This window comes from Electrona antarctica (genome assembly GCF_951216825.1).
Source record: "Electrona antarctica genome assembly, chromosome: 2".
Lineage (NCBI taxonomy): Eukaryota > Metazoa > Chordata > Actinopteri > Myctophiformes > Myctophidae > Electrona > Electrona antarctica.
The window spans coordinates 48,840,100-48,902,374 of record NC_136807.1 but is presented as its reverse complement, the minus strand read 5'-3'; the positions used below and the strand labels follow the sequence as shown (position 1 = coordinate 48,902,374).

The following is a 62,275-nucleotide window of genomic DNA, read 5'->3' as shown; positions in this document are numbered from 1 at the left end:
GTGTGTGTGTGTGTGTGTGTGTGTGTGTGTGTGTGTGTGTGTGTGTGTGTGTGTGTGTGTGTGTGTGTGTGTGTGTGTTAGAGAGAGAGGGGGAGGGGGAGTGGGAATGTCTCTCTCTCTCTCTCTCTCTCTCTCTCTCTCTCTCTCTCTCTCTCTCTCTCTCAAAAATAACAAGCGACCCTTGATACAATAATAATCAATGTGTTGCGTGCCCTGGCCGTGATAATAAAGTACAAATAAAAACGAGATGATCACCTTTAGACGGTAAACATATATGCCCGCCCCTATCCAACCAATCTATAAGTCTACATAAAGTGCTATCTAAGGGGGTAGTGTAAGTGCTACGGGCCATGATGGAGTCTGAAAAGGTGGGTTTTCAGACTATAGCGGAATATTGGGAGTGAGGCTGCAGTTCTGATTGTAATGGGAAGTGCATTCCATAGTTTTGGAACACCATTGCTTGATGTTCTGTGTAAAGCACATTTAATTGACTTGTTGAAATAAAATGGCTTTGCCTTTCATAGTAGCGTGCCCCCCCTCATAGTGTTATTTAGAACAAAAGGAGTCATGCAGAACATTGGGCCACACAACTAATAGTCTTCACGCAATGTCACCTAAGATGTGTTTATCACTCTTCTACAGTATATAGAAAAACACCAACCTGGGTGTACATGCTTTTCATTAGAAGCAAATGGCCCATTGATTGATGGCTTCAAAAATATTGATGTCAATATGTATTAGGGGTGGGGGGGATTTGCAAAATGTTCTAACTGAATGTATTGATTTGATTACGTGACTAATAAAATGGCTTTGCCTTTCATAGCGTGCCCCCCCTCATAGTGTTATTTAGAACAAAAGGAGTCATAAGGCAAAAAAAAATTATACGAAAATGTATTAATATAAAGCCATAAGCTTCCAGTGCCAACATGTGACCATGACGTAAAAAGTGAGGATAGTATACTCTTATAAAATAATGTGGTCGGCTCTTAAAAGAGCCTTTTGTGGGTATAAAGATGGAGCAGGCAGTTTACTTTTTGATTTAACTTTTTGATTTAACCAAAAACTAACAGACCTTTGAATAAAACTAATACAATATCGAAAATGTATATGGAGAAACACGGTCCTCGTCCATTTTTTTCAGCAGGTAATCGATCCGCTCCGGGCCGGGCATCTCCTCTGGACACACATACCACCCGACGGCGCGCTTTGAGCCGGGCGGGGAGAGCTGTTTCTCTGGAGAGAAACAGTGCAGTTTGTCATCACGGTCCAGGATGGAACCGGGCCGCTCTGTGGAGACACGTTCCACGGGGAGACGCGGGCAGAGAGGAGACTCCACGGTCACCACACCACCACACCGGTTAGGCCCGGCAGACGACTTGAAGAAGTTCATGGCCATCTTATGCATCTTATGCTTGCTGCGCTGCACCTGGACCAGGGTGCCTTTAGCGACCAGGCTCTTGACGGCGATCTTAACGCGGGACTTGTTCTTCTCAACATCGTAGCCGCCGGCAGCCAGAGCCTTCTTGACCGCAGCCAGGGACACACCGCTCCGCTCCTTGGAGGCGGACACGGCCTTGACGACCAGCTCAGCGACGCTGGGGCCGGTGTTCTTGGGTCGGGGTGGTGCCTTCTTCTTGGCGGCCTTGGCCGGTGACGGAGCTGGTGCTGGTGCGACTTCTGCCATTATTGTCTCGGATAGTAGATTGCTGTTCCTTCTCTCAAGTAAACTCTCACAGACTGATGCTGAACGCTCTGAAGGGGCTGGACTTAAACACCACATGAGAACCATGTAGAGTCAACACACAAAGGCCCTCTTCTCTCTTGTGCCACTTGTGTTTTCTCCTCGATTAAAACAAGTTATAACAAACTACTGTGTATATTATTTAATGCGACAAAGAGCTGACCAGTTAACACACATGTGCCTTTCTATCATGAATGTATATCTAAGATGAAAGCAGTGCACTCCTTTTTAGTAATAACCTCAAAACATCACCTGTCTAGAGTCAGATCAAAGTGTTGCCTTTGTCATTTTTCTTCTAAAATATTGTAAACTATGTTCTAATAACAACAATACTCACAATCAATTTAGTAGACATTCCTGGTGACGTGATACCATAAACTATGATTTTGTTATGTCATCCGTTTTGCTATAAATATAATGTTTTCTGAACGCAGTAAACACACTCCTGTTCAAGGAAAGCATGATGGTGGAGTTGATCCCAACTTCCAATGACAGAATGCCAGCTGTTGGAGAACTTGGTTAATTTTAATTTGGACAAATAACTCACTGTGATCAGAAAACTAAGAGTGTTTAAATCTTCTATAAACTGTATGTATATTTGATTATGGAGACACTTCTCAGGTAGGCCCAGATACTTCTAGCCTGGTTAATAAACCAGACCGAATCAGCCGTTGGCAAAAAAAAGAAAAGCCTGCCAGTGTTGTGTGATATTAGTCTGGCTTATTAGCCAGGCTAACATACTTCATTATGTGCCATGCTGCAAAGCAAATGTACTCATTGTACTCTGCATAAAATACAAATATATATAGGCATACTTCTTCCCTAGTGCCATTTCACACATTTCTATTACAATTACAATTACAATGTATGCGTTTAGCAGACACTCTTAATCCAGAGCGATTTACATTAAATGTACAAAAAGCATGGCAATACATCACATACATAGAAAGGGGAGGCATTGTTTCATTGTATTGAACTCAACAAGATGCTTCACACCAAAACCAGCAGTTGTTCACACTTCATCGTCCTGGAATGGGTGCGGAATGAGACTCTTCTGTACCAAGCAAGTCTAGAGTTTTGGTTTAAATCTAATAGACATGTCTAGTATCAATGGCTTCTCAAAGCGCAGGTTGAGCATGTTTTACTAGGGGAGGGGATCAGAATTTATTGTAAGAATTGTTATCAGAGTAATAAATACACAAGCGTTTACAGGACATTGCAGAAAACATAGCAGGACGCTGTCATTGTACAGCTGCACAACTCCTGAATCCAGTCACCAGGAGTTAATCTGCAATAAAAGTTAGTCCAATCTCCCATTTGATGCCCCGTACTGAGTTCAAAGGTTATCTAAAGTCCAATAAACATAACTCATGGGACCTTAAAGAAATTTATTTTTTTAATGATTACCACCGGGATACATATCCCAAAACGAATGGGTCAGCGTGATATGAACAAATGAGTGTGTGTGTGTGTGTGTGTGTGTGTGTGTGTGTGTGTGTGTGTGTGTGTGTGTGTGTGTGTGTGTGTGTGTGTGTGTGTGTGTGTGTGTGTGTGTGTGTGTGTGTGTGTGTGCGTGCGTGCGTGTATGCATTGATGTAGGCCTATGTATGTGTAAAAGGACCCCCCCTAAAATGAGAAGCTGCATCTCAAGGGCTAACCTCTGTGTGTGTGGACGCTGCACACAGAATGAAAAACAACAAGCAATGCTTGATAAATGCATTTTATATATGTGATGTATCCCCATGCTTTTAGTTCTTGCCTAATGTAAATCGCTCTGGATTAAATGTCTGCTAAATGTCTAAATTGTTGTAAATTGCACCGCAGAATTAGGGCGATACCCACTCATTAATATACCCACTCATCAAAATAATGAAGAGAGCGATTACATTTCAGGACCGCCTAAAATAAAGGTGGTCAATCATAGAGAAAACCTACAGGGATGCCCCCTATGTCAGCTGGTCCAGGGACTATATGCCAGGCGGTAAACCCATTGGATTTAACCAGATTATAAGAAAACAAAAAGAAAGCTATACCTGACGACTGGAAAGAGACTACCAAAAAACATAGCTAAATGGAATGCTATCTATCACTAAAAAGATAATATACATGGCTGAATACCTGAGCACGGTAAAATGACCCAAAATTTAGGAAGTGTGTATGTGTGTGTGTGTGTGTGTGTGTGTGTGTGTGCACATGCATGAGAACAACTACAGAGAGTGCTTTAACACCAAGCAACAGTGCAAGACTAAGAACTTTGTTTCCTATGGTGATCCAGCCTAGGAAATACCCACGGACTGGTTGTCAGAGGGTTTCGACAACTTGGGATGCTCGCCCAAAGACAAGGCATGCAAGGCTGGCAAAGTGTGTCATCTCTGCTGCCCTTTATATCATGAGGACATATCCATGAGTTTGTGAATGTAACCTTTACGGCACCTAAAATATTTGTGTTCCTGTATGCTTTCCGTGTGTGGACATACATAAATTGTTACGTTAAACTGTGTGTGTGTGTGCGTGTGTGTGTGTGTGTGTGTGTGTGTGTGTGTGTGTGTGTGTGTGTGTGTGTGTGTGTGTGTGTGTGTGTGTGTGTGTGTGTGTGTGTGTGTGTGTGTGTGTGTGTTAGAGAGAGAGGGGGAGGGGGAGGGGGAGTGGGAATGTCTCTCTCTCTCTCTCTCTCTCTCTCTCTCTCTCTCTCTCTCTCTCTCCTTTAGCGACCAGGCTCTTGACGGCGATCTTAACGCGGGACTTGTTCTTCTCAACATCGTAGCCGCCGGCAGCCAGAGCCTTCTTGACCGCAGCCAGGGACACACCGCTCCGCTCCTTGGAGGCGGACACGGCCTTGACGACCAGCTCAGCGACGCTGGGGCCGGTGTTCTTGGGTCGGGGTGGTGCCTTCTTCTTGGCGGCCTTGGCCGGTGACGGAGCTGGTGCTGGTGCGACTTCTGGTGCGACTTCTGCCATTATTCTGCCAAAGAAAAGCCTGCCAGTGTTGTGTGATATTAGTCTGGCTTATTAGCCAGGCTAACATACTTCATTATGTGCCATGCTGCAAAGCAAATGTACTCATTGTACTCTGCATAAAATACAAATATATATAGGCATACTTCTTCCCTAGTGCCATTTCACACATTTCTATTACAATTACAATTACAATGTATGCGTTTAGCAGACACTCTTAATCCAGAGCGATTTACATTAAATTTACAAAAAGCATGGCAATACATCACATACATAGAAAGGGGAGGCATTGTTTCATTGTATTGAACTCAACAAGATGCTTCACACCAAAACCAGCAGTTGTTCACACTTCATCGTCCTGGAATGGGTGCGGAATGAGACTCTTCTGTACCAAGCAAGTCTAGAGTTTTGGTTTAAATCTAATAGACATGTCTAGTATCAATGGCTTCTCAAAGCGCAGGTTGAGCATGTTTTACTAGGGGAGGGGATCAGAATTTATTGTAAGAATTGTTATCAGAGTAATAAATACACAAGCGTTTACAGGACATTGCAGAAAACATAGCAGGACGCTGTCATTGTACAGCTGCACAACTCCTGAATCCAGTCACCAGGAGTTAATCTGCAATAAAAGTTAGTCCAATCTCCCATTTGATGCCCCGTACTGAGTTCAAAGGTTATCTAAAGTCCAATAAACATAACTCATGGGACCTTAAAGAAATTTATTTTTTTAATGATTACCACCGGGATACATATCCCAAAACGAATGGGTCAGCGTGATATGAACAAATGAGTGTGTGTGTGTGTGTGTGTGTGTGTGTGTGTGTGTGTGTGTGTGTGTGTGTGTGTGTGTGTGTGTGTGTGTGTGTGTGTGTGTGTGTGTGTGTGTGTGTGTGTGTGTGTGTGTGTGTGTGTGTGTGCGTGCGTGCGTGTATGCATTGATGTAGGCCTATGTATGTGTAAAAGGACCCCCCCTAAAATGAGAAGCTGCATCTCAAGGGCTAACCTCTGTGTGTGTGGACGCTGCACACAGAATGAAAAACAACAAGCAATGCTTGATAAATGCATTTTATATATGTGATGTATCCCCATGCTTTTAGTTCTTGCCTAATGTAAATCGCTCTGGATTAAATGTCTGCTAAATGTCTAAATTGTTGTAAATTGCACCGCAGAATTAGGGCGATACCCACTCATTAATATACCCACTCATCAAAATAATGAAGAGAGCGATTACATTTCAGGACCGCCTAAAATAAAGGTGGTCAATCATAGAGAAAACCTACAGGGATGCCCCCTATGTCAGCTGGTCCAGGGACTATATGCCAGGCGGTAAACCCATTGGATTTAACCAGATTATAAGAAAACAAAAAGAAAGCTATACCTGACGACTGGAAAGAGACTACCAAAAAACATAGCTAAATGGAATGCTATCTATCACTAAAAAGATAATATACATGGCTGAATACCTGAGCACGGTAAAATGACCCAAAATTTAGGAAGTGTGTATGTGTGTGTGTGTGTGTGTGTGTGTGTGTGTGTGTGTGTGCACATGCATGAGAACAACTACAGAGAGTGCTTTAACACCAAGCAACAGTGCAAGACTAAGAACTTTGTTTCCTATGGTGATCCAGCCTAGGAAATACCCACGGACTGGTTGTCAGAGGGTTTCGACAACTTGGGATGCTCGCCCAAAGACAAGGCATGCAAGGCTGGCAAAGTGTGTCATCTCTGCTGCCCTTTATATCATGAGGACATATCCATGAGTTTGTGAATGTAACCTTTACGGCACCTAAAATATTTGTGTTCCTGTATGCTTTCCGTGTGTGGACATACATAAATTGTTACGTTAAACTGTGTGTGTGTGTGTGTGTGTGCGTGTGTGTGTGTGTGTGTGTGTGTGTGTGTGTGTGTGTGTGTGTGTGTGTGTGTGTGTGTGTGTGTGTGTGTGTGTGTGTGTGTGTGTGTGTGTGTGTGTGTGTGTGTGTGTGTGTGTGTGTGTGTTAGAGAGAGAGGGGGAGGGGGAGGGGGAGGGGGAGTGGGAATGTCTCTCTCTCTCTCTCTCTCTCTCTCTCTCTCTCTCTCTCTCTCTCTCTCTCTCTCTCTCTCTCTCTCTCTCTCTCTCTCTCTCTCTCTCTCTCTCAAAAATAACAAGCGACCCTTGATACAATAATAATCAATGTGTTGCGTGCCCTGGCCGTGATAATAAAGTACAAATAAAAACGAGATGATCACCTTTAGACGGTAAACATATATGCCCGCCCCTATCCAACCAATCTATAAGTCTACATAAAGTGCTATCTAAGGGGGTAGTGTAAGTGCTACGGGCCATGATGGAGTCTGAAAAGGTGGGTTTTCAGACTATAGCGGAATATTGGGAGTGAGGCTGCAGTTCTGATTGTAATGGGAAGTGCATTCCATAGTTTTGGAACACCATTGCTTGATGTTCTGTGTAAAGCACATTTAATTGACTTGTTGAAATAAAATGGCTTTGCTCCGCTCCGCTCCTTGGAGGCGGACACGGCCTTGACGACCAGCTCAGCGACGCTGGGGCCGGTGTTCTTGGGTCGGGGTGGTGCCTTCTTCTTGGCGGCCTTGGCCGGTGACGGAGCTGGTGCTGGTGCGACTTCTGCCATTATTGTCTCGGATAGTAGATTGCTGTTCCTTCTCTCAAGTAAACTCTCACAGACTGATGCTGAACGCTCTGAAGGGGCTGGACTTAAACACCACATGAGAACCATGTAGAGTCAACACACAAAGGCCCTCTTCTCTCTTGTGCCACTTGTGTTTTCTCCTCGATTAAAACAAGTTATAACAAACTACTGTGTATATTATTTAATGCGACAAAGAGCTGACCAGTTAACACACATGTGCCTTTCTATCATGAATGTATATCTAAGATGAAAGCAGTGCACTCCTTTTTAGTAATAACCTCAAAACATCACCTGTCTAGAGTCAGATCAAAGTGTTGCCTTTGTCATTTTTCTTCTAAAATATTGTAAACTATGTTCTAATAACAACAATACTCACAATCAATTTAGTAGACATTCCTGGTGACGTGATACCATAAACTATGATTTTGTTATGTCATCCGTTTTGCTATAAATATAATGTTTTCTGAACGCAGTAAACACACTCCTGTTCAAGGAAAGCATGATGGTGGAGTTGATCCCAACTTCCAATGACAGAATGCCAGCTGTTGGAGAACTTGGTTAATTTTAATTTGGACAAATAACTCACTGTGATCAGAAAACTAAGAGTGTTTAAATCTTCTATAAACTGTATGTATATTTGATTATGGAGACACTTCTCAGGTAGGCCCAGATACTTCTAGCCTGGTTAATAAACCAGACCGAATCAGCCGTTGGCAAAAAAAAGAAAAGCCTGCCAGTGTTGTGTGATATTAGTCTGGCTTATTAGCCAGGCTAACATACTTCATTATGTGCCATGCTGCAAAGCAAATGTACTCATTGTACTCTGCATAAAATACAAATATATATAGGCATACTTCTTCCCTAGTGCCATTTCACACATTTCTATTACAATTACAATTACAATGTATGCGTTTAGCAGACACTCTTAATCCAGAGCGATTTACATTAAATGTACAAAAAGCATGGCAATACATCACATACATAGAAAGGGGAGGCATTGTTTCATTGTATTGAACTCAACAAGATGCTTCACACCAAAACCAGCAGTTGTTCACACTTCATCGTCCTGGAATGGGTGCGGAATGAGACTCTTCTGTACCAAGCAAGTCTAGAGTTTTGGTTTAAATCTAATAGACATGTCTAGTATCAATGGCTTCTCAAAGCGCAGGTTGAGCATGTTTTACTAGGGGAGGGGATCAGAATTTATTGTAAGAATTGTTATCAGAGTAATAAATACACAAGCGTTTACAGGACATTGCAGAAAACATAGCAGGACGCTGTCATTGTACAGCTGCACAACTCCTGAATCCAGTCACCAGGAGTTAATCTGCAATAAAAGTTAGTCCAATCTCCCATTTGATGCCCCGTACTGAGTTCAAAGGTTATCTAAAGTCCAATAAACATAACTCATGGGACCTTAAAGAAATTTATTTTTTTAATGATTACCACCGGGATACATATCCCAAAACGAATGGGTCAGCGTGATATGAACAAATGAGTGTGTGTGTGTGTGTGTGTGTGTGTGTGTGTGTGTGTGTGTGTGTGTGTGTGTGTGTGTGTGTGTGTGTGTGTGTGTGTGTGTGTGTGTGTGTGTGTGTGTGTGTGTGTGTGTGTGTGTGTGTGTGTGTGTGCGTGCGTGCGTGTATGCATTGATGTAGGCCTATGTATGTGTAAAAGGACCCCCCCTAAAATGAGAAGCTGCATCTCAAGGGCTAACCTCTGTGTGTGTGGACGCTGCACACAGAATGAAAAACAACAAGCAATGCTTGATAAATGCATTTTATATATGTGATGTATCCCCATGCTTTTAGTTCTTGCCTAATGTAAATCGCTCTGGATTAAATGTCTGCTAAATGTCTAAATTGTTGTAAATTGCACCGCAGAATTAGGGCGATACCCACTCATTAATATACCCACTCATCAAAATAATGAAGAGAGCGATTACATTTCAGGACCGCCTAAAATAAAGGTGGTCAATCATAGAGAAAACCTACAGGGATGCCCCCTATGTCAGCTGGTCCAGGGACTATATGCCAGGCGGTAAACCCATTGGATTTAACCAGATTATAAGAAAACAAAAAGAAAGCTATACCTGACGACTGGAAAGAGACTACCAAAAAACATAGCTAAATGGAATGCTATCTATCACTAAAAAGATAATATACATGGCTGAATACCTGAGCACGGTAAAATGACCCAAAATTTAGGAAGTGTGTATGTGTGTGTGTGTGTGTGTGTGTGTGTGTGTGCACATGCATGAGAACAACTACAGAGAGTGCTTTAACACCAAGCAACAGTGCAAGACTAAGAACTTTGTTTCCTATGGTGATCCAGCCTAGGAAATACCCACGGACTGGTTGTCAGAGGGTTTCGACAACTTGGGATGCTCGCCCAAAGACAAGGCATGCAAGGCTGGCAAAGTGTGTCATCTCTGCTGCCCTTTATATCATGAGGACATATCCATGAGTTTGTGAATGTAACCTTTACGGCACCTAAAATATTTGTGTTCCTGTATGCTTTCCGTGTGTGGACATACATAAATTGTTACGTTAAACTGTGTGTGTGTGTGCGTGTGTGTGTGTGTGTGTGTGTGTGTGTGTGTGTGTGTGTGTGTGTGTGTGTGTGTGTGTGTGTGAAATGAAATGAAATGAAATCTATATTTACCCAGGGTATCTGGGCTAAGCTCAAGAACTTGTTTCCAGCCAGGCCCTGCTCATAGAACACATTTCATCGTAGTGGTTGATGCCTTGTTCAAGGGCATTTCAGCGTGTGTGTGTGTGTGTGTGTGTGTGTGTGTGTGTGTGTGTGTGTGTGTGTGTGTGTGTGTGTGTGTGTGTGTGTGTGTGTGTGTGTGTGTGTGTGTGTGTGTGTGTGTGTGTGTTAGAGAGAGAGGGGGAGGGGGAGGGGGAGTGGGAATGTCTCTCTCTCTCTCTCTCTCTCTCTCTCTCTCTCTCTCTCTCTCCTTTAGCGACCAGGCTCTTGACGGCGATCTTAACGCGGGACTTGTTCTTCTCAACATCGTAGCCGCCGGCAGCCAGAGCCTTCTTGACCGCAGCCAGGGACACACCGCTCCGCTCCTTGGAGGCGGACACGGCCTTGACGACCAGCTCAGCGACGCTGGGGCCGGTGTTCTTGGGTCGGGGTGGTGCCTTCTTCTTGGCGGCCTTGGCCGGTGACGGAGCTGGTGCTGGTGCGACTTCTGGTGCGACTTCTGCCATTATTCTGCCAAAGAAAAGCCTGCCAGTGTTGTGTGATATTAGTCTGGCTTATTAGCCAGGCTAACATACTTCATTATGTGCCATGCTGCAAAGCAAATGTACTCATTGTACTCTGCATAAAATACAAATATATATAGGCATACTTCTTCCCTAGTGCCATTTCACACATTTCTATTACAATTACAATTACAATGTATGCGTTTAGCAGACACTCTTAATCCAGAGCGATTTACATTAAATTTACAAAAAGCATGGCAATACATCACATACATAGAAAGGGGAGGCATTGTTTCATTGTATTGAACTCAACAAGATGCTTCACACCAAAACCAGCAGTTGTTCACACTTCATCGTCCTGGAATGGGTGCGGAATGAGACTCTTCTGTACCAAGCAAGTCTAGAGTTTTGGTTTAAATCTAATAGACATGTCTAGTATCAATGGCTTCTCAAAGCGCAGGTTGAGCATGTTTTACTAGGGGAGGGGATCAGAATTTATTGTAAGAATTGTTATCAGAGTAATAAATACACAAGCGTTTACAGGACATTGCAGAAAACATAGCAGGACGCTGTCATTGTACAGCTGCACAACTCCTGAATCCAGTCACCAGGAGTTAATCTGCAATAAAAGTTAGTCCAATCTCCCATTTGATGCCCCGTACTGAGTTCAAAGGTTATCTAAAGTCCAATAAACATAACTCATGGGACCTTAAAGAAATTTATTTTTTTAATGATTACCACCGGGATACATATCCCAAAACGAATGGGTCAGCGTGATATGAACAAATGAGTGTGTGTGTGTGTGTGTGTGTGTGTGTGTGTGTGTGTGTGTGTGTGTGTGTGTGTGTGTGTGTGTGTGTGTGTGTGTGTGTGTGTGTGTGTGTGTGTGTGTGTGTGTGTGTGTGTGCGTGCGTGCGTGTATGCATTGATGTAGGCCTATGTATGTGTAAAAGGACCCCCCCTAAAATGAGAAGCTGCATCTCAAGGGCTAACCTCTGTGTGTGTGGACGCTGCACACAGAATGAAAAACAACAAGCAATGCTTGATAAATGCATTTTATATATGTGATGTATCCCCATGCTTTTAGTTCTTGCCTAATGTAAATCGCTCTGGATTAAATGTCTGCTAAATGTCTAAATTGTTGTAAATTGCACCGCAGAATTAGGGCGATACCCACTCATTAATATACCCACTCATCAAAATAATGAAGAGAGCGATTACATTTCAGGACCGCCTAAAATAAAGGTGGTCAATCATAGAGAAAACCTACAGGGATGCCCCCTATGTCAGCTGGTCCAGGGACTATATGCCAGGCGGTAAACCCATTGGATTTAACCAGATTATAAGAAAACAAAAAGAAAGCTATACCTGACGACTGGAAAGAGACTACCAAAAAACATAGCTAAATGGAATGCTATCTATCACTAAAAAGATAATATACATGGCTGAATACCTGAGCACGGTAAAATGACCCAAAATTTAGGAAGTGTGTATGTGTGTGTGTGTGTGTGTGTGTGTGTGTGTGTGTGCACATGCATGAGAACAACTACAGAGAGTGCTTTAACACCAAGCAACAGTGCAAGACTAAGAACTTTGTTTCCTATGGTGATCCAGCCTAGGAAATACCCACGGACTGGTTGTCAGAGGGTTTCGACAACTTGGGATGCTCGCCCAAAGACAAGGCATGCAAGGCTGGCAAAGTGTGTCATCTCTGCTGCCCTTTATATCATGAGGACATATCCATGAGTTTGTGAATGTAACCTTTACGGCACCTAAAATATTTGTGTTCCTGTATGCTTTCCGTGTGTGGACATACATAAATTGTTACGTTAAACTGTGTGTGTGTGTGCGTGTGTGTGTGTGTGTGTGTGTGTGTGTGTGTGTGTGTGTGTGTGTGTGTGTGTGTGTGTGTGTGTGTGTGTGTGTGTGTGTGTGTGTGTGTGTGTGTGTGTGTGTGTGTGTGTGTGTGTGTGTGTGTGTGTTAGAGAGAGAGGGGGAGGGGGAGGGGGAGGGGGAGTGGGAATGTCTCTCTCTCTCTCTCTCTCTCTCTCTCTCTCTCTCTCTCTCTCTCTCTCTCTCTCTCTCTCTCTCTCTCTCTCTCTCTCTCTCTCTCTCTCAAAAATAACAAGCGACCCTTGATACAATAATAATCAATGTGTTGCGTGCCCTGGCCGTGATAATAAAGTACAAATAAAAACGAGATGATCACCTTTAGACGGTAAACATATATGCCCGCCCCTATCCAACCAATCTATAAGTCTACATAAAGTGCTATCTAAGGGGGTAGTGTAAGTGCTACGGGCCATGATGGAGTCTGAAAAGGTGGGTTTTCAGACTATAGCGGAATATTGGGAGTGAGGCTGCAGTTCTGATTGTAATGGGAAGTGCATTCCATAGTTTTGGAACACCATTGCTTGATGTTCTGTGTAAAGCACATTTAATTGACTTGTTGAAATAAAATGGCTTTGCCTTTCATAGTAGCGTGCCCCCCCTCATAGTGTTATTTAGAACAAAAGGAGTCATGCAGAACATTGGGCCACACAACTAATAGTCTTCACGCAATGTCACCTAAGATGTGTTTATCACTCTTCTACAGTATATAGAAAAACACCAACCTGGGTGTACATGCTTTTCATTAGAAGCAAATGGCCCATTGATTGATGGCTTCAAAAATATTGATGTCAATATGTATTAGGGGTGGGGGGGATTTGCAAAATGTTCTAACTGAATGTATTGATTTGATTACGTGACTAATAAAATGGCTTTGCCTTTCATAGCGTGCCCCCCCTCATAGTGTTATTTAGAACAAAAGGAGTCATAAGGCAAAAAAAAATTATACGAAAATGTATTAATATAAAGCCATAAGCTTCCAGTGCCAACATGTGACCATGACGTAAAAAGTGAGGATAGTATACTCTTATAAAATAATGTGGTCGGCTCTTAAAAGAGCCTTTTGTGGGTATAAAGATGGAGCAGGCAGTTTACTTTTTGATTTAACTTTTTGATTTAACCAAAAACTAACAGACCTTTGAATAAAACTAATACAATATCGAAAATGTATATGGAGAAACACGGTCCTCGTCCATTTTTTTCAGCAGGTAATCGATCCGCTCCGGGCATCTCCTCTGGACACACATACCACCCGACGGCGCGCTTTGAGCCGGGCGGGGAGAGCTGTTTCTCTGGAGAGAAACAGTGCAGTTTGTCATCACGGTCCAGGATGGAACCGGGCCGCTCTGTGGAGACACGTTCCACGGGCTCTGCAGGCTCTGGAAGTGGGCCTCCCTTAGAATGCGGTTGATCTGGTGGTAGGACACCAGGTCTGTGGGGTCAGCCGACTCCAAAGAGTGGGCTAGCGGACTGCAGGGTCCAGGAGCACTGTGGCCTCCAACACCGTCCACAGCACACTGACTGCTGCAGCTCCCAACCACATCGTCTGGACCGTGGATTCCACTGCTCTCGCTAGTGTTAGATGACTCGGAGTCCCAGGCATCGCGGCCTGGCTCAGGGCAGAGAGGATGAGCTCCGCTCGGCCGCTTAGCTTGGGGCACCAGTTGGCCATCCTCCTCATCAGCACCACGCTGCCGTTTTCTGCTTTCAGTCAACATACCCTCCCCAACATTTCCTCCCTTGCCTCTTCCTGACATTTTGAGTTCAGCTGTAGTTAGAGATAGAAAACTGAGTGTTTTGAGAGCTCAGAGACTTGCTCTTTTATGTGTGTTCGGAGGACGTAAGGGAGGACAGGCAGAGCGAGCTGCGTGGGCGTTACTAACCCCGACAGGCAGAGCGAGCTGCGTGGTTGTTACTAACCCCGCCCCCCACCACTCTCTCTCTCAATTCAATTCAATTTAATTAGCTTTATTGGCATGAATGTAGTAACTACAGTATTGCCAAAGCATACAATGCAGCAAAAAATAAAATAAATAAAAATATATCAGAAAACAATATCAAACATACAAATAGAACATTAACTTACACAATACAATATGCAAATGATCAAAATGTACAGTATTAATTAAAGTGTCCATGGTGTGTGTGTGTGTGTGTGTGTGTGTGTGTGTGTGTGTGTGTGTGTGTGTGTGTGTGTGTGTGTGTGTGTGTGTGTGTGTGTGTGTGTGTGTGTGTGTGTGTGTGTGTGTCAAGATAATGGTCACATTTAGTGTTGTTCTCTCTCTCACACACAAACACAAACAAAAACTCTCTCTATATTCTATATCATATTATAATATATATATTAATATGTATGTGATTAATTATCCCCACCCTTCCTAATGTTTTGTCAAATCTAGCCTCGACGAATTCATGCAAAGACTAAACTATGTTATTTCGATAGCATGTATAATATACTATATAGACTATATTGTACAGATATTCTACTGTTAGACAATAGACAGATGTTATGTTCTCATCCTTGATGACTGTTTTGGATCAGAGCAATGAGAGCATCATAGATAGGTCAGCAGCAGAAATTATGTTTGCAATACATAATATTAGCAATGAATATTTTAGAAAGGGTCCATATTTTTGCTCGTAAGGCAAAAAATCACACCCGTGTGAACTGAGTGGTGTAAGGTTTTATATAGCATGATCAGCTGTGGTCTGACGTAATGTCTGACGTTAAAGATCTTTGGCTAGGTAGACTCGTCTTCTGATGTGATGATTTGTGACCATGAAGTTGATTCAGCTGGAGTTTTTGTCCGATGTGAGGTATTATATAAGGTAAGGTATTATATAGCCTGATCAGCTCTGATCTGACGTAATGAAATCACACCTGGATGTGATTTCACAACTGGCTTTTTTTGTGCAGAGAAAATGACCATGGTTGCTACGGTCATCCAGTTCACCCGGGTGTGATTTAATTACGTCAGAAATTATTTTGAACATAGCAACCATGCTCATTTTTTTCTGCACACAAAAGCCAGTTGTAGGAGTGGTTTACACCACTCAAAAAAATGTATACGAAAATGTATTAATATAAAGCCATAAGCTTCCAGTGCCAACATGTGACCATGACGTAAAAAGTGAGGATAGTATACTCTTATAAAAGAATGTGGTCGGCTCTTAAAAGAGCCTTTTGTGGGTATAAAGATGGAGCAGGCAGTTTACTTCTTTTTGGGAGCGGCCTTTTTTGCTGCCTTGGGTTTGGCAACCTTCTTGGCTGGAGCTTGGACTTATATCGTGTTATGTAGACAACACTAGAATTGCATTGTATGTAGTCACAGCACTTTATAGTATAGTATACGTATAGTTTATAGTGTCATTATATAGATATTCCACTGTTACGTTCTTAGCTTACGCATTTACTACTTTCTATGTATGTGATGTATTGCCATGCTTTTTGTAAATTTAATGTAAATCGCTTGCTCTGTACATTTGCTTTGCAGCATGGCACACAATGAAGTATCTTAGCCTGGCTAAGAAGCCCGCTGCTGCGGGCTTCTTAGCCACTTTCTTGGGGCTCTTGGCGGCCTTCTTCGGGCTTTTAGCTGCTACTTTCTTGGCGGCAGGCTTCTTGGCTTTCTTGGGTGATTTATTGGCGGCTGCGGGCTTCTTTGCTGCCACCTTCTTGGGCTTCTTAGCTGCTGCGGGTTTCTTGGCTGCAGCAGGCTTCTTTGCTTTAACTGCTTTCTTAGCAATAGGTTTCTTTACCTTCACCGCTTCTGCCTTGTTCATCTTGAAAGAGCCAGAAGCCCCGGTGCCTTTGAGCTGGACCAGGGTGCCTTTAGCGACCAGGCTCTTGACGGCGATCTTAACGCGGGACTTGTTCTTCTCAACATCGTAGCCGCCGGCAGCCAGAGCCTTCTTGACCGCAGCCAGGGACACACCGCTCCGCTCCTTGGAGGCGGACACGGCCTTGACGACCAGCTCAGCGACGCTGGGGCCGGTGTTCTTGGGTCGGGGTGGTGCCTTCTTCTTGGCGGCCTTGGCCGGTGACGGAGCTGGTGCTGGTGCGACTTCTGCCATTATTGTCTCGGATAGTAGATTGCTGTTCCTTCTCTCAAGTAAACTCTCACAGACTGATGCTGAACGCTCTGAAGGGGCTGGACTTAAACACCACATGAGAACCATGTAGAGTCAACACACAAAGGCCCTCTTCTCTCTTGTGCCACGTTTTCTCCTCGATTAAAACAAGTTATAACAAACTACTGTGTATATTATTTAATGCGACAAAGAGCTGACCAGTTAACACACATGTGCCTTTCTATCATGAATGTATATCTAAGATGAAAGCAGTGCACTCCTTTTTAGTAATAACCTCAAAACATCACCTGTCTAGAGTCAGATCAAAGTGTTGCCTTTGTCATTTTTCTTCTAAAATATTGTAAACTATGTTCTAATAACAACAATACTCACAATCAATTTAGTAGACATTCCTGGTGACGTGATACCATAAACTATGATTTTGTTATGTCATCCGTTTTGCTATAAATATAATGTTTTCTGAACGCAGTAAACACACTCCTGTTCAAGGAAAGCATGATGGTGGAGTTGATCCCAACTTCCAATGACAGAATGCCAGCTGTTGGAAAACTTGGTTAATTTTAATTTCGACAAATAACTCACTGTGATCAGAAAACTAAGAGTGTTATAAACTGTATGTATATTTGATTATGGAGACACTTCTCAGGTAGGCCCAGATACTTCTAGCCTGGTTAATAAACCAGACCGAATCAGCCGTTGGCAAAAAAAAGAAAAGCCTGCCAGTGTTGTGTGATATTAGTCTGGCTTATTAGCCAGGCTAACATACTTCATTATGTGCCATGCTGCAAAGCAAATGTACTCATTGTACTCTGCATAAAATACAAATATATATAGGCATACTTCTTCCCTAGTGCCATTTCACACATTTCTATTACAATTACAATTACAATGTATGCGTTTAGCAGACACTCTTAATCCAGAGCGATTTACATTAAATTTACAAAAAGCATGGCAATACATCACATACATAGAAAGGGGAGGCATTGTTTCATTGTATTGAACTCAACAAGATGCTTCACACCAAAACCAGCAGTTGTTCACACTTCATCGTCCTGGAATGGGTGCGGAATGAGACTCTTCTGTACCAAGCAAGTCTAGAGTTTTGGTTTAAATCTAATAGACATGTCTAGTATCAGTGGCTTCTCAAAGCGCAGGTTGAGCATGTTTTACTAGGGGAGGGGATCAGAATTTATTGTAAGAATTGTTATCAGAGTAATAAATACACAAGCGTTTACAGGACATTGCAGAAAACATAGCAGGACGCTGTCATTGTACAGCTGCACAACTCCTGAATCCAGTCACCAGGAGTTAATCTGCAATAAAAGTTAGTCCAATCTCCCATTTGATGCCCCGTACTGAGTTCAAAGGTTATCTAAAGTCCAATAAACATAACTCATGGGACCTTAAAGAAATTTATTTTTTTAATGATTACCACCGGGATACATATCCTAAAACGAATGGGTCAGCGTGATATGAACAAATGAGTGTGTGTGTGTGTGTGTGTGTGTGTGTGTGTGTGTGTGTGTGTGTGTGTGTGTGTGTGTGTGTGTGTGTGTGTGTGTGTGTGTGTGTGTGTGTGTGTGTGTGTGTGTGTGTGTGTGTGTGTGTGTGTGTGTGTGTGTGCGTGCGTGCGTGTATGCATTGATGTAGGCCTATGTATGTGTAAAAGGACCCCCCCTAAAATGAGAAGCTGCATCTCAAGGGCTAACCTCTGTGTGTGTGGACGCTGCACACAGAATGAAAAACAACAAGCAATGCTTGATAAATGCATTTTATATATGTGATGTATCCCCATGCTTTTAGTTCTTGCCTAATGTAAATCGCTCTGGATTAAATGTCTGCTAAATGTCTAAATTGTTGTAAATTGCACAGCAGAATTAGGGCGATACCCACTCATTAATACCCACTCATCAAAATAATGAAGAGAGCGATTACATTTCAGGACCGCCTAAAATAAAGGTGGTCAATCATAGAGAAAACCTACAGGGATGCCCCCTATGTCAGCTGGTCCAGGGACTATATGCCAGGCGGTAAACCCATTGGATTTAACCAGATTATAAGTAAACAAAAAGAAAGCTATACCTGACGACTGGAAAGAGACTACCAAAAAACATAGCTAAATGGAATGCTATCTATCACTAAAAAGATAATATACATGGCTGAATACCTGAGCACGGTAAAATGACCCAAAATTTAGGAAGTGTGTATGTGTGTGTGTGTGTGTGTGTGTGTGTGTGTGTGTGTGTGTGTGTGTGTGTGTGTGTGTGTGTGTGTGTGTGTGTGTGTGTGTGTGTGTGTGTGTGTGTGTGTGTGTGTGTGTGCACATGCATGAGAACAACTACAGAGAGTGCTTTAACACCAAGCCACAGTGCAAGACTAAGAACTTTGTTTCCTATGGTGATCCAGCCTAGGAAATACCCACGGACTGGTTGTCAGAGGGTTTCGACAACTTGGGATGCTCGCCCAAAGACAAGGCATGCAAGGCTGGCAAAGTGTGTCATCTCTGCTGCCCTTTATATCATGAGGACATATCCATGAGTTTGTGAATGTAACCTTTACGGCACCTAAAATATTTGTGTTCCTGTATGCTTTCCGTGTGTGGACATACATAAATTGTTACGTTAAACTGTGTGTGTGCGTGTGTGTGTGTGTGTGTGTGTGTGTGTGTGTGTGTGTGTGTGTGTGTGTGTGTGTGTGTGTGTGTGTGTGTGTGTGTGTGTGTGTGTGTGTGTGTGTGTGTGTGTGTGTGTGTGTGTGTGTGTGTGTGTGTGTGTGTTAGAGAGAGAGGGGGAGTGGGAATGTCTCTCTCTCTCTCTCTCTCTCTCTCTCTCTCTCTCTCTCTCTCTCTCTCTCTCTCTCTCTCTCTCTCTCAAAAATAACAAGCGACCCTTGATACAATAATAATCAATGTGTTGCGTGCCCTGGCCGTGATAATAAAGTACAAATAAAAACGAGATGATCACCTTTAGACGGTAAACATATATGCCCGCCCCTATCCAACCAATCTATAAGTCTACATAAAGTGCTATCTAAGGGGGTAGTGTAAGTGCTACGGGCCATGATGGAGTCTGAAAAGGTGGGTTTTCAGACTATAGCGGAATATTGGGAGTGAGGCTGCAGTTCTGATTGTAATGGGAAGTGCATTCCATAGTTTTGGAACACCATTGCTTGATGTTCTGTGTAAAGCACATTTAATTGACTTGTTGAAATAAAATGGCTTTGCCTTTCATAGTAGCGTGCCCCCCCTCATAGTGTTATTTAGAACAAAAGGAGTCATGCAGAACATTGGGCCACACAACTAATAGTCTTCACGCAATGTCACCTAAGATGTGTTTATCACTCTTCTACAGTATATAGAAAAACACCAACCTGGGTGTACATGCTTTTCATTAGAAGCAAATGGCCCATTGATTGATGGCTTCAAAAATATTGATGTCAATATGTATTAGGGGTGGGGGGGATTTGCAAAATGTTCTAACTGAATGTATTGATTTGATTACGTGACTAATAAAATGGCTTTGCCTTTCATAGCGTGCCCCCCCTCATAGTGTTATTTAGAACAAAAGGAGTCATAAGGCAAAAAAAAATTATACGAAAATGTATTAATATAAAGCCATAAGCTTCCAGTGCCAACATGTGACCATGACGTAAAAAGTGAGGATAGTATACTCTTATAAAATAATGTGGTCGGCTCTTAAAAGAGCCTTTTGTGGGTATAAAGATGGAGCAGGCAGTTTACTTTTTGATTTAACTTTTTGATTTAACCAAAAACTAACAGACCTTTGAATAAAACTAATACAATATCGAAAATGTATATGGAGAAACACGGTCCTCGTCCATTTTTTTCAGCAGGTAATCGATCCGCTCCGGGCCGGGCATCTCCTCTGGACACACATACCACCCGACGGCGCGCTTTGAGCCGGGCGGGGAGAGCTGTTTCTCTGGAGAGAAACAGTGCAGTTTGTCATCACGGTCCAGGATGGAACCGGGCCGCTCCACGGGCTCTGCAGGCTCTGGAAGTGGGCCTCCCTTAGAATGCGGTTGATCTGGTGGTAGGACACCAGGTCTGTGGGGTCAGCCGACTCCAAAGAGTGGGCTAGCGGACTGCAGGGTCCAGGAGCACTGTGGCCTCCAACACCGTCCACAGCACACTGACTGCTGCAGCTCCAAACCACATCGTCTGGACCGTGGATTCCACTGCTCTCGCTAGTGTTAGATGACTCGGAGTGCAGGCATCGCGGCCTGGCTCAGGGCAGAGAGGATGAGCTCCGCTCGGCCGCTTAGCTTGGGGCACCAGTTGGCCATCCTCCTCATCAGCACCACGCTGCCGTTTTCTGCTTTCAGTCAACATACCCTCCCCAACATTTCCTCCCTTGCCTCTTCCTGACATTTTGAGTTCAGCTGTAGTTAGAGATAGAAAACTGAGTGTTTTGAGAGCTCAGAGACTTGCTCTTTTATGTGTGTTCGGAGGACGTAAGGGAGGACAGGCAGAGCGAGCTGCGTGGGCGTTACTAACCCCGACAGGCAGAGCGAGCTGCGTGGTTGTTACTAACCCCGCCCCCCACCACTCTCTCTCTCAATTCAATTCAATTTAATTAGCTTTATTGGCATGAATGTAGTAACTACAGTATTGCCAAAGCATACAATGCAGCAAAAAATAAAATAAATAAAAATATATCAGAAAACAATATCAAACATACAAATAGAACATTAACTTACACAATACAATATGCAAATGATCAAAATGTACAGTATTAATTAAAGTGTCCATGGTGTGTGTGTGTGTGTGTGTGTGTGTGTGTGTGTGTGTGTGTGTGTGTGTGTGTGTGTGTGTGTGTGTGTGTGTGTGTGTGTGTGTGTGTGTGTGTGTGTGTGTGTGTGTGTGTGTGTGTGTGTCAAGATAATGGTCACATTTAGTGTTGTTCTCTCTCTCACACACAAACACAAACAAAAACTCTCTCTATATTCTATATCATATTATAATATATATATTAATATGTATGTGATTAATTATCCCCACCCTTCCTAATGTTTTGTCAAATCTAGCCTCGACGAATTCATGCAAAGACTAAACTATGTTATTTCGATAGCATGTATAATATACTATATAGACTATATTGTACAGATATTCTACTGTTAGACAATAGACAGATGTTATGTTCTCATCCTTGATGACTGTTTTGGATCAGAGCAATGAGAGCATCATAGATAGGTCAGCAGCAGAAATTATGTTTGCAATACATAATATTAGCAATGAATATTTTAGAAAGGGTCCATATTTTTGCTCGTAAGGCAAAAAATCACACCCGTGTGAACTGAGTGGTGTAAGGTTTTATATAGCATGATCAGCTGTGGTCTGACGTAATGTCTGACGTTAAAGATCTTTGGCTAGGTAGACTCGTCTTCTGATGTGATGATTTGTGACCATGAAGTTGATTCAGCTGGAGTTTTTGTCCGATGTGAGGTATTATATAAGGTAAGGTATTATATAGCCTGATCAGCTCTGATCTGACGTAATGAAATCACACCTGGATGTGATTTCACAACTGGCTTTTTTTGTGCAGAGAAAATGACCATGGTTGCTACGGTCATCCAGTTCACCCGGGTGTGATTTAATTACGTCAGAAATTATTTTGAACATAGCAACCATGCTCATTTTTTTCTGCACACAAAAGCCAGTTGTAGGAGTGGTTTACACCACTCAAAAAAATGTATACGAAAATGTATTAATATAAAGCCATAAGCTTCCAGTGCCAACATGTGACCATGACGTAAAAAGTGAGGATAGTATACTCTTATAAAAGAATGTGGTCGGCTCTTAAAAGAGCCTTTTGTGGGTATAAAGATGGAGCAGGCAGTTTACTTCTTTTTGGGAGCGGCCTTTTTTGCTGCCTTGGGTTTGGCAACACTAGAATTGCATTGTATGTAGTCACAGCACTTTATAGTATAGTATACGTATAGTTTATAGTGTCATTATATAGATATTCCACTGTTACGTTCTTAGCTTACGCATTTACTACTTTCTATGTATGTGATGTATTGCCATGCTTTTTGTAAATTTAATGTAAATCGCTTGCTCTGTACATTTGCTTTGCAGCATGGCACATAATGAAGTATCTTAGCCTGGCTAAGAAGCCCGCTGCTGCGCGGGACTTGTTCTTCTCAACATCGTAGCCGCCGGCAGCCAGAGCCTTCTTGACCGCAGCCAGGGACACACCGCTCCGCTCCTTGGAGGCGGACACGGCCTTGACGACCAGCTCAGCGACGCTGGGGCCGGTGTTCTTGGGTCGGGGTGGTGCCTTCTTCTTGGCGGCCTTGGCCGGTGACGGAGCTGGTGCTGGTGCGACTTCTGCCATTATTGTCTCGGATAGTAGATTGCTGTTCCTTCTCTCAAGTAAACTCTCACAGACTGATGCTGAACGCTCTGAAGGGGCTGGACTTAAACACCACATGAGAACCATGTAGAGTCAACACACAAAGGCCCTCTTCTCTCTTGTGCCACTTGTGTTTTCTCCTCGATTAAAACAAGTTATAACAAACTACTGTGTATATTATTTAATGCGACAAAGAGCTGACCAGTTAACACACATGTGCCTTTCTATCATGAATGTATATCTAAGATGAAAGCAGTGCACTCCTTTTTAGTAATAACCTCAAAACATCACCTGTCTAGAGTCAGATCAAAGTGTTGCCTTTGTCATTTTTCTTCTAAAATATTGTAAACTATGTTCTAATAACAACAATACTCACAATCAATTTAGTAGACATTCCTGGTGACGTGATACCATAAACTATGATTTTGTTATGTCATCCGTTTTGCTATAAATATAATGTTTTCTGAACGCAGTAAACACACTCCTGTTCAAGGAAAGCATGATGGTGGAGTTGATCCCAACTTCCAATGACAGAATGCCAGCTGTTGGAAAACTTGGTTAATTTTAATTTGGACAAATAACTCACTGTGATCAGAAAACTAAGAGTGTTTAAATCTTCTATAAACTGTATGTATATTTGATTATGGAGACACTTCTCAGGTAGGCCCAGATACTTCTAGCCTGGTTAATAAACCAGACCGAATCAGCCGTTGGCAAAAAAAAGAAAAGCCTGCCAGTGTTGTGTGATATTAGTCTGGCTTATTAGCCAGGCTAACATACTTCATTATGTGCCATGCTGCAAAGCAAATGTACTCATTGTACTCTGCATAAAATACAAATATATATAGGCATACTTCTTCCCTAGTGCCATTTCACACATTTCTATTACAATTACAATTACAATGTATGCGTTTAGCAGACACTCTTAATCCAGAGCGATTTACATTAAATTTACAAAAAGCATGGCAATACATCACATACATAGAAAGGGGAGGCATTGTTTCATTGTATTGAACTCAACAAGATGCTTCACACCAAAACCAGCAGTTGTTCACACTTCATCGTCCTGGAATGGGTGCGGAATGAGACTCTTCTGTACCAAGCAAGTCTAGAGTTTTGGTTTAAATCTAATAGACATGTCTAGTATCAGTGGCTTCTCAAAGCGCAGGTTGAGCATGTTTTACTAGGGGAGGGGATCAGAATTTATTGTAAGAATTGTTATCAGAGTAATACATACACAAGCGTTTACAGGACATTGCAGAAAACATAGCAGGACGCTGTCATTGTACAGCTGCACAACTCCTGAATCCAGTCACCAGGAGTTAATCTGCAATAAAAGTTAGTCCAATCTCCCATTTGATGCCCCGTACTGAGTTCAAAGGTTATCTAAAGTCCAATAAACATAACTCATGGGACCTTAAAGAAATTTATTTTTTTAATGATGACCACCGGGATACATATCCCAAAACGAATGGGTCAGCGTGATATGAACAAATGAGTGTGTGTGTGTGTGTGTGTGTGTGTGTGTGTGTGTGTGTGTGTGTGTGTGTGTGTGTGTGTGTGTGTGTGTGTGTGTGTGTGTGTGTGTGTGTGTGTGTGTGTGTGTGTGTGTGTGTGTGTGTGTGTGTGTGCGTGCGTGCGTGTATGCATTGATGTAGGCCTATGTATGTGTAAAAGGACCCCCCCTAAAATGAGAAGCTGCATCTCAAGGGCTAACCTCTGTGTGTGTGGACGCTGCACACAGAATGAAAAACAACAAGCAATGCTTGATAAATGCATTTTATATATGTGATGTATCCCCATGCTTTTAGTTCTTGCCTAATGTAAATCGCTCTGGATTAAATGTCTGCTAAATTGTTGTAAATTGCACAGCAGAATTAGGGCGATACCCACTCATTAATACCCACTCATCAAAATAATGAAGAGAGCGATTACATTTCAGGACCGCCTAAAATAAAGGTGGTCAATCATAGAGAAAACCTACAGGGATGCCCCCTATGTCAGCTGGTCCAGGGACTATATGCCAGGCGGTAAACCCATTGGATTTAACCAGATTATAAGAAAACAAAAAGAAAGCTATACCTGACGACTGGAAAGAGACTACCAAAAAACATAGCTAAATGGAATGCTATCTATCACTAAAAAGATAATATACATGGCTGAATACCTGAGCACGGTAAAATGACCCAAAATTTAGGAAGTGTGTATGTGTGTGTGTGTGTGTGTGTGTGTGTGTGTGTGTGTGTGTGTGTGTGTGTGTGTGTGTGTGTGTGTGTGTGTGTGTGTGTGTGTGTGTGTGTGTGTGTGTGTGTGCACATGCATGAGAACAACTACAGAGAGTGCTTTAACACCAAGCCACAGTGCAAGACTAAGAACTTTGTTTCCTATGGTGATCCAGCCTAGGAAATACCCACGGACTGGTTGTCAGAGGGTTTCGACAACTTGGGATGCTCGCCCAAAGACAAGGCATGCAAGGCTGGCAAAGTGTGTCATCTCTGCTGCCCTTTATATCATGAGGACATATCCATGAGTTTGTGAATGTAACCTTTACGGCACCTAAAATATTTGTGTTCCTGTATGCTTTCCGTGTGTGGACATACATAAATTGTTACGTTAAACTGTGTGTGTGCGTGTGTGTGTGTGTGTGTGTGTGTGTGTGTGTGTGTGTGTGTGTGTGTGTGTGTGTGTGTGTGTGTGTGTGTGTGTGTGTGTGTGTGTGTGTGTGTGTGTGTGTGTGTGTGTGTGTGTGTGTGTGTGTGTTAGAGAGAGAGGGGGAGGGGGAGTGGGAATGTCTCTCTCTCTCTCTCTCTCTCTCTCTCTCTCTCTCTCTCTCTCTCTCTCTCTCTCTCTCTCTCTCTCTCTCTCTCTCTCAAAAATAACAAGCGACCCTTGATACAATAATAATCAATGTGTTGCGTGCCCTGGCCGTGATAATAAAGTACAAATAAAAACGAGATGATCACCTTTAGACGGTAAACATATATGCCCGCCCCTATCCAACCAATCTATAAGTCTACATAAAGTGCTATCTAAGGGGGTAGTGTAAGTGCTACGGGCCATGATGGAGTCTGAAAAGGTGGGTTTTCAGACTATAGCGGAATATTGGGAGTGAGGCTGCAGTTCTGATTGTAATGGGAAGTGCATTCCATAGTTTTGGAACACCATTGCTTGATGTTCTGTGTAAAGCACATTTAATTGACTTGTTGAAATAAAATGGCTTTGCCTTTCATAGTAGCGTGCCCCCCCTCATAGTGTTATTTAGAACAAAAGGAGTCATGCAGAACATTGGGCCACACAACTAATAGTCTTCACGCAATGTCACCTAAGATGTGTTTATCACTCTTCTACAGTATATAGAAAAACACCAACCTGGGTGTACATGCTTTTCATTAGAAGCAAATGGCCCATTGATTGATGGCTTCAAAAATATTGATGTCAATATGTATTAGGGGTGGGGGGGATTTGCAAAATGTTCTAACTGAATGTATTGATTTGATTACGTGACTAATAAAATGGCTTTGCCTTTCATAGCGTGCCCCCCCCTCATAGTGTTATTTAGAACAAAAGGAGTCATAAGGCAAAAAAAAATTATACGAAAATGTATTAATATAAAGCCATAAGCTTCCAGTGCCAACATGTGACCATGACGTAAAAAGTGAGGATAGTATACTCTTATAAAATAATGTGGTCGGCTCTTAAAAGAGCCTTTTGTGGGTATAAAGATGGAGCAGGCAGTTTACTTTTTGATTTAACTTTTTGATTTAACCAAAAACTAACAGACCTTTGAATAAAACTAATACAATATCGAAAATGTATATGGAGAAACACGGTCCTCGTCCATTTTTTTCAGCAGGTAATCGATCCGCTCCGGGCCGGGCATCTCCTCTGGACACACATACCACCCGACGGCGCGCTTTGAGCCGGGCGGGGAGAGCTGTTTCTCTGGAGAGAAACAGTGCAGTTTGTCATCACGGTCCAGGATGGAACCGGGCCGCTCTGTGGAGACACGTTCCACGGGCTCTGCAGGCTCTGGAAGTGGGCCTCCCTTAGAATGCGGTTGATCTGGTGGTAGGACACCAGGTCTGTGGGGTCAGCCGACTCCAAAGAGTGGGCTAGCGGACTGCAGGGTCCAGGAGCACTGTGGCCTCCAACACCGTCCACAGCACACTGACTGCTGCAGCTCCAAACCACATCGTCTGGACCGTGGATTCCACTGCTCTCGCTAGTGTTAGATGACTCGGAGTCCCAGGCATCGCGGCCTGGCTCAGGGCAGAGAGGATGAGCTCCGCTCGGCCGCTTAGCTTGGGGCACCAGTTGGCCATCCTCCTCATCAGCACCACGCTGCCGTTTTCTGCTTTCAGTCAACATACCCTCCCCAACATTTCCTCCCTTGCCTCTTCCTGACATTTTGAGTTCAGCTGTAGTTAGAGATAGAAAACTGAGTGTTTTGAGAGCTCAGAGACTTGCTCTTTTATGTGTGTTCGGAGGACGTAAGGGAGGACAGGCAGAGCGAGCTGCGTGGGCGTTACTAACCCCGACAGGCAGAGCGAGCTGCGTGGTTGTTACTAACCCCGCCCCCCACCACTCTCTCTCTCAATTCAATTCAATTTAATTAGCTTTATTGGCATGAATGTAGTAACTACAGTATTGCCAAAGCATACAATGCAGCAAAAAATAAAATAAATAAAAATATATCAGAAAACAATATCAAACATACAAATAGAACCTTAACTTACACAATACAATATGCAAATGATCAAAATGTACAGTATTAATTAAAGTGTCCATGGTGTGTGTGTGTGTGTGTGTGTGTGTGTGTGTGTGTGTGTGTGTGTGTGTGTGTGTGTGTGTGTGTGTGTGTGTGTGTGTGTGTGTGTGTGTGTGTGTGTGTGTGTGTGTGTGTGTCAAGATAATGGTCACATTTAGTGTTGTTCTCTCTCTCACACACAAACACAAACAAAAACTCTCTCTATATTCTATATCATATTATAATATATATATTAATATGTATGTGATTAATTATCCCCACCCTTCCTAATGTTTTGTCAAATCTAGCCTCGACGAATTCATGCAAAGACTAAACTATGTTATTTCGATAGCATGTATAATATACTATATAGACTATATTGTACAGATATTCTACTGTTAGACAATAGACAGATGTTATGTTCTCATCCTTGATGACTGTTTTGGATCAGAGCAATGAGAGCATCATAGATAGGTCAGCAGCAGAAATTATGTTTGCAATACATAATATTAGCAATGAATATTTTAGAAAGGGTCCATATTTTTGCTCGTAAGGCAAAAAATCACACCCGTGTGAACTGAGTGGTGTAAGGTTTTATATAGCATGATCAGCTGTGGTCTGACGTAATGTCTGACGTTAAAGATCTTTGGCTAGGTAGACTCGTCTTCTGATGTGATGATTTGTGACCATGAAGTTGATTCAGCTGGAGTTTTTGTCCGATGTGAGGTATTATATAAGGTAAGGTATTATATAGCCTGATCAGCTCTGATCTGACGTAATGAAATCACACCTGGATGTGATTTCACAACTGGCTTTTTTTGTGCAGAGAAAATGACCATGGTTGCTACGGTCATCCAGTTCACCCGGGTGTGATTTAATTACGTCAGAAATTATTTTGAACATAGCAACCATGCTCATTTTTTTCTGCACACAAAAGCCAGTTGTAGGAGTGGTTTACACCACTCAAAAAAATGTATACTAAAATGTATTAATATAAAGCCATAAGCTTCCAGTGCCAACATGTGACCATGACGTAAAAAGTGAGGATAGTATACTCTTATAAAAGAATGTGGTCGGCTCTTAAAAGAGCCTTTTGTGGGTATAAAGATGGAGCAGGCAGTTTACTTCTTTTTGGGAGCGGCCTTTTTTGCTGCCTTGGGTTTGGCAACACTAGAATTGCATTGTATGTAGTCACAGCACTTTATAGTATAGTATACGTATAGTTTATAGTGTCATTATATAGATATTCCACTGTTACGTTCTTAGCTTACGCATTTACTACTTTCTATGTATGTGATGTATTGCCATGCTTTTTGTAAATTTAATGTAAATCGCTTGCTCTGTACATTTGCTTTGCAGCATGGCACATAATGAAGTATCTTAGCCTGGCTAAGAAGCCCGCTGCTGCGCGGGACTTGTTCTTCTCAACATCGTAGCCGCCGGCAGCCAGAGCCTTCTTGACCGCAGCCAGGGACACACCGCTCCGCTCCTTGGAGGCGGACACGGCCTTGACGACCAGCTCAGCGACGCTGGGGCCGGTGTTCTTGGGTCGGGGTGGTGCCTTCTTCTTGGCGGCCTTGGCCGGTGACGGAGCTGGTGCTGGTGCGACTTCTGCCATTATTGTCTCGGATAGTAGATTGCTGTTCCTTCTCTCAAGTAAACTCTCACAGACTGATGCTGAACGCTCTGAAGGGGCTGGACTTAAACACCACATGAGAACCATGTAGAGTCAACACACAAAGGCCCTCTTCTCTCTTGTGCCACTTGTGTTTTCTCCTCGATTAAAACAAGTTATAACAAACTACTGTGTATATTATTTAATGCGACAAAGAGCTGACCAGTTAACACACATGTGCCTTTCTATCATGAATGTATATCTAAGATGAAAGCAGTGCACTCCTTTTTAGTAATAACCTCAAAACATCACCTGTCTAGAGTCAGATCAAAGTGTTGCCTTTGTCATTTTTCTTCTAAAATATTGTAAACTATGTTCTAATAACAACAATACTCACAATCAATTTAGTAGACATTCCTGGTGACGTGATACCATAAACTATGATTTTGTTATGTCATCCGTTTTGCTATAAATATAATGTTTTCTGAACGCAGTAAACACACTCCTGTTCAAGGAAAGCATGATGGTGGAGTTGATCCCAACTTCCAATGACAGAATGCCAGCTGTTGGAAAACTTGGTTAATTTTAATTTGGACAAATAACTCACTGTGATCAGAAAACTAAGAGTGTTTAAATCTTCTATAAACTGTATGTATATTTGATTATGGAGACACTTCTCAGGTAGGCCCAGATACTTCTAGCCTGGTTAATAAACCAGACCGAATCAGCCGTTGGCAAAAAAAAGAAAAGCCTGCCAGTGTTGTGTGATATTAGTCTGGCTTATTAGCCAGGCTAACATACTTCATTATGTGCCATGCTGCAAAGCAAATGTACTCATTGTACTCTGCATAAAATACAAATATATATAGGCATACTTCTTCCCTAGTGCCATTTCACACATTTCTATTACAATTACAATTACAATATATGCGTTTAGCAGACACTCTTAATCCAGAGCGATTTACATTAAATTTACAAAAAGCATGGCAATACATCACATACATAGAAAGGGGAGGCATTGTTTCATTGTATTGAACTCAACAAGATGCTTCACACCAAAACCAGCAGTTGTTCACACTTCATCGTCCTGGAATGGGTGCGGAATGAGACTCTTCTGTACCAAGCAAGTCTAGAGTTTTGGTTTAAATCTAATAGACATGTCTAGTATCAGTGGCTTCTCAAAGCGCAGGTTGAGCATGTTTTACTAGGGGAGGGGATCAGAATTTATTGTAAGAATTGTTATCAGAGTAATACATACACAAGCGTTTACAGGACATTGCAGAAAACATAGCAGGACGCTGTCATTGTACAGCTGCACAACTCCTGAATCCAGTCACCAGGAGTTAATCTGCAATAAAAGTTAGTCCAATCTCCCATTTGATGCCCCGTACTGAGTTCAAAGGTTATCTAAAGTCCAATAAACATAACTCATGGGACCTTAAAGAAATTTATTTTTTTAATGATGACCACCGGGATACATATCCCAAAACGAATGGGTCAGCGTGATATGAACAAATGAGTGTGTGTGTGTGTGTGTGTGTGTGTGTGTGTGTGTGTGTGTGTGTGTGTGTGTGTGTGTGTGTGTGTGTGTGTGTGTGTGTGTGTGTGTGTGTGTGTGTGTGTGTGTGTGTGTGTGTGCGTGCGTGCGTGTATGCATTGATGTAGGCCTATGTATGTGTAAAAGGACCCCCCCTAAAATGAGAAGCTGCATCTCAAGGGCTAACCTCTGTGTGTGTGGACGCTGCACACAGAATGAAAAACAACAAGCAATGCTTGATAAATGCATTTTATATATGTGATGTATCCCCATGCTTTTAGTTCTTGCCTAATGTAAATCGCTCTGGATTAAATGTCTGCTAAATTGTTGTAAATTGCACAGCAGAATTAGGGCGATACCCACTCATTAATACGCACTCATCAAAATAATGAAGAGAGCGATTACATTTCAGGACCGCCTAAAATAAAGGTGGTCAATCATAGAGAAAACCTACAGGGATGCCCCCTATGTCAGCTGGTCCAGGGACTATATGCCAGGCGGTAAACCCATTGGATTTAACCAGATTATAAGAAAACAAAAAGAAAGCTATACCTGACGACTGGAAAGAGACTACCAAAAAACCAACCCGGTCTCCCCCAAATACGGTGAAATAGCACGGATTGGCACACAGCAAATGCGTGCATATGACACTAGATTCCCCGACATTCCGTGTATATTTACTTGATTTCCTCCCCGTTCACTTCTATACGTTTCTCGTCGGTGACGTCACGAGGACAATCCGTGTATATCTACTAGATTTCCTCCCCGTTCACTTCTATACGTTGCTCGTGTCGATTCGTTTGCGATATTAAACAATATCAAATCTCGCTACTGATGATTTATTGATGACTATTTCTATGTATTTGATGTCCCAGGTGTTGTTCTTGCTTACTGCAAATCGCTATGGAGTGTTATTATTATATTCATTAATAAGAATCATTCTTTTTGATATTATTTTTGACCGGAAGTGCCCTGGTCCCGTGCATAATCACCTATTTGGACTCGTACGTTTGCGATATTTTAAACAATACTCAATAAAATCATATTTTAATCGCTACTGATGATGTTTGATGACTATTTCTATGTATTAGATGTACCAGGTGTTGTTCTTGCTTACTGTAAATCACTCTGGATTGTATTTATTTAAAAGAAAAATGTTTACCGGAACCGGAACCGGAAGTGTTTTTGCTGCCAGGCTAATCCTAATGTTTTTGCATAATAACATTCATTGCGTTGTTTTTGTTGTCGTGAATGGTTGTCCTCAGACTTTGCTTACTTAGCCTAGCCACAGCCTATAGTACCCACTACCAGCCAGTCTGTTTATTGTACAGGTGAATATTCGAGCCAAGGTAAGATTTGTTGCTATAAATCACAACTGTATAAATGTTTTTTCAGTGTTAGTAGCATGTTAGCTGCTAGCAGTGGTCCATAGTTAAAGGCAATGCTAACAACAACAATAGCATGCTAACGATCTCTGTAAATAGTAGTTAGTAGCTAGCTAGCCTAAGATTTAGACTCGTATTCTAAATATATTCGTTTTCAAGCAGAATCGATGAATGCGTCTACGGGAGTCTAAATATTAGGCTAAGCTAGCTACTAACTACTATTTACAGAGCTCGTTAGCATGCTATTGTTGTTGTTAGCATTTTTACCTCCCTTATGATGAATTCCTGTTCTGTTCTTTGACTATATAGAAGTGTCTATTTGTACGTCTCTAAATGTTTTGATGAACCCTCTTGTAAACAAGTGTAATGCTTAATTGGGTCGTCCACTCACAGTTAACAGTCTTTGTATTGAGTTTGTGCTCGAAATGTACTGTAATTCTGCAAACTGTTAATATATATTTCAATCAATCAATAGTGTAGGCTATACGGTGCTGCTTGCGTATTAGGCCATGGCTCTATAGGATTTATAGGCCCCGGGTTATAGTTTCAATGTACTTTTATTATTATCTATATTCAACCTTTGTACTGATACGTTCTTGGTTTACCTATAGGCTATGATCCTCGATTACGGTTTCTATGCATGTGGTGTATTACCGTATGTTGACATTGCTTATGGTAAATCTAAAGAGTCATTGTATTAAAACAAATACAATAGAATAAAGTTGGCAATAGAGGTAGAAAAATACATGGTAAAAGCTGTTTTCTGCTGTGTTCATGAGCATGGTTAGCTCTGCATTTACGTGCTGGAGTAGTTAGGAATACAGTATGGTGTAGTAGTTATGTATGGTAATTCTGTGTCTGTGTGTCTTCTTTCCAGACAAGCCCGTCATTGGAGTCTCCAGTCATCCTAATTCTCCAGACATCTGACCATCTCCTTAGTGCTTCCCACACCAGCATCTGTCTACGTCCAGATTCCAGAGGTAAGTCTGGGATGTCCTACTGATTGATGCCAGCTTTGTGTTGGTTACCACAGCACAAGCTTTTTTCCAGGGAGTTCTGTCTCGATGACTAGCCTCATCCTCCTGACTGCTATCAATTTTGGTCCCTGTACAGACATGTGTAGGTAATAAGGTCCTGTTAAGGCCCATATCCATAAATGCTCCATAGGGAGTGGACAAAACAAACGAGAGAAATTTCACATGTTTTGTCTGTGTATTTATACTGACTGTTCCCAATATATCTACCGTTCATTTTCACAGAAGAGAAGAGAAGAGAAGAGAAGAGAAGAAAAGAAGAGGAGGAGGAGAAGAGAAGAGAAGAGAAGAGAAGAGAAGGGAAGGGAAGGGAAGGGAAGGGAAGAGAATTAAGGTAAGGAGAAATATGGAAAACGCACGCACACGCACACACACACCTTCATTCAAAGGGCTTTATCTGTTACGAATGAGTATGTTGGACCCAAAAGCGACAGCAGGCAGAACAAGTAAACTTAGAAGGATGTCTTAACAAAACACAGGAACTTCCATAAATGGGAAAACGGGTAAATAACAGGACTTTCCGAATACAGGACAGACTCACTCACCAGGGAGCTAGAAACCAACAAGAATACAATGCAAATGCGGGGTTTAAATAGACACAGGGATAACAGATGGCACACACAGGTAGGGCCTATACTAAATTGACAATCAACACTGGGATAGGCTGAAGGGGACTAAAAGGAAGGCCAGTGCAAGCATGCTCTGTTGCACTGGCCTAAAAGTGGGTCCTTTAAAACGGCTTCAACTTCTGAGAATGTGATGTCCTACTGATTGATGCCAGCTTTGTGTTGGTTACCACAGCACAAGCTTTTTTCCAGGGAGTTCTGTCTCGATGACTAGCCTCATCCTCCTGACTGCTATCAATTTAGGTCCCTGTACAGACATTTGTAGGTAATAAGGTCCTGTTAAGGCCCATATCCATAAATGCTCCATAGGGAGTGGACAAAACAAACGAGAGAAATTTCACATGTTTTGTCTGTGTATTTATATCTGTTTGGTTGCTGACTGTTCCCAATATTTTTGTTTCAGTAAAATGTCGACACGCAGAAAGAGCGAGCCATTGTCCGCCAAGGAGAGACTGGAAGCGCTTGCTGAGGTTGCGGATGCGTTTGTTGAGACGGAGGTAAGTACATTCTCGTTGTACATGCATGTGAAATAATTTTAACTCCAGTTAGTTGATGCCCATTTCTCTACATTTCATGACATCTCCGTATAGAGAGCTAAAGGCCAAGCTACCAGCCAAGCTACAGCGACAACTCAGAAGCCTGAAGTTAGCTGGTCGATGAGGGATGCTGATGGGATTCGTGTAAAAACCAGCAAACGCAGGAGAAAGGCTTCATCTTATGGTTAGTCTCCATCTATGGAGAGTGATTTTGATGGATTGAAGTGGTTGGAGTATGTATAGGGTAATCATTTGATAGTGTCTGTTATTGTTTTGATTTATGCTGGCAAAGAGTTTGAACATATTTGGTCTAATGTGGTTGCTGTTTCTCCAGTTGGTACATCCACTACACCATCTACGTCCACTACACCATCTGTGTCAACACCATGGCTCGGTTACCAAGAACCTGGTAAGTATAAATGTACTTAAAATAAATTCCTCAAAGAAGACTATGGCAGTGATGTTTTATTTTTCTTGTGTTTCTCTCCCTGAAGATTTTAATAGGCAGATGCTCGAAGAGCTTCTTCAGGACACTGCGTATGATTGTGTAGAGCAGCCAACACAGTCTCACACTTGGAGTCAAAGGCAGAAAGATGTCCAACTAGGCTGGCAACAGGCAAGAGACCACAATGTGGACAACGTGTTGTCAGCGGAGAACATCGTGGAGAGGACGTGTCAACACTGTCACTTGAGAGAAGCTGTCATCCGTTGTGGGGAATGTATGCCTTCAGAGTCGTTTTGTGCAGAGTGTGATCGTTTGGTACATGAACGTCACACTCTGCACAATAGGCAAACCACCATGTGTGGTTATTATAAATACATTCCCCCAACAGAGTCGGTGAATCTCAGTGATGGGAAATACATCATCTGTGAACAAGGTCTCTTTTTCAATTAACAGACAACATTGGCTCATTATAACCTGTTATCCCAGTACCTTCACACAACCCAAACATTTCATCCTGATTGTCCTTTGCCCCTTCAGATTGTTTGCTGCCAACAGCATATCCTGGAAAGATATGCACCTGTGACACGTTTGATGTTTCAGTCTCAGCTGGTAGAGCCATCATACTGGTTTCCATAAATGGTAGGAATTTAAGTCTTCATCTATGTAGATGCACACACCGTATGTGTTTAATAGACATTACTTAAGTTCCTTGCTATGTCTCATTTACTCTCAGGCCGCTATGATCTTCGCCTCCCAGTGCTGTCGTGCAAACAGTGCTCTAAGCAGTGGTCTCCGGAGGTCAGGGACTTTGTCAGAAGTGGCTACTGGCCTGGAACCATGCAAGCCCAGACACTATTCCACCAGGATGTCTTCCACTCCTTTGAGGCAATGAAGACATCAGCTCCAGCGTTGTCTAGACAAGCCTTCACAACCATGTTGGACCAGAGGACAAAGCAGTTTGGAAGAGTGAGTAATTAGTTTGTCATGTCGTTAAGCCAGTTTATTTAATTTTATTTATGTAGCAGTCATATTAATTATGATATCTTTTCAGACTGGCAAAGTGAATGCAGGTTCTTTTCAGACAAGCTTTCTGCAGTATATGTACTGCAAGTCTGTTGAGAACCAGCTTCACGGAGATGAACAACGCTTTGTCTGTCCTGCTTGCACCCCGGACATGCTGGCTGTTTCAGTTGATGGCAACAGAAAACTGTACAGGTTCCAGCAAAAAAAACAGTTAGTTTGTCTTTCCTATAAACACTATCGTAATGTTTTTTATTTATTTAAGATGACACTTCAGCTGTTGAATGTAATAACTGTTACTTTGTGACCTTGTTTTGAAAATGTGTGTATGTAGGAGTGAAGAGCCAGGGTTCTTTGATGGCTTGTTCTTGGCAAAAGACTCTGAGGTGTCAACTTTTGTTGAGGAGGTCAGAGGAGTTGTAACAAGTGTAAGTTTTAAACAAGTGAAACATGGCTCAGCCAAAAAAAAGTCTTGACTGTATGTTTCAGTATTGAGCCCTGCTATCTATTGTCTAACTATTAATACTGTATATTCTAACTATGTGCTTTGGTAGACTGCGGGAAAAGCGACGTGTGGGAATTCGCACTGGAGAGCTGCTAGGGAGACGTCCAAGCAGGCCAACAGGTTGGACGAAGAAGGCATTGAAGTTGCCGTTTGTAGGCACGGATTCCTTCTTAGAGGTTAGTATTAGTATTGATGATAAATTGAACATACAAAAAGATATCATGATTATCTAAAGCACAATAATATGCTCCTAATCACCCCTCCCCTCCAAAGGTCTGAATATGTACAGAGGAGAAATCTTTGCCTACCCGATGTTTCTCCAGCAAGAGTACAAGAGTGCCACATTCTTGGCCATGGATGTGACCTGCAGATACGTACCTTACCTGGCGAAGGTGTCGGAGAACCTGGCCCATCTTCAACCCCTTCTGAGCATGAAACCGTGCTTGTCTGTCATGCATGCTAAAGCACACACTACAAAATGCGAGGTGATGCGTCATACTGCTTGATGATGTAAATTAGATTGTCACAATGCATGGCAATGTTAGCCACAGAACAATGGTCTGAACTGACCCAAACTATATAACCATAGTAACCTATGGCTATGCATCAATATTGACCATGCGTCTGGCCACACTGTTCATACTTCCTATAGATCCAGTGGAATGCGAGGAACCAGGAGGGAGTTGGGACCACTCTCGGTGAAGAGGTTGAGCAGGTCAACAGTTTCCTGTCCAGATGTGCCCTGACCACCAAGTATATGATGAAGTCAGGTTTGTAAGCTTATTTAACCCCCTGCTACTTTTAGCCTGCAAAGGTACACTAAACATTTTCAACAATCTTATTTGGATTTGTGTTACAGTAAGAACTGACATGCTTGCGGTCCATGCCATGGGGTGGAATCTCCGTAAAGCCATTGGCCTACACTCCGCTTTGTCTTCCAGATACAAAAAGGTATGTTCTTTTGTTAAAAAAACGTAATGTGTAACTCTGATCATGATTCAACTTCAAATGCTATTTCATGAACACATTTGTAAATTACAGTGTTCTGTATTGCAATTTTGCAGACTGTCGAGAAGACTTTGGAGGTAACGGAGGGACTCGGGAAGCTGCAGGAACAGTTTAAGTGCACAGATGACATGCTGCAACAGTGGGTCATTGATGTGAAGCAGTGGGCCAGTACCGGTAAGAACAATGTCCTCACATGGACAACACGCATCAATGTGTGTGGGGAAGAATCAATCTGACGGCTGACAATGAGTACATTTTTAGAACTTGTGTGAACACTTTTTTGTTTCTTAGGAAGTGCAGCAGCCAGTTCTGTGTCATCAGAGATGCATTGTTTGCAGCTCTCCATTGACTCGCTTTTTGTGAGCATCTGTCAGAAGAAACACTACCTCTACAGACAGAATGGTATGTATTGTGAAATTATTTTGCTGGCTCTTGCAGTATGTCAGTTTTGTTCGTTACACAGCAATTAAATTGCAAACCAATTAATCAAGAGGGCAAAACTTACATTGCCTGTAAAACTATAACTATACATAATACATTTCATTCATTTACTGGACAGAGCCCAAATCACAGCTTTTTGTAATACTATCTTGCAGATCGCAACAAAAGGCGTCAGAAAATCACCCAGAAGATTGGCCAGGAGAAGAAACGCTTGTTGGATGATGTCCAGAGGTATGTAATAGATATTTTCGAATCCTAAATCGATTGCCAAATATATTGGTGTATTTCTCTGCCTTCCATTCAATAGTCCAGTCTGAAATGGCACATTGGTGAGAGAGCTTGCTGACTAGACCACAGTGGTCCTCCATGCTTACTATCACTCTGTCAGCGAAGTGTATTTGTCTCATCTTTAGAATATATCCTTTTATGACCAGGTATTTACAGTATAGCACATTAGATTGGGTTTGGGGAACAGGCCAGGAGGCTTGTTGATCTGTATGCTGTTCTGGCTTAATCTTCATTCTCAACACTTCACCCTGCCTGGTATTAATATTTTACATTATAGGTACAACCAACAACCTGATGCAACCCCTGTGGATATAAGCACTGTTGTGCAGAAACTGTCCAACAAAGCTGTGGAGAGCATGATATGGCCATGGCAGGAACAGAACACAGGTGTTTATTATAATACCGGTATCTCTATTAGACTTTGTGAGCTCGTTTGAGATGACTTTTTGTATTTATTTATAATTAATAATTCAATGTTTTCATATCATCACAGATGGTGTCAACATCCTCTGCAAGAAACAGCTTTTTGACCAGGTGATGCTTCTGTCACGACTGGCAGAGGAAAAGCAGATTCTGGTAAAGGAGATGATGCAACACTGTGCCTTCTTAAAGGACTCTGTAGCAAAAGTGCAAACACAGATGGGAACTGTCTTGTCACAGACGGGAAGTAAGTACAACTCCATCTGTCTTTTTATGAAATTGTCCAAGTGAGAGACATGTTGGTTTTTCGTTACCGTTCATTTTAACATGTGTGGTTTGAATTGAATTCCATTAATGTTCTTGTGTATATATTCTAGCTTTTCCAAATGTATTGACCGAGGAGGGTTCGAGGGGCCTAATCTGTCTGCTCAAGAGAAGATTGGAGGACCTTAAACTCAAGCAGCAGATTGCAGGGAGAGCCTACAAGGCCATTCTGGGGCCAAGTCTCCAACTGTTGGAAGAACAGGAGGCAGAGATGGAGGAGGAAAGAGAGTGTCAACCAGAAAGCTCGGACGATGACGACGACGAGGAGGACACTGCGATATGAGACTACATATTGCCTGGGATGTATACAAGGTTGACCAGTGGATTATTTTATTTGCTTTTTTTCTCCTTTTGGAGTGGATTATTTTATTTGCTTTTTTTCACGGTATTGTTTGACTGGGGGCACCCCTAACGTGCGCACGGCTCAGGAACGTCCTGCGCTGAACGGACTGTGTACACTACACACAAGCGCAATGACATGAAGCGGTGTTTGAAGGTTTTTCCAGAAAGACCTGTTGTAAATGTCATTTTACTTTTTGGCTGTCTCATTTTTAAAATGGTACTTATATAGCGCCTTTATCCAAGGTGCTTTACATAGATTGTGCATTACATTCACACACACATTTATACACCGATGCCGGAGGAAACCATGCAAGGTTTCGAAAACGTTCAAAACGTTTGAATATACCCCCTTTTCCTCATAGATGCAGATGGATCTCCGATCTACACATGTCAGTTCAGTTTTCATTTATGCTTGCTGTTTTTGGCAATTTGCTGCAGTGTTGGGTCAGACGTGCTCCCGTTGCATTCGTTCAGCATAATGTCAATTTCAAATTTTAATATTTCCAAAATTATTACAGTTTTGACATTATGTCAACTGTTCCTGTGTGTGGGGGGAGGAGGGGGAGAATGTTTAGGCCTGTCTCTACAATACAAATCTCTCTACAATACAAACAGCAGCATAATGTAAAATGTAAAAAATAAACAACAGAAAAACACATTGGACACAACTGGACATAATCACAACAAGACCATAGACTTCAGACACAGGACCATAAGCAGGCAGAAAGGAGAGTGTATACTGCTCTGTGTTCATTCTCGGATGGAAGGTGAGCCTACGACTAAAGGTCCTCACTGTATATTTATTGATTGAATACTTAACAGGCTTTGGGCTAAGCCCCTATAGGGCCATGGCTTGTTTCCATTGTGGTATTCTGTATAATATCGGAATCAGTCAGAATCTGTATCGGCAAATATGACCCTGTGATTAATCGTAGCTCGGATATCGGTCGTAATTTCATTATTGTAGAGCTATTACATTTATTTACCTTTTTAAAAAGGAGATGGCTATTTGTAGGCCTATTATACAGGGAGAAATGCATCCTTGACTCATTTGGAGCATCAATAGTACTACCTTTGCTTGTTGATCTGTGTAAAGCATGTTGAATTCCCTTGTTGAAATGTGCTATACAAATAAAACTGCCTTGCTTTTTAATAACCTATTTGTAATTTCTTGACTTTGAAATCCTACTAAATACTTCAATCTATAAATTAGTAGCTTAATGACTAGTAATACATTGTCTTCATGTCCAATGTATTAGCTTTTACTTTTCAGGATTTCAATTCAAATATAGTAAAAATAGATGATCTACAAGCTCAAAACGCGTCACAATGTCACGTTTTGAGCTTGTAGATCGGCTATTTTTGCGACGACAGTAACATACATATGTCCATCTATTTTCTGTGTTTTTGTAATCTGCATTTTTAATATTGATGTAACTTTAGATGTTCTTAATAGCGTTCTTCTCCAATGGGTTCTCAATGTTTTATTGTACTGAAAACTCCTTGTTTTGCAACATAGCTGAGTTGTCTGTTTTTGGCCATAAAATTCATTAATTCATTCAAGTTTTTTTTTATTCTCGATTACAGTAATTTAACTCATTAGTGGTGCAAACCACTTCCTTAAGTGAGTGTGTGTGGGTGCCTGCCTGCCTGGGTGCGTCTGAGCATGAAAACAGCATGGGTTTTTTTTCACCACCTGTGCGCAACCTAACATGCGCACAAACACACACGCACATATTAACTGTATATATGGTGATTTCAGGTGTGCCAGTACAGTAGTGGGTACAGTAGAGAGACCCCCACACGGTAACTCTGTCACCCTCACCCTGGGTGCGTTCCTGTTTGTCTGGAACTCCCCCCACCCCACACGGAGTTGCACCACTTACTTCACACGGGTGTGATCTTTCTCAGTGTCGAGTAATAGTATGCTAGTATGCTCACCAAGGTTTTAAAACGACCCAGGGGTACCAATGTGGTCAATTGTAATGTAGTTTGCAGGTGATTCCATGTATTAGGGCCACAGAGGCCAAAAGCAGATCTACCAAGTTCAGAGTTAACTTTTGGGGACATTTCTTGATCTGGTGTGATAGGGTTCAGAGTCCCATTTCAGAAATGATGTATTTAGGACAATCTCCAAGCATGACTTTATACAAGAACAGGTGCCAATGCAGTTATCGTCTCTCTGTCAGGGAGGACCATCCAACCTTGGTATATAAGATACAATGGTGAGTACCATAGCTATCACCTGTAATAAATCGAATCGATAAACAGAGTCTAGGGATTTAAGAGTGGATGCTGCTGCATGCAGAATGTCTTGGAAAAAATTGCATGGTTTTCTCTCTCAACATACAGTACATGTGTATAGGCTGCACATCTCTAAAGTGACAATTTAAGGCCATTAAGAACCTTTGATGACCACTGCTCTCTACTGAAGTAAGACAAGTACATGGGCACTGTTGCTTCTCTTCTAAATCGAGGCCCATTGCAAGTTACCATATGCAATTGTATAATGATTTTGATGTTGGATGTTGTGGATGCTAGGTTGTCATAGATATTGTAATGAACTTTTGAACTCTGCAGTCACCCTATATGCATTATAACAGTGATTATAAAGCTTTATAAATGTTTATAATATGTATTACAACTATGAATAATGAAATTTAGTGCGAGTGACCAGTAATAATAATGATATGTGATGATCTTAAGTCATTATAAAATGCTTTATAATTATTTATTATAGTTATAAAGCATTATGAGTATAAATATAAGTAAGTAGCCTTGATGAGCCATGAGGCCCATAGGGCAGGAGCCTATCTCCTGTTTCTGTAGCGTGAGGCAGCTTGATGTACACCCCCTGGACATGACACTAGTATGTCACAGGGACTTACCCCCAATCCAACCCTTGATGCTGAGTGCCAAGCAGGGAGGCACTGGGTCTTTGGTATGACCCGGCCGGGGATTGAACGCATTGAATGCATTAGGGGTATATTTATAAAGTATTACAGATGGGATGCATAGCAAGGCCACAATATTGTGCTGCTGGGTGTAGAGGAGTGTAAGGAAGGGAACAACAAGGATTCCTCAGTTTAGCACTGTACTGAACAGTCCTGTACTGTACACCATCCGGCTGAATGCCAAGAGGACTGAGGTTGTCGCCTATGCCGTAGATGTATAGAGCCTCTGTAGTGTACTGTACACCCCACACGTGAGGAAGGTTGACCCTGTCATCAATAATGCTCTTCGGATCCTAACTGGCTGCCTGAAGCCGACCCCTGTGCCCTACCTGCCAGTCCTAGCAGGAATTGCCCCCACCGGCCTTCGACGGTGTTTCCCAGCACACAGACTTACGGTTCTCTTAATTGGCTAGCGTTAGGGTTCGTTTTCAACGCGCGATAGCTCGGGAACAATAGGTCCGTCAGCCAAGTAATTCACATGGGCGCGTACAGCTCTCCAAGATCTACGCTCCGATAGGTCCGCCATTCTCGTGCGACACCCGTAGCAAGAGTCCAACTCTGACCTGTAATCCACAAGCCTTAGAGACATGATAAACCTTACAGTGTATTGAATGATGAAATGCTAATCCTAATTTTGAGAACCACACGTCCGTGCGCGGGGAGACACATATTGGCGCGTTCGTCAGATTGATAGCTATGCGTGGATGTAAAGCACGCCCATTTTCGACCTTTGTGGGAGGAGCTATCGCGCGTCAAAGTCTAACCCTAGTTTTCTGAACCACATGACCGTGTTTGGAGAAACACATATCAGATTGTTCGTCCTGACAAGCTATATAACATACTAAAAGATGGGCCTCTAATATCCAATGGATTTTGACTTAGAGGCCTTAGAGAGGCTAGAACAATAACAACAATTTTTTTTTCCACGGGACCAATTCCATTAAATCCAGCGTGAAAAAGTGAGTCAGACTAAGTAGTTTTTGTAAAAAAAAAAAAAAAATTGTGTTTGTGGGGTCCAAAAAACGTGTCTAAAAAAATATCTAAAATATTTAGAAGTGTCGTAGAGACTTGAAACCAATTCCATTGGATTCCCCGTGCTTCAGACATGGATAGACACCCTTTGTTTTAGAACATTTGTTTTTTCCCTGTCGACCATAGCTTAAAAGGGGCTCGACGCCGCACAGGGGTCACGGGCGTGACCTTTGATAGTTAGAAGTGTCGTAGAGACTCAGGAACTCATTGAACCCAAGTTCAATGGATTCAGCTTGATGAGACGAAGAAAAAAATTGCCTGCTCAAAACAAACGGACAAATTCTGGATTTTTAATTGATTTTAACGCGTTGGAGGCCACTAAAAATCCAATTTTTTAAGGATTCCTCTAAATACACTTCCCCCCTATGTCAAGTAAGGGAAATCTAATGGTGTTAGTTTTAACTGTCTAGAAGACTGAGAAATGGGTCAAATTGCTGTTTGAAAGTTAAAAAAAATCATATTTTGTCGAATTTTAGTCATTTTGCTCCAAAACTCCTTCTACCCCAACGAAAACCAATGGTGCTGAATCAGAATATGTAGGTTATATCTCAATCCGACAACCAGAAGTGCCTTAATTGGCCCCTAGTTGGCTAATTATAGAGTTTGCGTAGAAATGTCGTAGAGAAATATATATGAAAAATAGTGATGGGGGATCTGTGTGTCTCTAGTAAAGCACTTTGACCTGCATTCCATGACATGAAAGGTGCTATACATTTATCCATCCATGCAGTTATCCATGCGGCTCACCTCTGTTCACAGAATCTGAGCTGAATTGACATCTGTACCATTGTGATCAAACCAGTCAAGTTGTACAGTAGTACTGGTGCACTGCATTAACCTATTTTGGTGGCCTTTCATTCTGTGATATTTTCTGAGACCAGATCCACCACGCAGTCATGTATAGCCTATACATCTTCATGTAGGCCTATTGCATGTGGATGGGATTAACTATAATTATGTCATTTTGTGGTTTTTTTCCTAAATACTTTAGAAAGTATGCACCAAACTGTACAGGCATTGCTTTAGTGCTTCAAAACAGCTACATTATGAGAATGGGATATTTAAGGAGATCTGGAATGGTGTGATGTACTATGTTGATGTAATAGGCTACATTCTGGGTAAAACAGGTCTATTATTGTTCAAATTGAATACTGACACACATTTGCCCATCACTGTTAGGTCTACCCCTTAAAACTTTAAGTGCCCTCTGACCATGAAGGCTTTGAAACATATGCCCCTCATTTTGTACTAGCATAAGTATAAACTCTGCATATGGTTATATTGTAAGGAATAGGGTTATAAACATGTTATAGAACATGTATTATAACCCTATTCCTGTACTGTGTTTCACCCACTGAGAGAGACGAGTTGTTCAATGGCTAACAGACTAGGCAACGTTTCAAAACAGAACTTCTGATACCTATTTCTGTTGCTATTGTTACACACCTTGAGTTCCTGTTCATGCTTTCGCTAACCATTAGTAGGCTTATTGTACAGTAACAGATCTATAACACAATGATTCATGTATGTGCTTTGTGTATTGTCATCGTGTTGTATTGCATACTAAGTACACGTTAAGGTACAGGAAGAAATAGCATGGTCTTCACACATTTTCTGAAGTTTCACCAATCATTATCAATTTTCAAAATACCTACCAATTCAATAAGAAAATCTAACAATCTGAGCAGTGGAACTGTAAAGATGTTAAGTGCAATACTTTGGCCCCTGCAGCTAATTGTATAGGGTGAGTTCCTTGCCAACACAGCCTTACTGAGCAAATGATGAAACAGTGATTTATAAACAAATACTTTATTTGTACAAAATAGAAAAAACAAAAAAAAACATCAGGTCTTCAGGAGGACATCTTTTGTTAGGATCCAGGAGGGCGGGAAGGTTTTATTGCTGAAATGAAAACAGATGATAGTCCTATGAAATACCAAGAAAGTGTAGTATATCACTCCGCATCTCCTTGACAGCCAGCCTATTTATCTCTATGGTAGTTTGCTTCAGCCGGTAGAATTTGAGCTTGGAGAGTACAGAATATTCTCCGTTGTGAATTTCTGCACATGCAATATAAAAAACGAATAAAGCACCAAGGGGTCGATGGCTGTCAAGGAGTTTAATCCTTAAATTGACACCCTGTGTCAAATAATTGATTTCAAAATACTGCTGGTATATTAAACGAAATACAAAATAAATTTCTGATCTTGTACATGAATCACCCAGACACCTCAGGTGCCCATGCAGGTCAGCCTGCATGGTAAACCATCCTGCTCCAGTGAATTCACGCGTCTTCTGTGAAAACGTAGAAGACGCTCAGGTCCCTGTGATTGACAGACTGAATTCACGTGACCGGGATGGTTTACCAGGCTAGGAAAGGTCTGCTTGAACGTGGGGAAGCATTAATTAGTGTTTAGACACCACATATAACAAATAAAACTGCCTTGCTTTGTAATAATAACCTATTTGTAGATGCTTCTTCCAGAAAAAATATATATATATAACTTTATGTCAAATCAAATACATCAGAGAAACAAAGTTCAAGTTACCATTTGGGGCATGGGGCCCAATGGACCAGGGACTGTTTCTTGCCCTTGGGTAAAAGGAAAACAGGAAAATAAAGTACAAATTAAATAAAATAATTACTCCCAGCTTCTAAAATGCTGTCAGCATACAACCAAAATGTAATTGTTTTGTTTAATATCAGAGCTCAAACTCTACATGTTCCAAATACTTCATATACAGTAGATACTAACCTTTCTGGTGCGGCTCTTTTTATCAACGTACACTATTGTGTACGGTTCGGCGGGGTTGTTGTGAAAGTCACAATCTGTAAGCACAAACCATACCACTTCAAATTTATTTGTTACACAATTAATTTCTGTATTATACCCTACTCACTCACATACTGTTGAGCCTCCACCCAGAGGACGTAGTGCCTGCCTTCTACTCTTTGCACATTCAACACACCGCTCCGCTGCTGACATGCACTGCCTTACCCCGTAAGTGAAGTGACACATATTACCTCTCTTTCTTTATCAGTCAAGTTTATGTGTGTAGACTCAGGTAGACAACATAAGAAACACTTTACATAGATAAAGAATGCCATTACAAGAGCAGTGTTTTCCAAAAAGTACACCGACATATGATAACTCAGAGGCTGGGGTTAGACAGCAGCATACTAGAATTCTGAGACTCATTCAGTCGACACAGAACACTTTTCAGGCCCTATTGAAAAACCTGATTAGATGTACAAATTAAATGGGTCTGCAGAGACTTCTGGCTTCTCCATTTACCCAAGCGTGGCCTTGAAACTGGTTCAGTTCAGTTTATTTCCAGCTCTTTTGAACAAAATGTGCATACATTGTGCATTTAATGCAATTTGGGCAAGACATGATCACAGTCACAAGTCCAAGGCACAAGTTGCCAAGTTCAGTTGACTTGTCAGATTCAGAGACACCCTCTATGGTGCAAGGTAATGGAGTCTCACCTAGACACAGATTTTGACCAGAAGGTCAAGATTCAATGTATCCCCTGAGCAAGCACCATTAGTGCAATCATATAAATGGCAACATATGCACAGGAATCCAGGATTATAACAATAGTCATTCATACCATCATCCCCGTTCTCCTCACTCTCCTCACTCCTCTTGGCCAAGATGGTCACCACAGGGCCAGGCGTGCTACATGGAGGGGAAAAAAAGGGAATTAAGGCCTGTGGTCTTTGCCTCGCAAGCCAGGTTCTCAAACACCACGCACCTTTCCAGTCTCTGGTCTGGTCCTCATACCCAGAAGTTATGAGGGAATGCCTACTGAGTAGCAAAAAACTACTTTCTGGCCTTGACAGCCCATACATGCAAACAGAAAAGTCCTATATGATTGCATTACACTCACTTTGCCACTCGATCTGCCATTCACTTTATGCATGCGCATACCCTCTATTGAAATGAAATTTAAGTTGCTGAGCAAGAGCAAAAGATTGCCCACCTGTTCTGCATAGTTATGATCACCTCTATTGACTTATGCAGACCGTGGCCATCTTGAGATCAGAGTTTGGAAGCGCTCGCTTTCAGCAAAGCAACGTCCTGCTGCTTTCTGCATTTGGCTATGTGCAAATTCAAAACAGTTGGTATGCAGGGCAGGGCCATTGAGTGATATCGAACAAGCGCTTCCAAACTCCAACACATAAATAATCACCTGCAAGGAATTGCAACTAGTTAGCAACCTGCAATTAACTTAAAAGGAGAATTCCATACTAGAGGCTTTCTTACCTTTATTTGTAGTTGTTACGTCCCCACCAAAGAGGTCCAGGTGTTATTTTGTGCAAAAGTGCATTATTGGCTATTTCCCCTACCATAAACCCTCAATGGGGGTTGGGTTTTTGTGCTAAAATTGGCTTATTTCCATCGAAATAAGTAGTAAAGTGTGCCACTTGGGATACTATTTACATTCTGAAGAGGATACAAAAAAAAAGATTTTTGAGCGATGGAAATAAGCGAATTGGCACAACACCCCATAGCCCCATTCAATTCAATGCAATTCATTGAGGGCTTATGGTAGGGGAAATAGCCAATAATGCGCTTTTGCACAAAATAACACCTGGACCTCTTTGGTGGGGACGTAACAACTACAAATAAAGGTAAGAAAGCCTTCTAGTATTCTCCTTTAATGGCAAGATGGCTGCGGTCTGCATATACTCAATTGCTCAGCATCTTCTATTCTGTATCGTCACTTACCTTGTAGTTGGTCCCTCCTTCTTCTTCTTCTTCTTCTTCGGCGGCTCAGCCGAAGAAGAAGCTTCCTTTGCCTCCACCATCTGTTCCTGCTCCTTCCTGCTCTCTTTCCCGTCCTCTTCTCTGGCCTCACCCATCTCTCCACCCTCTACTTGTCCATCCTCATCACCCATGTCTTCCTCCATCTCTCCACCCTTCTTCTTCGTCTCAACTTCCTCTGCCTCCACCATCTCTTCCTGCTCCTTCCTGCTCTCATTCCCGCCCTCTTCTCCGGCCTCACCCATCTCTCCACCTTCTACATCCCCTACTTGTCCATCCTCATCACCCATGTCCTCCTCCATCTCTCCACCCTTCTTCTCCGTCTCAACTTCCTCTGCCTCCACCATCTCTTCCTGCTCCTTCCTGCTCTCATTCCCGCCCTCACCCATCTCTCCACCTTCTACATCCCCTACTTGTCCATCCTCATCACCCACGTCTTCCTCCACCTCACCCTCTGCATCCCCTGCCAACTCTGCCCCCATCTCTCTCTCCTCTACTCTCTCGCTCTCCTCTCCTTCTCCTATGTCCTGCGTGTCTCTCCCCTCTTCCCTCACAGAATTGCATGCTTTTAAAGAACAAAAACAGAAAAACAAAAAAGGTATAGTACATTTAAATATGCTCCATCTGGACATAATACAGGACCAATGTCATGGATATAGATATCGTGCTCTAACCTACCTTGGAGTAATCCCTCAAAAAGGGCCAGCATCTTGCGCAGTAACACATGCCCCTCTGGGGGAAGCTGAAAGGGAAAGTGCATGTCGGCTTTCCAGCCGGCATTCTTTCCCTTTGTGGGCTTCCCCCAGAGGAGCAAGGGAACGTGCCCCAATGCCTTCATTCTCTCCACCTAAAGCAATGAAAAGCATAACAGCAAACATTGTCATGGCAGGGTCACAAAGCCCAATGAACGGCTATTTCAGCTGGTGTCGTTCACTGAAAAAAGCCCTTTATGCTTTAGCCTGGCATGGCCAGACTAATATCACAATAAAACTTTATTTGGAGCACTTTTCATGACATGTAGCTCAAAGTGCTTTACAGAGCAATGAAGAAAAAATAAAAGCAAAAGCATGAAAATACATTCAAATAATATCAAAAAAGGCAGTGAATAAGGCAAAACATCGAGGACATGAATAACACAGGATTAAAAATCAATTAAAAGCAAGTATTAAGAAATTGCTCTTGAACTTTAAAGCCATCTATCTACTGCCTGTCTTAGGTATAATGGGAGTTTATTCCAAGCCGTAGAGACAAAACCGTTTTTTAAAGGTCAACCACACCTACAGTATGCAACTCCTGAGTTGCACTGGTGTGGTTGACCTTAAAAACGGTTTTGTCCCAACCCTTTGGTGTGGTTTGGGCTTAAGACAAGACATAGGTTGTGCAGGTGCTACATGGTTCAAATTCTAGTCATGTTTTGACCAAATTGACATTTCCACTCTCCATCTAAGACTGCGGATATCCAAATCAGAATGCTTGTTATATTCCAAAAGTTACGCAGGCACTTATGCTATGAGGCCAACTTTCTGACTTAGGCAGAAATTATTTTGAATGTAACAAGCATTCGGATGAAGGGAAACACCATAAGTCAATAAACCAAGTCCCTAAATAAGACAAAAACATTCATAGTATAAAACTACAAAATAAATACAATAGACCAAAAATACAATAATACAAAATAGAAAGAAAAAAAAATGTATTACCATCTCCAATGCACGGTCCACGACTTTTGAGCCATTGCCGGCCTTCTTGGTCTTTGCTGCCCACTGGTCAGCGGTTTTGCGGAACAGAACCAGGTTCCTGGTGTGGCGCTCTTTAAAGCCCAACAGCTGCCCACACTGTGTAAGTGAGAGAGAGAGCAAGGATGAGAGCACTATAAGAGGTACAATTAAGATACAAGGGTTCTCTTAAAACGTAGTCAAATTCTATTTCAAATGCAGTATATGCTAAAGGCATACTGTACTGTATATATTACCTACCTTTTTGCATGTTTGAATGCCACATGGCATCTTTGCCTTGCATTGGTGGCAGGTCCTGGTGTTAGAGGGCATTTCTACAATTATTATTTTAAGGGAAAGGGGGGAAACAATTACTTAAAGCAGCACTAATTAAACATTGTAATGAATATAATGTACATTTCTCCAATCTGTATAGTAGACTACGTTATAATATAATAACCTACTCTTTTTGTGCTTGAGCTTCACTGTGGGGGAGAAAGAGAGAGAGAGAGAGAGAATTAACATACATAACTACACTATATTATACTGTAATCCTAAATAACTATGTAATGTAATTGTCGTCTTTATTCTATCTTATTTATTTATACAAAAAAAAGATGTATTTTGGCTCCTACAATTTTGATGAGATTTGAATTACAATGACCAAATGACTCAATTTGACATAAGGTAATATTAATACACCACATGCATAGAAATAGTAATCTAGATTCATAGTAAACCAAGAACCACTACCTACATACCTATCTCTATCTAACCTAGTGGTTCCAAAAGTGGGGTCCGTGGACCCCCAGGGGTACCTGAGGGAGTTCCAGGGGGTCCCCAGCTAAATTATAGTTTGGAACCAAATGGACCATTATGGGTCTGTAACTCAGAGTCTACACAAATGGAACCAAATGGACCCGTTCCATTTGTACACTCTCAGAGTTAAAATAACATTGATTTTACAATATAAATTGGTGGTCCCAGAGATATAAATGCCATTAAATGGGGGGTCCGTAGACTAATGCATGTCAAACTGGGGGTCCTTGAAATTAAACTGTAAAAACTTCTCTTATGGGGGTCCCTGGCATGTCTTTTCAAATGGGGTATTGCATTGTGGTAAGGGTTTGAGCAACACATGAGGTGATCCTCTTAGCATACCATGTAATGAACTGTATTTTCATTAGCCCCATATGTGCCCTCTCCCTACGCTCATTCTGTAGCTCCGAGCTACAGAATGAGCGTAGGGAGAGGGCACATATGGGGCTATATTTTCATTTGCTTTTTCTGCAAACTGCAGAAAAAAGTACTCATTCAATACATATAGCTGCTGAATAGCCACCGCGGGGCTACAGCGTCATCTAGCATGCTAAAAAATACAAAGATAAATTGCAAATCTGAGACATGGTCCCTAACGTAAACAACATCAACATCAACAACAATGGAGCGTTCACACGGCTACATGCATCGTTCCGTCTATCAACGTGATTTCGCTGGCTTCCATTGACAACGAATGGTAGACCGCATCGTTTAATCTGCCTGTGTGAACGGGCAGATCATTAGATTAATAAAAAAGCTATCCATAATAAAAACTCACCTTAAACATACACCTGAAAAGCTGCTCCTTGTTCTCCGGAAGTCGCATGTGGATTGTGGAGCGACTCCCCCCCCCCCCCGTCCCGGAAGTTCCATGTGGAGCGAGCCAAGAAATAACAACAATAATAATAATAATAATAATAATAATAATAATAATAATAATAATAATAATATAGAAGCAGTAAATATGTAGGCCTACAGATTGTTGGGCTTTCTATTAATGTATCATTAATATAATAATAATAATAATAATAATAATAATAATAATAATAATAATAATAATAATAATAATATAGAAGCAGTAAATATGTAGGCCTACAGATTGTTGGGCTTTCTATTAATGTATCATTAATATAATAATAATAATAATAATAATAATAATAATAATAATAATAATAATATAGAAGCAGTAAATATGTAGGCCTACAGATTGTTGGGCTTTCTATTAATGTATCATTAATATAATAATAATAATAATAATAATAATAATAATAATAATAATAATAATAATAATAATAATAATAATAATATAGAAGCAGTAAATATGTAGGCCTACAGATTGTTGGGCTTTCTATTAATGTATCATTAATATAATAATAATAATAATAATAATAATAATAATAATAATAATAATAATAATAATATAGAAGCAGTAAATATGTAGGCCTACAGATTGTTGGGCTTTCTATTAATGTATCATTAATATAATAATAATAATAATAATAATAATAATAATAATAATAATAATAATATAGAAGCAGTAAATATGTAGGCCTACAGATTGTTGGGCTTTCTATTAATGTATCATTAATATAATAATAATAATAATAATAATAATAATAATAATAATAATAATAATAATAATAATAATAATATAGAAGCAGTAAATATGTAGGCCTACAGATTGTTGGGCTTTCTATTAATGTATCATTAATATAATAATAATAATAATAATAATAATAATAATAATAATAATAATAATAATAATATAGAAGCAGTAAATATGTAGGCCTACAGATTGTTGGGCTTTCTATTAATGTATCATTAATATAATAATAATAATAATAATAATAATAATAATAATAATAATAATAATATAGAAGCAGTAAATATGTAGGCCTACAGATTGTTGGGCTTTCTATTAATGTATCATTAATATAATAATAATAATAATAATAATAATAATAATAATAATAATAATAATAATAATAATAATATAGAAGCAGTAAATATGTAGGCCTACAGATTGTTGGGCTTTCTATTAATGTATCATTAATATAATAATAATAATAATAATAATAATAATAATAATAATAATAATAATAATATAGAAGCAGTAAATATGTAGGCCTACAGATTGTTGGGCTTTCTATTAATGTATCATTAATATAATAATAATAATAATAATAATAATAATAATAATAATAATAATAATAATAATAATAATAATAATAATATAGAAGCAGTAAATATGTAGGCCTACAGATTGTTGGGCTTTCTATTAATGTATCATTAATATAATAATAATAATAATAATAATAATAATAATAATAATAATATAGAAGCAGTAAATATGTAGGCCTACAGATTGTTGGGCTTTCTATTAATGTATCATTAATATAATAATAATAATAATAATAATAATAATAATAATAATAATAATAATAATAATAATAATAATAATAATAATAATAATATAGAAGCAGTAAATATGTAGGCCTACAGATTGTTGGGCTTTCTATTAATGTATCATTAATATAATAATAATAATAATAATAATAATAATATAGAAGTATTATTATTATTCTAAGTAGCACAATGGCTGAACTATTATAGCATTTAGCTTCCAGAGTGATTTACACATACATCAAATACATAGAAATAGTCGTCAAACATCATCAGTAGTGATATATATTTTATTGAGTGTTGTTAATATTGCAAACCTATCGATTTTTTTTATTTTCGTGACGTGACGTCACTGACGAGCAACGTATAGAAGTGAACGGGGAGGAAATCTAGTACATATCCACGGATTGTCCTCGTGACGTCACCGACGAGAAACGTATAGAAGTGAACGGGGAGGAAATAAAGTACATATCCACGGAATGTCGGGGAATCTAGTGTCATATGCACGCATTTGCTGTGTGCCAATCCGTGCTATTTCACCGTATTTGGGGGAGACCGGGTTGCAAAAAACATAGCTAAATGGAATGCTATCTATCACTAAAAAGATAATATACATGGCTGAATACCTGAGCACGGTAAAATGACCCAAAATTTAGGAAGTGTGTATGTGTGTGTGTGTGTGTGTGTGTGTGTGTGTGTGTGTGTGTGTGTGTGTGTGTGTGTGTGTGTGTGTGTGTGTGTGTGTGTGTGTGTGTGTGTGTGTGTGTGTGTGTGTGTGTGTGTGTGTGCACATGCATGAGAACAACTACAGAGAGTGCTTTAACACCAAGCAACAGTGCAAGACTAAGAACTTTGTTTCCTATGGTGATCCAGCCTAGGAAATACCCACGGACTGGTTGTCAGAGGGTTTCGACAACTACTATACTATAAAGTGCTGTGACTACATACAATGCAATTCTAGTGTTGTCTACATAACACGATATAAGTCTGTATCAAATGCTATCTATAAGTCTACATAAAGTGCTATCTAAGGGGGTAGTGTAAGTGCTACGGGCCATGATGGAGTCTGAAAAGGTGGGTTTTCAGACTATAGCGGAATATTGTGAGTGAGGCTGCAGTTCTGATTGCTGGGAAGTGCATTCCATAGTTTTGGAACACCATTGCTTGATGTTCTGTGTAAAGCACATTTAATTGACTTGTTGAAATAAAATGGCTTTGCCTTTCATAGTAGCGTGCCCCCCCCTAGTAGCGTGCCCCCCCTCATTGTGTTATTTAGAACAAAAGGAGTCATGCAGAACATTGGGCCACACAACTAATAGTCTTCACGCAATGTCACCCAACACAAGACATTTTGTAAGATGTGTTTATCACTCTTCTACAGTATATAGAAAAACACCAACCTGGGTGTACATGCTTTTCATTAAAAGCAAATGGCCCATTGATTGATGGCTTCACAAATATTGATGTCAATATTTATTAGGGGTGGGGGGGATTTGCAAAATGTTCTAACTGAATGTATTGATTTGATTACGTGAGTAACTTTGATGTATTAATCTGATGACATGTATTCATTATCTGATGTAATGTAATGCCATGCATTGAATATTGTGTTGTACTGTTTTGGATCAGAGCAATGAGAGCATCATAGATAGGTCAGCAGCAGAAATTATGTTTGCAATACATAATATTAGCAATGAATATTTTAGAAAGGGTCCATATTTTTGCTCGTAAGGCAAAAAAAATGTATACGAAAATGTATTAATATAAAGCCATAAGCTTCCAGTGCCAACATGTGACCATGACGTAAAAAGTGAGGATAGTATACTCTTATCAAATAATGTGGTCGGCTCTTAAAAGAGCCTTTTGTGGGTATAAAGATGGAGCAGGCAGTTTACTTCTTTTTGGGAGCGGCCTTTTTTGCTGCCATGGGTTTGGAAACCTTCTTGGCTGGAGCTTGGACTTATATCGTGTTATGTAGACAACACTAGAATTGCATTGTATGTAGTCACAGCACTTTATAGTATAGTATACGTATAGTTTATAGTGTCATTATATAGATATTCCACTGTTACGTTCTTAGCTTACGCATTTACTACTTTCTATGTATGTGATGTATTGCCATGCTTTTTGTAAATTTAATGTAAATCGCTTGCTCTGTACATTTGCTTTGCAGCATGGCACATAATGAAGTATCTTAGCCTGGCTAAGAAGCCCGCTGCTGCGGGCTTCTTAGCCACTTTCTTGGGGCTCTTGGCGGCCTTCTTCGGGCTTTTAGCTGCTACTTTCTTGGCGGCAGGCTTCTTGGCTTTCTTGGGTGATTTATTGGCGGCTGCGGGCTTCTTTGCTGCCACCTTCTTGGGCTTCTTAGCTGCTGCGGGTTTCTTGGCTGCAGCAGGCTTCTTTGCTTTAACTGCTTTCTTAGCAATAGGTTTCTTTACCTTCACCGCTTCTGCCTTGTTCATCTTGAAAGAGCCAGAAGCCCCGGTGCCTTTGAGCTGGACCAGGGTGCCTTTAGCGACCAGGCTCTTGACGGCGATCTTAACGCGGGACTTGTTCTTCTCAACATCGTAGCCGCCGGCAGCCAGAGCCTTCTTGACCGCAGCCAGGGACACACCGCTCCGCTCCTTGGAGGCGGACACGGCCTTGACGACCAGCTCAGCGACGCTGGGGCCGGTGTTCTTGGGTCGGGGTGGTGCCTTCTTCTTGGCGGCCTTGGCCGGTGACGGAGCTGGTGCTGGTGCGACTTCTGCCATTATTGTCTCGGATAGTAGATTGCTGTTCCTTCTCTCAAGTAAACTCTCACAGACTGATGCTGAACGCTCTGAAGGGGCTGGACTTAAACACCACATGAGAACCATGTAGAGTCAACACACAAAGGCCCTCTTCTCTCTTGTGCCACTTGTGTTTTCTCCTCGATTAAAACAAGTTATAACAAACTACTGTGTATATTATTTAATGCGACAAAGAGCTGACCAGTTAACACACATGTGCCTTTCTATCATGAATGTATATCTAAGATGAAAGCAGTGCTCTCCTTTTTAGTAATAACCTCAAAACATCACCTGTCTAGAGTCAGATCAAAGTGTTGCCTTTGTCATTTTTCTTCTAAAATATTGTAAACTATGTTCTAATAACAACAATACTCACAATCAATTTAGTAGACATTCCTGGTGACGTGATACCATAAACTATGATTTTGTTATGTCATCCGTTTTGCTATAAATATAATGTTTTCTGAACGCAGTAAACACACTCCTGTTCAAGGAAAGCATGATGGTGGAGTTGATCCCAACTTCCAATGACAGAATGCCAGCTGTTGGAAAACTTGGTTAATTTTAATTTGGACAAATAACTCACTGTGATCAGAAAACTAAGAGTGTTTAAATCTTCTATAAACTGTATGTATATTTGATTATGGAGACACTTCTCAGGTAGGCCCAGATACTTCTAGCCTGGTTAATAAACCAGACCGAATCAGCCGTTGGCAAAAAAAGAAAAGCCTGCCAGTGTTGTGTGATATTAGTCTGGCTTCATTATGTGCCATGCTGCAAAGCAAATGTACTCATTGTACTCTGCATAAAATACAAATATATATAGTGCCATTTCACACATTTCCATTACAATTACAATTACAATGTATGCGTTTAGCAGACACTCTTAATCCAGAGCGATTTACATTAAATTTACAAAAAGCATGGCAATACATCACATACATAGAAAGGGGAGGCATTTTTTCATTGTATTGAACTCAACAAGATGCTTCACACCAAAACCAGCAGTTGTTCACACTTCATCGTCCTGGAATGGGTGCGGAATGAGACTCTTCTGTACCAAGCAAGTCTAGAGTTTTGGTTTAAATCTAATCTACATGTCTAGTATCAGTGGCTTCTCAAAGCGCAGGTTGAGCATGTTTTACTAGGGGAGGGGATCAGAATTTATTGTAAGAATTGTTATCAGAGTAATAAATACAAAAGCGTTTACAGGACATTGCAGAAAACATAGCAGGACGCTGTCATTGTACAGCTGCACAACTCCTGAATCCAGTCACCAGGAGTTAATCTGCAATAAAATGTAGTCCAATCTCCCATTTGATGCCCCGTACTGAGTTCAAAGGTTATCTAAAGTCCAATAAACATAACTCATGGGACCTTAAAGAAATTTATTTTTTTAATGATTACCACCGGGATACATATCCCAAAACGAATGGGTCAGCGTGATATGAACAAATGAGTGTGTGTGTGTGTGTGTGTGTGTGTGTGTGTGTGTGTGTGTGTGTGTGTGTGTGTGTGTGTGTGTGTGTGTGTGTGTGTGTGCGTGTATGCATTGATGTAGGCCTATGTATGTGTAAAAGGACCCCCCCTAAAATGAGAAGCTCTGCCTCCTCCAACTCGTGCTGCGGTTCCTCCTCCTCGGCGCCGGCGGCGCCTCCGTTAAAATCCTCGTCGAGTTTGTGGCCGTTTTCCGACGTTTCCATGAACTGCTGCTCGGTGTCGGACATTTTTATAAGCCTAGTATGATCGCTCTATTTTATATTCTGATCACACAATCGGAGAGCACTCTTCAAAGTGAATGAATTTGAGAACTCAGAGCCTCGTCTCTTTATGTGTGCTGAGGACGTAAGGAGTTGTGTGGGAGTAGCCAACACCCTCCCCCCTCTCTCTCTATCACACAAGCATAACATGGATATTAATATTATCCCATGGTGTAGAATAGAAGGTATTTCACTATTAATGCATACACACAGGCATGAACGGGTTATTATAACAGTGCTACATGTGACCATGGTGTGCCGATAAAGTGAAGAGGACACTCTTATAAAATAATGTGTTTGGCTCTTAAAAGAGCCTTTTGTGGATATCAAGTTGGAACAGACGGTTTACTTCTTTTTGGGAGCTGCCTTCTTTGCTTCCTTGGGTTTGGCAACCTTCTTGGCTGGAGTTTTTTTGGGGGTGCAAATGAGCTCAGAAAACAAAAAAAACACCAAATGTTGTATGCAGTGGGTGAATAGTCCTTTCTCTATTCACTCACAGGTGCTTCCTAAGTTTTGGGTCATTTACCGTGCTCAGGTATTCAGCCAATGTATATTATCGTTTTAGTGATAGCATTCCATTTAGCTCTTTTTCCAGTCGTCAGGTAGCTTTCTTTTTGTTTTCTTATAACATGCCTCAACCCCCGCCTCCACTCTGAGAAGCCACATAAGACATACATCCAAAACTCTCTAGACTTGCTTTGTACATGAGTGTCGTTCCAGGACTATGAAAATCTACTGGTTTGTATGAAGCATGTAGAGTTCCAAAAAAATGGTACATGCCCCAGGGTGGAGCTGAATGTCTGAGTGATTGAAATAATTTGCATGTTCATCACATTTAATCATCGTAATTTCAGTTAGATGTATTATTATAATATTGCTGACCTAAATATAGTAATTAAATAACCGATCATTTAATTTAAAAGTCTGCTAAACGAATGGCACAGTGGACATGCATACACCCCTACATAGGGTGACCAGATGTCCCTCTTTGCGTGGGACAGTCCCTCATTTCCAAGACTTTTCAGGCGTTCCACAAATTGAGACCCTGTCCCACATTGTGACTGGCAGGCAAATACCCTAATAGTTTAGTCCCCTAATAGTTGGCCTTCTGTTGTAAAGCTCTCTCATTGTCTGTTCCTGCAAGTTGTGTTTTTAAGCCTGTTAAAATAGCATAAAAATAAAGCATGATTTTAAAACAAAATGTGAGACACCAGAGGAGTTTATACCCAATAAGCCTATGGTCGAATATGACATCAAGGCATTTAATATAGCACTCAAATAGCACTCAAGTAGTAAGTTGCTAACCCGGTACTCCAGTATCGCTTGTGTGGGACAAGCGATACTTCTGTCCCTCAAATGAACAGTTTGGATCTGGTCACCCTACCCCTACACAGCTGACCGTTGTCACAAATATGTATCTCAGTAGTTTTGGCTTATTGTCATGTTGTGAATGGATCCAGTGTAGCCCAAACATTTAGACTCTCGTAGAGTTTTTTTTTCGATTCTGACGAATCTCTCAACGAGAGTCTAAACGACTAGGTCCCCTTTAAGAGGGCTCGTGTTTACGTTTCTGCCTCAAAATCACTCTTACCTTGTACAAATGCAAAATCTAAAAATAATCAAGATTGCCCCACATGTCCGGCGGGTGTTCGGAAAACAATTACTTCCGTAGCGACCGTAGTTTTCAATAAAAAAAATATTTTAATCCACTCCGTCCATACTAAAGTCCATACTCTGTCTCGGAATCTGGCGGCCATCTTGGTTTTCTCTCCATTGTAAATGCGCAACAGAACCCTGGCCACTAGGGGCGCGGCCAATGTTCTGTTGCGCATTTACAATGGAGGAGTATGGACGGAGTGGATTAAAATATTTTTTTTATTGAAAACTACGGTCGCTACGGAAGTAATTGTTTTCCGAACACCCACCGGACATGTGGGGCAATCTTGATTATTTTAAGATTTTGCATTTGTACAAGGTAAGAGTGATTTTGAGGCAGAAACGTAAACACGAGCCCTCTTAAAGGGGACCTAGTCGTTTAGACTCTCGTTAAGAGATTCGTCAGAATCGAAAAAAACCTCTACGAGAGTCTAAATGTTTGGGCTAGATCCAGTGTATATATCAAAGGAATAATTGCTCTTCAAATAACGAATTTGGTGGCTCTTAAAAGTGCCGTTTTGGGGTTGTGGCAGTGACAGATTAGTTTAAGCACGTTCTCCGCGGATACGACGGGCCAGCTGGATGTCTTTGGGCATGATGGTCACCCTCTTGGTGTGGATGGCGCACAGGTTGGTGTCCGACCAGATAAGCCTCGGCCGACTCCTGGAGAGCCATGACGGCGGAGCTCTGGAAGCGCAGGTCGGTCTTAAAGTCCTGGGCGATCTCCCGCACCAGGCGCTGGAAGAGCAGCTTGCGGATAAGCAGGATCTCCCTCAGAGCCACTGTACCTGGACGGTAACGGTGAGGTTTCTTCACTCCACCGGTTGCCGGCGTGCTCTTACGAGCTGCCTTGGTGGCGAGCTGTTTCTTGGGCGCTTTGCCGCCGGTGGACATACGAGCGGTCTGCTTCTTAGTTCTTGCCATTGTATCTTGTCTTGTTCTCTTCCAAAGAAGTTGAGAATAGAATGCTTATTGCAGCCGCAAACTTCTGCTTTTATTTGCGCTTCTGAGACGCCGTTGTTCTCTGATTGGTCAGTGGTGAGGGACCTCCTTGTTTGGGGAGGTACCATGCACCACTGGCACCGATTGGAGGGGAACTCTCAAAAGTCATAATGTACTGGACTGGGACTGCTCAGGCTGCTGTAATTCCAAGTCTTGAAGTTGAATATTGATATGTACTGTGCTACTTTGTAAAATGTTGTGGAAATTCAATAAAATACTTAAAATGTAATAGCTAAGTAATACATAGGCTACTATGGACTGAACAAAGAAAATACTTTGCTCTATGTTGTATGTGTATGATAGGCCTATGGGGCAAATAAATAAGCATTTCTACTTGTGACAAAATAACACATGAGGATGTATACAGTTCAACTTAAATCAACCTGAACTTATACTGGTGTATAAGTATAAGTAGGTAACTTAACGAAATAATTAACATCAAATTCACATTTTTTTAGTCACACAGCATATTCATGTGGTTAAACCAATATTTGGACATGTCGGTGCTGCATGTCGGTGAGTTGATTGTGGACTAGAACTAAAATATGCATTGAACTTAGGCATTGAATATAGGCACTGGAATCCATGCAATTGTGACACTAAATGAAATGTGATTTCCTACAAATTATTACTACCACATGTACTATGGTGTATATCTATACGAGTGGTCTGGAACTGTTCTTGCTCTCTCTGCAAAGTTAAGATAGGAGTGCTGAACGCTCTGAAGGGGCTGGACTTAAACACCACATGAGAACCATGTAGAGTCAACACACAAAGGCCCTCTTCTCTCTTGTGCCACTTGTGTTTTCTCCTCGATTAGTTATAACAAACTACTGTGTATATTATTTAATGCGACAAAGAGCTGACCAGTTAACACACATGTGCCTTTCTATCATGAATGTATATCTAAGATGAAAGCAGTGCACTCCTTTTTAGTAATAACCTCAAAACATCACCTGTCTAGAGTCAGATCAAAGTGTTGCCTTTGTCATTTTTCTTCTAAAATATTGTAAACTATGTTCTAATAACAACAATACTCACAATCAATTTAGTAGACATTCCTGGTGACGTGATACCATAATCTATGATTTTGTTATGTCATCCGTTTTGCTATAAATATAATGTTTTCTGAACGCAGTAAACACACTCCTGTTCAAGGAAAGCATGATGGTGGAGTTGATCCCAACTTCCAATGACAGAATGCCAGCTGTTGGAAAACTTGGTTAATTTTAATAACAAATAACTCACTGTGATCAGAAAACTAAGAGTGTTTAAATCTTCTATAAACTGTATGTATATTTGATTATGGAGACACTTCTCAGGTAGGCCTAGATACTTCTAGCCTGGTTAATAAACCAGACCGAATCAGCAGTTGGCAAAAAAAGAAAAGCCTGCCAGTGTTGTGTGATATTAGTCTGGCTTCATTATGTGCCATGCTGCAAAGCAAATGTACTCATTGTACTCTGCATAAAATACAAATATATATAGGCATACTTCTTCCCTAGTGCCATTTCACACATTTCCATTAAAATTACAATTACAACGTATGCGTTTAGCAGACACTCTTAATCCAGAGCGATTTACATTAAATTTACAAAAAGCATGGCAATACATCACATACATAGAAAGGGGAGGCATTGTTTCATTGTATTGAACTCAACAAGATTCTTCACACCAAAACCAGCAGTTGTTCACACTTCATCGTCCTGGAATGGGTGCGGAATGAGACTCTTCTGTACCAAGCAAGTCTAGAGTTTTGGTTTAAATCTAATCTACATGTCTAGTATCAGTGGCTTCTCAAAGCGCAGGTTGAGCATGTTTTACTAGGGGAGGGGATCAGAATTTATTGTAAGAATTGTTATCAGAGTAATAAATACACAAGCGTTTACAGGACATTGCAGAAAACATAGCAGGACGCTGTCATTGTACAGCTGCACAACTCCTGAATCACCAGGAGTTAATCTGCAATAAAATTTAGTCCAATCTCCCATTTGATGCCCCGTACTGAGTTCAAATGTTATCTAAAGTCCAATAAACATAACTCATGGGACCTTAAAGAAATTTAATTTTTTAATGATTACCACCGGGATACATATCCCAAAACGAATGGGTCAGCGTGATATGAACAAATGAGTGTGTGTGTGTGTGTGTGTGTGTGTGTGTGTGTGTGTGTGTGTGTGTATGCATTGATGTAGGCCCTGCA

At 41.2% G+C, this 62,275-nt stretch overlaps 5 protein-coding genes across 5 annotated transcripts; 2 read left to right on the top strand and 3 right to left on the bottom strand.

The window, feature by feature from the left end:
* Nucleotides 1-15,661: 15,661 nt before the first annotated feature.
* LOC306916082 (histone H1-like) lies at nt 15,662-16,523 on the bottom strand (the record flags this gene model as incomplete). Its single annotated transcript, XM_079493813.1, has 2 exons — nt 15,662-15,729; nt 15,983-16,523. 2 exons carry the CDS (start codon nt 16,521-16,523, stop codon nt 15,662-15,664), a joined length of 609 nt encoding a protein of 202 aa, XP_079349939.1.
* A 16,333-nt stretch (nt 16,524-32,856) lies between these two features.
* On the top strand, nt 32,857-35,724 carry LOC306933790 (uncharacterized protein; the record flags this gene model as incomplete). Its single annotated transcript, XM_079516111.1, has 10 exons — nt 32,857-32,874; nt 33,077-33,179; nt 33,313-33,322; nt 34,263-34,356; nt 34,450-34,579; nt 34,730-34,804; nt 34,890-35,273; nt 35,378-35,479; nt 35,574-35,657; nt 35,705-35,724. The coding sequence occupies 10 exons, from the start codon at nt 32,857-32,859 to the stop codon at nt 35,722-35,724; spliced, it is 1,020 nt and encodes a 339-aa protein (XP_079372237.1).
* On the top strand, nt 35,705-40,214 carry LOC306916006 (uncharacterized protein). Its single transcript, XM_079493713.1, has 13 exons — nt 35,705-35,806; nt 35,892-36,073; nt 36,195-36,288; nt 36,415-36,541; nt 36,639-36,850; nt 37,018-37,135; nt 37,225-37,316; nt 37,430-37,547; nt 37,665-37,775; nt 37,970-38,045; nt 38,380-38,489; nt 38,596-38,769; nt 38,900-40,214. The coding sequence occupies exons 1-13, from the start codon at nt 35,729-35,731 to the stop codon at nt 39,127-39,129; spliced, it is 1,722 nt and encodes a 573-aa protein (XP_079349839.1). The 5' UTR covers nt 35,705-35,728; the 3' UTR covers nt 39,130-40,214.
* A 4,804-nt stretch (nt 40,215-45,018) lies between these two features.
* LOC306933783 (uncharacterized protein) lies at nt 45,019-51,323 on the bottom strand (the record flags this gene model as incomplete). Its single annotated transcript, XM_079516100.1, has 11 exons — nt 51,259-51,323; nt 50,126-50,146; nt 49,923-49,996; nt 49,647-49,781; nt 48,625-48,793; nt 48,332-48,511; nt 47,911-48,211; nt 46,790-46,857; nt 45,931-46,004; nt 45,724-45,767; nt 45,019-45,076 (listed from the first exon to the last, which is right to left on the bottom strand). Exons 3-11 carry the CDS (start codon nt 49,992-49,994, stop codon nt 45,019-45,021), a joined length of 1,101 nt encoding a protein of 366 aa, XP_079372226.1. The 5' UTR covers nt 49,995-49,996; nt 50,126-50,146; nt 51,259-51,323.
* LOC306933775 (histone H1-like) lies at nt 50,122-55,636 on the bottom strand (the record flags this gene model as incomplete). The annotated part of the gene is made up of 2 exons (XM_079516086.1): nt 50,122-50,146; nt 55,044-55,636. The coding sequence occupies 2 exons, from the start codon at nt 55,634-55,636 to the stop codon at nt 50,122-50,124; spliced, it is 618 nt and encodes a 205-aa protein (XP_079372212.1).
* Nucleotides 55,637-62,275: the final 6,639 nt, after the last annotated feature.

Coding starts and splice junctions, on each gene's coding strand:
- LOC306916006 (XM_079493713.1), top strand. CDS start 35,729: ATGAAGACATCAGCTCCAGCGTTGTCTAGACAAGCCTTCACAACCATG. Junction 35,807..35,891: donor GGACAAAGCAGTTTGGAAGA/GTGAGTAATTAG, acceptor ATATCTTTTCAG/ACTGGCAAAGTGAATGCAGG. Junction 37,136..37,224: donor CAAGTATATGATGAAGTCAG/GTTTGTAAGCTT, acceptor TTTGTGTTACAG/TAAGAACTGACATGCTTGCG.